Raw genomic sequence first — 72,089 nt, 5'->3', positions numbered from 1 at the left:
CTGTTTCCATCTCCCATTGTGCTTGGATTAAAGGTATGAGCCTCCCAAGTACTGGATCAAAGGCATGAGCTTCCAAGTGCTGGGATTAAAGGTGTGAGCCACCATCACCTGGCCTCTATGGTTAAATAGTGGCTAGCTCTGCCCTCTGATCTCCAGGCAAGCTTTATTTGTCAGAACGGTAGTGGCACACGCCTTTAATCCAAGCACTTGGGAGGCAGAGGCAGGCAGATCTCTGTGAGTTCAAGGCCAGCCTGGTCTCCAAAACGAGTTCCAGGAAAGGTGCAAAGCTACACAGAGAAAAAAACACAACGAAAAAACACAACATATAGGTCTCAGAGATCCAACTCAGGCTGTCTGGCTTGGTGGCAAGTGCCTTTACACACCGAGCCTCTCAGTGGCTTCATCTTTTGTAGGGAGTCGCCATTCTAAGATGGTGCCGACTTCCTGACAGCTTTGCTGTAAACAACTCCATATTTGGCTATGCTTGCTGGGCTGCGCACCTCGAGGCTTGCGCATGCGCGTATATGGTAATTTGGCCTTATGTCCTCAGCCTATCCCGTGGCTCCCCGTGCTTGCATTCTGGCGGGATCCAATCACAGATTGACCTGTTCGCTTGGTTCCCTATATAAGCAGCTGCCTTTTGGTTCTTGGGGCCCCTCACCTCCCACTCTCCCTCAATCAAGAGGCGCTCCAATAAAGTGATCTGAGAAGAATCCTCAAATGGTGGTCGTTCTTCCTCGCTGGTCGAGGAGCTCGCCGGAATCTTTGTATTTTATTTTTGTTTTGTTTGCTTATCTTTTTATACAGGGTCTCCTTTTGTAGTCCTGACTGGCCTGGAACTTACAGATATCTACCTATAGGTAAACAGACATCTCTGTCTTCCAAGAGTTCGATTTAAAGTTACGTGCCAATACACCCAGATATATTTTTTTTTATTATGAAACAGAGTATTTAGTAGGACAGGCCCATAGCGTTGAGGAAATTGGATCAGACCAGTTGCTAAGGCATGCACATAACGTACTCCTTATGAGCCAATTTGGAGTCTGCCTGGAGGCCTAGCAACAGGAACTGTCAGAGTTCCTAATTGATGTCAGAGTTCCTGATCATGCCCATCCAATGAGAGAGGACCACTCAATGCCACCAGATTGCGACACAGACTGGGTGTTGGACTAGGAGGGTATATTAAGGCCTTCCCTATTATTAAATAAATGAGTCTGATGTTTGTCTTCAACTGACTCCTGGTGTCTGAGCTGTTAATGCCGCCTCACCCCCTCCTCCAAAGGAGCTGTTAGGATCCAGCAACATCACCTAAGTAGCTGAGATGACAAACCTGTGTCACCAAACTTGGTTCATTTCCTTACTTAATTTATTTGAGTCAGGGTCTCATGTAGGAGGGTCACAGTCAGTAACTACTGGACAATCACAGCAGTGTTCAAGACGGCTGTTAGAATTCCTAGCCATTTCCCCATGACCACGCATGTGTTGGCAAGATATTTAGTCATTCCAGGGCCTTATGACCTATGTAATCTGTGTGCTGCATGGCCAAGTAATTTGCACACAGCATGATCATATAATCTATGTGCGTGCAGTGTAGCTATGTAAGCCCATATGTGTATGTGTGTGGGAATATATAAAAGTGGGTCCCACATACCCCTCCCCGCTTCTTCCTACACAATCATTCCCATAGGCCTGAGCACCCCTTCTTTTCCCTTCCCCTAAAAGCCCATAGTGGGTTTGGTTATGTCTCATGGCTTTTCTTGCACAGTAATCAGTGCCACTTAATAAATGACATTGGTTCTGAGATGAAGCAGGCCCTCCTGGCGCTCTGCACCCAGGACCCTATACTGAAGTTTACTCTATCTATGACTGCCCTCTTTTCCATTTGCCCGACTGCCGGACCACTTCACACAATACCGGCTGCTTCAATTGGTGAGTTTTCCCTTTCCAGCCAGCATAAACAGTCCCCTGGACCTGTGGGAATGACCATAGATTGTCTGGTGTTCCCAGGATTGGGGGAACCCCATCCATGCCCTTCATTGGCTATGGTCAGCCCCCATCGCAGGCTTCAGTCCCTAGCCATTTCCCACGACTGCAGTCTGAGGTATCGTTCTCGTTGTCAGACCCCCTTGGGCTATGTATGCCCTGGCCCTCACCCTACTAGCTTGACAAAGAGTTGGGTGACTTATACCAACTGCCGATCTTCACTTGATCTTGGGGACACCTGAGACTGTAGTCTTGGATCACGTTTGTTTATTATTATTATGTTTCTCTCTGCCGCAGCCATGGGAAGTAAGGCTTCCTCCTATTAGTCATAGTCCTCCTCAGAAATGGCCCAAATATCTTAGATAACAATAAAAATGGCCACCTAATGGCTCCTTGGACCCAGCTATTTTAAGGAAATTGTCTAATTTCTGCCAGCGAATGGATAAATGGAAAGAGTTGCCTTATATTCAATCTTTTTATTTTTAACCTCAGTTCCAAACCCTGCTTTCTTGATTCCTTCTCTCCTGCCCACGTGCTCCTAGCTGTGCAACCTGAACCTGAGGAATCTCTGACTCCAATGAGCCTCCCCCATCCGAACTCCCGCTCCCACTTTGGCTCCTCCTCTAGCCCCTCCTCCTCTCCAAAACCGGCCTCTCCAACTTCCTGACACTGGCTCCCAACTTCTCTCCTCCTGTCACTCATTCTCTAGCAGACCCGAGGAGCACAGTTTGGGAGCAGGCTAGGATACATGCAGACGAGGTTCATCAAACTAATGCTGCCCATCCACCTGGGTTCCCGATAATTCAAGATGAGGAAGAAAATCTGTCTCATCTTTTTTAGAATGGCTTACAAAGGCTCTCTTACAATATACTAGCCTAATTCCCAAGAGCCCAGAGAGTAGACAGCTCCTTTGTCTCACAGAGCTTCCCTGACATCAGGGCTAAACTGAAGCATCTGGAGAGGGCCTCTGACTCCACAGTCAGAAGTCTTAGTGGTGGCATTTAAGGTGTACCATGGGAGAAATGAGAAATCCCGTAAACAGAACTGCCAAATGCTGGCACACCCTATCTGACTGGCAGCCCAAAGGCCTCCAGGTCCCTGTTTTAAGTGTGGTAGAGAAGGCCACTGGGCTCATGCCTGCCCTGCCGCACTTGGGTCACTATCTGGGCTTTGGCCAAAGTGCCACCAAGAGGGACACTGGTCAACTGACTGTCCCTGTGCACCTTGTGACATGGGGACATCAAACAAAGACCACCCTCCTGCTGATCTCCTAGGCTTGGTGTTGGGCCAGGATTGAAGGTGCCATCTCTCACAGGGAACCCAGGGTAGCCATTGCAGTATCTGGGTGATCCATTTCCTTCCTTTTGGACAGTGGAGCCACTTAGTCTTGAGGGAATTTTGGGGTCCCACCTCTCCTCATTTCCCTATTGTTGGGGTAGGGGGACAACTTTATCTACCTTACCAGACCCCACCACTTAATTGTATTTTCAGGTGTATCCCTCTCATCCACACATTTTCAGTTGTGCCGACCTGCCCTGTGCCCCTAATGGAACGAGATTTTCTAGCTAAGGTAGGTGCTTTGATTTCATTTGCTCCCCCATTTGCCTCACTGCAGACTCGTCAGCAGCCTCTCTCCCCCTCCTCCTAGGCACGCAGTCTACTAGCTCTAATATTTCATTTCCCTTGCCAGCCTCTCAGGTGGACCCCAAGTCTGGGACACCCAGGACCCTTCTATTGCTAGGCACCATCCCCTTATTATTATCCAGTTGCTACTCAGCTAATTGTTACAGGACCACCATAGAGCCGGAGGCCAAGGACCATCAAGTATTCCCAGGTGGTAAGGAACAGTAACAGTCCAAAGGATTTACACCCCCAGACTCAAAAGTGTCTGGACTCTGCAAAAAACAGACTTTAATATAACTATCAATTACTGTTAAATGCCCTCAGCAATTGATCACCTGTGTCTCTTGGATGTTAAACTACTAAAGAAAGCAGGTGCCTTGAGGTTTGTCTTAGATAAGGCTTATCTGAGGTGAAAATTAAAATCATGTTCCAGCTCTCTCTCTCTCTCTCTCTCTCTCTCTCTCTCTCTCTCTCTCTCCCTTTCTCTTACTAACACTAACCAATAAAATTCTGATAGCAGAATACTAAACATTATAATATCATGGTTACCAGCTCAAGATTTTAAATTAACTGTGACTGCTTCTTAATATGTTTAAAAATTCTTCTGAGCTCCAGAGCCAGCTTGAATCGACCTGGACAGGTCAGATCAATGTCAGATAAGTATAATTCAAACTTTGCTGGTCCTGGGACCCCCTCTGTCACCATGGGACCCCTCAGGGACCTCCAAGGAAAATTTTTTTCTAAACTTCTTCTGCCTTGCCAGCACCTTGTCAGACCCAAACAGTCACAGAGTCCGAAGGAGTGGAAGGCACTGCACAATTCCCAAAGCAGCAGAGGACAATCCACTACCTCAGGATGTCCAGCTATCCCAAAAGCCTCCTTCCCTACCCCCAAAAGTTAACCAATGCCCACCAAGTCAGCTGGAAGCACTTTCAGGAGACACAGCATCCCCATTCCCATTCACCTGCCATTTTATAAGAACAAAGAATCTGGAATGTTAGAATTCCTAGTCACTCCCCCATGACCACACGTGCACTGGCAAGATCCCAGGGCCTTATGTCCTACGTAATCTGTGTGCTGCGCGATCACGTAATTTGCATGCAGCGTGATCATGTAATATATGTTCATGCATGGTATAGCTATGTAAGCCCAATATGCACATGTGTGGAAATCTATAAAAGTGGATCCCACATACCCTCCCACTTCTACCTGCACAATCATTCCCATAGCTCTAAGCACCCTCTTCTGTTCCCTTCCCCTAATAAACTCTTATAGTGGGTTTTGTTGTATTTTGTGGCTTTTCTTGCATGGTAAACAGTGCCGCTTAATAAATAACAATGGCCTCTCTCTATTTGGAGGGCTCTGGGAGAACCAATTGGGGACTCAGTCCTGGAATAAGGTTCTATAAATTTAAGAAACCTGGGCTGGAGAGATGGCTCAGAGGTTAAGAGCACTGGCTGCTCATCCAGAGGTCCTGAGTTCAGTTCTCACAACCACATGGTGGCTCACAGCCATCTGTAATGAGATCTGGCGCCCTCTTCTGGCTTACTGGCATACATGCAAGCAGAAAACTGTATACATAATAAATAAATAAATAAATCTTAAAAAAAAAATTTAAGAAACCTGTGAGTCGGGCTAGGACGACGGCTCAGTGGTGATAAAGCACTGAAGACCTGAGCTTGGCTGCTGGGGAATGTTATTTTAAGGTGTGTTACTTTTGTTTATGTTGCATCTGTTTAACTCTGTGAAACTGTATTACTGTGCCTGTGAAAAACACCCGATGGATTAATAAAGAGCTGGCCAATAGCACGGCAGGAGATTGGAAAGGTGGGGCTGGCAGGCAGAGAGGATATATAGAAGGAGAAATCTGGGAGGAGGAGAAAAAAAGATGGAGGAGTGAAAGGAGGAAGGAGCCAGAGAAGGAGGACATCAACGGCCAGCCACCCAGCAAGCCATGGAGTAAGAGTAAGATTTACAGAAGTAAGAGAATGGGAAAAGCCCAGAGGCCAAAGAAGATGGGATAAGTTAAGGAAAGCCAGCTAGAAACTAAGCCAAGCTAAGGCCAGGCATTCGTCATTAAGAATAAGTCTCCACATGTGATTTATTTGAGAGCTGAGTGGCAGCCCCCCAAAAGAAAAAACAACATTTGATTTCTCAGAATCTATGTAAACCTGGTTCTGACAGTCTGATAGTCAGGTGGCAAACCTGAACTCTATCCAATCTACAGTTAGTGAAGTGATATGCAAGAGCTTTCTTCCCTGATGTATGGGGACCTAGCATCACCTAAGAAAGGAGCCTCTGGGCAAGCCTGTGAGTGATTTTCTTGATTAGGTTAATTGAGGTGGAAACAATTACACTAAATATAAGTAGTATCATTCCTTCTTTGAAAATGATTTATATTGTTTTGATGTACGTGTGCATATGGGTTTGCCATATGTGTGCAGTTGCCTACAGATGCCAGAAGAGGGCATTGGAGGCCAGAAGAGGGCATTGGAGGCCAGAAGCTGAGTCAGGCAGTTGCGAGCCACTATGTGGGGCTAGAATCAAACCTAGGTCCTATGGAAAAGCAATGTATTCTCGTCTATTTACTTATTTAATATATTTTGGTTTTTTGAGACTGGGTTTCCCTGTGTAGCCCTGGCTATCCTGGGACTCACTCTGTAGATCAAGTTGGTCTGGAACGAAGTGCTGGGATTAAAGACATGCACCACCACTGACGTTTGCAATGTATTCTCTTAATCACCCAGCCATCCCTCCAGTTTCACATCATTCCTTAAACTATTTTTTAAAGGCAAAAGATTTATACGATCTGAAGAGAAACCAGAGTATCTTAAAATATTTTTTAATGTATATGGATACATTACAAGCATGTATAGGTCTGTGCACCACTGTGTGCCTGGTGACCTCATAGTCCAGAAGAGGATGTTGGGTCCCTTGGAGCCGGAGTTATGACAGTTGTGAGTCACCATGTGGGTGCTGGGAATTGAACCCTGGTCCTCTGGAAGAGCAACAGCCAATACTCTTAGCCATTGAGGCATCTCTCTATTTCCCTATTTCTTTTTATTTATAAAGAGGAGAAAGTTGCTGAGCAATAGCATCTGTCCCTTTCAGCTTCATTTAAAAAAAAAACTGTTATTTATTTGGGGGCAGATTATGCAAGCCACATTGTACACATGGCAGAAGATTAGAAAACAACACAAGGGATTTGGTTTCCTCCTTCTATCATGTGGTCATGAGGCCCAAGCTAAGGTCATAGGGCTTGGTAGCAAGCATCTTCACCACTGAGCCAGGGTGCTGGCCCCTCTCCTTCTTGACAGTAGCTATAATAGGGCTCCTTACCTCAAGCTCCTGCCATCATGGCTTTACCAGGATGGATTACACCTCTGAACTGTGAACTAGAATAAACTCTTCCTGTTTCAGGTTGTTTTTGTGAGGGTATTCAATCACAGCAACAGGAAAAGGAACAACTACACCAGGCTAACGGGTAGAGATAGGTTCCTACGTAGGAACCTTCAGCTAAATTTCTGTGTGATTCTGTAGCCATCTTTCTCCAATCTATATAGAAAATATCCTCTCATAAGGTTGGTAAAAAACAGATTAGTAAAAGGCCCTCCCTGAACCTTTGCAAAGTTCTGTGCTGTACTAGGGATGTAGCTCAATAAGAAGAGTGCTTGATTAGTGTGCTCTGTTAAATGGCTTCATGTCCAAGCTATGAGAGCAACACAAACCAATGCTGAGATGCCCAGTTTAAACAGGAATCGAGTCCCCCAACTGAAGCAGGAATAATCAGAGAAGAAGTCAAGCATGTGGCACTCAATTTCCTAAAATCACAAACGAGCAAGAGAGAACTGTTTTCTGAGGAACTGTGCTTCTGCTCACACCACTTCTGTGAACTTAATAAAACACTTTATCTGGATTGGTAAGATGGTTCATTGGGTAGAGATACTTGCCACCAAGACTGAAGATTTGAGTTAAAAAGCAAAGGGTTGATGAGATGGCTCAGTGGGTAAAGGAGCATGCTCCCAAGTCTGATGACCTGAGTTTGATCCCTGAGACCCACATGGGATGGGAGAGAACAAATTCCTGCAAGTAATCATCTGACTTCCACTGTGACACACACACACACACACACACACACACACACACACACACACACACACACCAAACACAACAAGTAATGAACATGAAACAAGATGAGCATGCTGTGTGTGCTTGTCACCCTAGCACTGGCTGGCAGTGAGGTGGAGCAGGGACAGTTGGCTCCTGAGAGCCCACTGCCTAGCCAGCCTAAATGACTAGGTAAGCTCACAGCTCAGTGAGATATTGTGTCATAAGACAAGGTGGACAGCAACAGAATCCCTAGCATTCTCCTCTGATGTATAGGAGCACACACATGTGCATGCTCACACACACATCCAAATCCTTTTCTTCTTTTATTTTTAAATATTTTAAATCTATTATTTTTATTATGTGTGTGCGTGCATAGGTATCGGGGCCACAGTGGTCATGTGGAGGTCAGAAGACAACTTATAATCCACCATGAGTCCTGGGGACTGCACTCAGCTCCTCAGGCTCAGCAGCAGACATCTTTACCTACTGAGCCACCTCTTCAGGCCAATCTTTTTTGAGATAGCATCTCACTATGTAACCCAGGCTGGCTTTGTACTGTGATACTGGCTCGGCTTTCCAAGGACTGAGATTACATCTGTGAGCCATCATGCCCCCACTAAAATCCATCTCGTGCTTTTATCTATTGCCATGGAAAGACAACCACAGGGTCTCCAGAGCTTTCTTTGCTATCATCTTTTTCCTTCCTTCCTTCCTTCCTTCCTTCCTTCCTTCCTTCCTTCCTTCCTTCCTTCCTTCCTCTTTCTTTCTTTCTTTCTTTCTTTCTTTCTTTCTTTCTTTCTTTCTTTCTTTCTTTTCTTTCTTTGTGTTTGTTTTGAGATAGGGTTTCTCTGTGTAGTTTTGGTGCCTGTTCTGAATCTCGCTCTGTAGACCAGGCTGGCCTCGAACTCACAGAGATCCACCTGGCCCTGCCTCCCAAGTGCTGGGAATAAAGGCGTGTGCCACCACCGCTTGCCTCCAGATGTGGTTTCTTACATGGGTTCTGGAATTATAGTTATGTGCTACCTACTTCACACAGCTGTGCAAGTGCCTACTTGAGAAAAAAAAAAAAGACTTGTTTTGTGTTTGGTGTTTGTGGTGTATGTGCATGTGTGTGCAAGTTATATGATCTTGTGTGCAGAGGCCAAAGGAGGACATTGAGTGCCCTGCTCTATCACTTTCTGCTTTATTCTCTTGAGACAAGGTCTTTCACCAAAATTGGAGCTAGGCCTACAGTTAGCAAAACCCAGAGATCCTCTGACCTGAGCTCCCACACAGCTCTAGAGTTAAGACATATGCATTTGGCTTTCTCTGTGGGGTGCTGGAGATTTGAACTCAGGTCCAAATGCTTGCAAAAGTCTGTGTCCAATTTATGCCTTGAGAAACAGTTGATGTGTGACCTCAAGATGTTGAGTTCTAGTCAAATGGGTGACATCTGCTCTGATACAGGGTCAGCACTTGTGAGACAGTGGGGAATGGAGTGATTTTAAGTGACATCATTGGCAGTGGGGAGATTCTGGGCCAGTGGAATATGGGAGTGGGGAACCCTTTCCAGTTGATATCCCATATGGGTGGAGATGGGAGTCTACCTTTGCCATGCTTGGGAGTAACAAAATGACTTATGTGGAAATGTGAGTCTCCACCTTGTAAACTAATGAAATCACCAACAAAACAGAAAGCCTGGCTCCTTCCAACAGTTTTTGTTTTGTTTTAATGAAAGTATAAACTCAAACAGACCCCGTTTCAGAAAAACAGCTACCTAGTCCAATGAACAATTTCTGGAAAGCAGGTCAGGAAACCATGTACCCTCAATCTGTCCTGTACCCCATGAGATGAAGGAACGATGGAAAACTTACAAGATAGGCTAAGCCTTGGAGCAACACTGAAGCTTAGAGGTCCATTTGTTGGATTGGAATTTTATTTTGAGACAGGGTCATGTAGCCCAGGCTGTCTTCAAACTTGCTGTGTAGCTGAGGATGGTCCTGAAACACCTGATTCCTCTGTCTCCATCTCCCAAGTGCTGGGATTCCTGTCACACACCACCATACCTATTACACAGCACTGGGGATGGAACCCAGGGCTTCGAGCATGGGAGACAAGCAGTCTAACCAGCTGAGCCGCAGCCCTAGCTCCTGGGATGGAATTTTAAGTTGCTTGAAGAGTCTGTTGTACCTCTCAGCATTGGCTATGTTGAATTTATGAGGAAATGAAAGTCACATTTGCTGGGCAGTGGTGGCACACGTCTGTAATCCCAGCACTCGGGAGGCAGAGGCAAGTGGATCTCTGTGAGCTTGAGACCAGCCTGGTCTACAGAGCTAGTCCAGGACAGGCTCCAAAAGCTACAGAGAGAAACCCTGTCTCGAAAAAAAAAAAAAAAAAAAAAAAGAAAAGAAAAGAAAAGAAAATCATATTGGCTGCCTTTTCCAATTACACATTTGGGAAAGTGAAGTATGTGCCGGGGTTCCCTTTCCAGTAACTCCAAAGGCCATATAAAATGTCTGGGTAGGTGAGATGGCTCAGCAGGTAAGAGGCTCATGCTGCCAAGCCTGACAATCTAAGCTCAGTCCCCAGAACCCACATGGGGGAAGGAAAAACTAACGTTTGCAAAGTTATCTTCTGACCTCCACACAGGTGCTGTGCTACATGCATATCCACATGTACACATACATACACACACACACACACACACACACACACACACTAGATAAATATAAAAAGAAAAGATCTGCCAGGACCCCTGGTCACAACCACTATACTACTCTGGCCTCAGTAGAAATAGAGATGTGTGACATTCTTTTTTTGTTAGGTGCTACAATTCTAACACAGGTCTTATACATATTAAGCATGCATTCTATGGCTAAGCTATGTCCCCAGCCTGAAATGTGATGCTGATGACTATTTTAGCCTCTGTGAACCAAGAGATCCCCAGCATTCATTCTTTTCTTTCTTTCTTTCTTTCTTTTTTTTTTTTGATTTTTCGAGACAGGGTTTCTCCGTGTAGTTTTGGAGCCTGTCCTGAATCTCGCTCTGTAGACTAGGCTGGCCTTGAACTCACAGAGATCCACCTGGCTCTGCCTCTGAGTGCTGGGCTTAAAGGCATACACCACCACTGCCCGGCCCCAGCATTCATTCTGAACAGGACAATTTTTTAAGGAGTAGTGTAACAGTTTGTGGCTGTAACACGGGAACACCTGTTGGCCAATGTTTCTAGGGTCTTACTCCACAGCCTGGGATAGCCTAGAACTCACTATGTATCACACACAGGCTGGCCTCAAATTTGAAGCAATCCTCTTGTCTCAACCTGCAAGTGCTAAGATTAAGGAATGAGCCACCACAACCAACTTGGTTTTTTCTCTCCAGTGCTAAGTATGGGCTCAAGGCTTCCTCACACATGCTAGGCTAGTACTCTACTGACCCAGCCTGGAGACTGTATTTTTTTTTAAAAAGATTTATTTATATTTATTATGTACACAGAAGAGGGTACCAGATCTCATTACAGATGGTTGTGAGCCACCATGTGGTTTCTGGGAATTGAACTCAGGGCCTCTGGAAGAGCAGTCAGTACTCTTAACCTCTGAGCCATCTCTCCAGCCCGAGACTGTATTTTATAGGAGTATCTAGGCCATCTTGGTGCAGTTTTCATAAGGCTAAGTATAATTAGCAGTTAAGTATGCAGGGTCATGGGCTCAGGGTCTTTGAGAGACCATTTCCAAGACATCCCAGTATGAAGTCAGCAACTCTGATTTTAAAGTACATGGCAAGAGGCTGAGACGGTCTGGGGCTGAGGATTTGGTCCAGTTGGTAGAGTACTTGGCCAGCAAGCACTAGGCCCTGGCTTCCATCCCTAGCACTACATAAAACCAGGTATGGTGGTGCATGCATATAATCCCAGGAGGCAGGAGGTAGAGGCAGGAGGATCAGGAGTAGAAGGTCATCTTTGGCCACACAGTTTGAAGTCAGCCTGGAATACCTGAGATAATGCCTCAAAAGATGGTATTGTTTCTTCCATCAAGAGCATGTGAGTAGATACAAACTAGAATGGTGACCTGAGACTTCAGGAAGCATGAGACTACCTAAGCCATTACCATGATGGAATATCTGAAGCACCTAATGGAGTATGTGTTGTGATCCTACATGTGGAAAGCAAAGAACTGTTTGAAAGAGTTGGTTCTATCCTTCTAACACGTGGGTCCAAGGAATTGAACTCAGGCCGAGATATCTCATCAGCCCTGCATATGTATAACTTTAGTGAGAGTCCAAAGTATATCTTTAGAAGAGGCTGTCATCAATGTATTATCATACTTGCATTCTTGGAGAAAATTGGACAAAGTCAAGTTTCTGTCTGCAAGATTATCTGTAAGGAGACTCAAGCTGAGGTATCCACAGTAGTTTTGAAAAGGTATGTAGTGTTTCCCTATAGATGAAGGCAAACTGCAGCCGAGGAGCTATTGAGAAAGATACTAAACAGAATGCTCCATCCAAATCTGTGCTAGCAAAGTATCTACAGGCTGAGAATCTGTATTTTAATAAAATTAGGTATTGGGTATAGAGACCCTAATCATAGGGCCTAATGGATGGAACCATAACATTGAGACTTAGTAAATTATTATGAATAGTTATCTATAAATCTAATCTATTTCAGATTTTTGGCTTTGTTTTTGTTGTGTTGTTTGTTTTTGTTTTGCCTTTGAGACAGGGTTTCATTATGTGGCCAGGCTGGCCTAGAACTTGATATGTAGACTAACTAGGCTGGCCTCAAACTCCCAAGTGCTGGGATTAAAGGGTGGGGCACCACCGCCTGTCACCTATATCCCTTCCTAGGCTGTGAGCCAGCCTTTTTCACCTTAAGTTCGTTCTTTCAGGCACTTTGTCAGAACAAGTTGAAAACCACAAATGCACTCACTATTTTGTATTCAGTGTGAGTAACAAACGCTTCTCAAGTTCTTCCCCTCTTACTGTTATTCAAAGAACTGGCCAGTATCCATTTAAAAGACTGTTTTTTTTTTCCATAGAACTGCCCAAGGTGGCAGTTCTATGCCAGTCTTGATGGTCACTGTTTCCCTACTTCTGACCGCTTATGTAGACTGTCAGATGCCCTCAGAATCACCACAGTGAAGCAGGTATGGTGTTATACCAATACCTGCTTCATACTTGTATTCCTGGAGATATACCAGCAATAGTAAGGTTGGGTGTGTGTGTGTGTGTGTGTGTGTGTCATGAGTCGAGGCTAGCCTGGGCTATCAAAGACTCTGCTTCAAAAAGAAAAATAAATAGGGTGTCCCGACTCCCCGAAATGGTCTTTCTATCCAATGCTCACCTGAAAGCCTCAGAATCGCCAGGTCCCTGCAGCCGCAAGACTTAAGGTGAGGCTCAACTAAATGTATGTTGACAGGTGAAAAAAAAAAAAAAAAAAGAAACCAGGAAGGTTTTCTGGGGGCTTTTGAAGAGGGGAAGACACGAAAACAGTTACGCCTTGTGATCCCAGAACATCGGAAGTTGGGTCAGGAAGTCAGGAGTTCAAAGTCACTCTGAACTACATTGTGAGACATTGTCTCAATAATATTTAAAAAAGAAAAGGAAAAAAAGCACCCTGGGGACGCAGAGGACCGACAGGACACTTCCCGCCTGCCCGGGGCAGGGGTGGGCGCGCTGGCTGCCGGGCCTCCATCCACACCCGGACCCTCCACGTCACTAGACGTCTCTAGGTAGGACCAACAACAATTTGTTCTTTGACAAACGGGGACCGCGGCGGAAGAGACGACTGCTTTATGGTGTCACTTCCGGGACAGCCTCCCGAGGGGTGCACAAGCTGGGGATCAGCCGCAGTAAACCGGCTGGGACCAGTACCCAGCTCCGGGCTGCCGCATCCAGACTCCTACCCGCTTAGAGCACCACCGACTTTAAGAACGGCGGGAACGCTGGGGGCGGGGCCTCCTTCCTGGGGGCGGGACTACCTCCTCGTGGGGGCGGGGCCGCCGTCCGGCTACGTGGTGCGGGTCCTCTGCCCAGGGGCCAGGCCGCTAGTACTGACCTATCCAGAGACCCGGAGTCCTACTCTGGGGCGGTCCGCTACCCAGCGGGGAGCCTACACACACAAGTTTGGTCGGGAGGTGGGGCTGGTAGTGTGCACAGCGGGATAGACCTGAAAAACAAGGTTTCATGCGAGGACTTGCCCCAGCGGATGCTCAGAAAAGCCTTGCTGCATGCCTGCTGTCTAGCTATTCAGCCTACGCAGACTGGTCTCGAGTCACGTACTGGGAATTCCAAGGCTAAATGCATTAGGGCGCAGAAGCTGAGAATAGGCGAGCTGAACAGGACTGACTCCTGACTACAGCGTTGTATTCCTACTATCCAGGGTGTGGCTCGTGTGTTGAGCCCTTGTGTACCAAGTGTGAAATCCTGGATTCTAACCACAACGCAAACAAACAAAAACAACTTTAAAAGCCCTAGTACTTACTGTGATGGAGGAAGAATCCCACAGAAATTTCTTCCTTGCTTGCTGTCTTTTTTTTTTTTTTTTTTTAAAGTTGGTGATGAAGATCAAACCCAGGGCCACATTGGACCTGAGGACCTGAGGTCTATCCTTAGGACCTACAAAATGTGGTAAACATTTGTAACCCCAGGACTGGGGGAGAGCAGGAAGAGGAGGGATACTTAGTGGCCAGCCATCCTCACCCACTTGTTGAGTTCCAGGCCAGTGAGAATTGTAAACACGCCCCAGCCCCCTGTGATTTTTTTTATTCCTCCGAGGGTGGGCTCTCCTGGAGGCACTGTGAGAGCCTGAAACTGTAGCCCAGGTCTCAGCTTCTTGGTTTACTTGTGCTCAGGCATTGAGATCGGGAGCGCTGCAGGCATGGCTTGGGCAGGATCCGTTTCAAATTAATTTTTTTGAGACCGGGTTTTTTTTCTTAAATTTGTATTACATTGTGTGTGTGTGTGTGTGTGTGTGTGTGTGTGTGTGTCCGCGTGAAGGATGGGGAAGGACATCTTGCAGGAGTCAGTTCTCTCCTTTCACCATGTAGACCCCAGGAACTGAACTCAGGTCACAGCGCTTGTCAGCAGAGACATCTCACTGGCCACCCTTGTGGGTGTTTTGTTTATTAAACTAATTTGGAAAAACGATTTGGTTTTTTGTTTTTTCCAGAATTTGGGTATGTGTACGGCTTAAAAAATAAAATTCATGATCATCGTGAGGGATGGGAGTAAGTATGGGAAATGCATGCTGGTAATACTAGCACTCTGAAGGGAGAGGTAGCAGAATCAAGAACTGAAGGCCATCCTCCACTACATAGCAGTTTTGAGACCAAACTGAGCTTCATGAGACCCTGTGTCAGAGAGAGAGAGAGGGAGAGAGAGAGAGAGAGAGAGAGAGAGCGAGCAAGCTGAGATACAGCACAGTGATCCTTGCCTAACTGTAATGGAGTGGCCCTGGACTCCACCCCAAACAAAGAGAACTAGTAAAAGGAAATCACTACTTACAGAAGCTTGTGGGAAAAGTCCAGATTTCCTTCAACAGAAAAAGGGGGGGGGAGATAAACTATGCTACCCCTGTTGAATGCAATACTTTTGAAATCAGTAGCTTGCAGATTGTAGTAGATTGCTACGGAGAGATGGCTCAGTGGTTAGGAGCACCTCTGCTCTTCCAGAGGATCTGAGTTCCTTTCCAACACCTACCTCAAGCAGCTCACAACTGCCTGTCCCTGCAGCTCCAGGGCTCTGGCGACTCACCTGCAAGGACACTGAACTCATCACACACACAGACACAATTTAAAAAAATCTAAAAGAATTGTTCTTTCTGAATATGAGTTAGGTGGCTTTTTAAAAAGAATGGTTTGCATTTGGGGGAACAGTAAGTATAATTTCTCCTGTTTTAAGGAACGCTTTCACAGAATGTATAGGTCAGCTATTTGGGAGACTCTACAAAGCAAACAGCAGAAAGGCTGTCCAAGGGAAAGACCAGATTTTAAAGCATGCCTAGGAAAAATTTTAATTAAGAGTAAAAACTGCTAGGAAGACGACTCCGTGGGTAAAGAGCTGCAGCATGGAGGTGAGGACCTGAGTTGGTCCCCAAAACCCACGCAAAATAGCATCCAGAGGAGGATCTGCTGTCCCAGGGCTACCATGAAACGGAAGGTAGAGATAGAAGACTCCAGAAGCTTGTAGTCTGGCAGTTAGGATTGGAAAACAATAAGACCCTGTCTCAAAGTGAAAGGTGAGAACCAATGCCTGAGGTGGTCTTCTTATCTCCCATGGCACATGCAAAGCTGTATTCACACATAGGAACACACACACACACACACACACACACACCACACACACACCACACCACACACACCACACCACACACACCATACACCACACACAAACACACACACCACACACATCTCTCTCTCTCTCTCTCTCTCTCTCTCTCTCTCTCACATACACACATACACACACACACATACCACACCATACACACCACACACACCATATACACCACACACACACACCACACACACACACCACACCATACACATCTCTCTCCTCTCTCACATACACACATACACATACACACACACCACACCTTACACACCACACACACACACCACACATACCACACACACACACACACACACACCACACCATACACACCACACACACCACACCTTACACACCACACACACCGTACACATACATGTATATTCACAAAGATTTTGAAAAAGGAATGAAAACGAAAATAAATACAAAGGGGAAAAAGTGAGCAGAATCGTTCTTACCTGTAATCTTAGCACTCAGGTTGCCAAGGCGAGAGGATCGCCACAAGTTCCAGGCCACCGTGGGCTACAGAGTGAGACCCTGTTCCCCTTACCCCCAAAATGAAATAAAACAAAACAGAAAAGGATGAAAGATGGTCCAGTGGTTAGGAGCACTGCTGCTCTTTAAGAGCCTCTGTTTGATTTCCCAGCACCCACATGGTGTCTGACAACTGTAATTCCAGGTCCAGGGATTCAGTGGCTTTTTCTGGCCTCCTTGGGTACCAGACAAGCAGGTGGTACACAGACACATATGCAGACAAAACACCCATACACATAAAATAATAAATATAAAATAGGTGTGTGTGGTGGCACACAGCATCCCAGCACTCAGGAGGCGGAGGCAGTCAGATTCTCTGAGTTCCAAGCCAGCCTGGTTTACATAGTGAGTTCCAGGGTGACATAGTGAGAACCAGTCATAAGAAAACAGAACAAAGACAAAAAGCAACTAGAAACACACTAAAATAATAAAAGGCAGGCAGGCAGGCAGGCACGGTGGTGCACACTTGTAATCTCAGCACTCAGGAGACAGAGCCAGCAGGACTGTTTTTGAGGCCATCCTATATTACATAGTGACACCCTATCTCCTGTGTGTGTGTGTGTGTGTGTGTGTGTGTGTGTGTGTGTGTGAATGAATGAATGGATGAAGAAAGGGACCAATTATTTGAATCTACTGCCTAGAGGCTCTAGGCCCTGATCTCGGCATCTATTCTATCGGTCCATAGTCAGGCCTGTGACCCATTGCCAACTGGATCACACACAGCTATCTTGAATATGAGCCATTGTATTTGCTATCTTAGCTTGTTGAGTTTAAAGCAGACCACCAGATGGTCATAGAATTAAATAAATTATGTATTCAGGGGGCTAGAGAGATGTCTACGTGGGTAAAGCACTTGTTGTGTAAGCATGATGACCAGAGTTCAAATCTCCAACACCCATGGGAAAGCCAGGCATGGTGCATGTGTCTGCAACTGCAGCACTGTGGGGTAGAGACAAGGGGATCCCAGAGACTCACTGACATAGTGCATGTGTCTGTAACTGCAGCACTGTGGGGTAGAGACAAGGGGATCCCAGAGACTCACTGACATGGTGCATGTGTCTGCAGCTCCAGCACTGTGGGGTAGAGACAAGTGGATCCCAGAGACTCAGTGGCATGGTGCATGTGTCTGCAGCTCCAGCACTGTGGGGTAGAGACGAGTGGATCCCAGAGACTCAGTGGCCAGCCAGTCTAGCCAATTGGTGAGCACAGGTTCAGCGAGAGATCCTGTCTGAAGACAACAGAACAAAACAAACACAACAGCAGCATGGGAGGCATCAGAGGAAGACTTCCATGTGACTGCTAGCTGTCACATATGCATGAATATGCAAGCACACACATATGTACCACAACACCCATGAAGGATGTGCACTTATAGTATTTTATATTATGATGTAAAGTATGTCTAAATATACCTGTTGGATTTCTAACACTTATTTACTAAATTTACATACTAAAAATTTATACTAGAAAAAAATTTATACAATAAAAATGTAGCAAAAAGTCACTTATTGACTTTTATACTTCTACAATGTGAATTCTAATCAATGGTAACAAATGGGAAATACATCAGTTGACAAAACAAAACACCAGACTTAATACTGGGGCCAAAACTCTAGGCGCACCTGTGCATCCTACATCCCACCCCACCCTACCCCCCTTTTTGGGAGACAGAGTCTCATATAGCCCAGGATGACCTTGAAACCCTGCTTCCCCTCTATCTCCTGAGGACTAGGATTATAGGTGAGCTCAACTATGTTCAGGATGTTTGGTTCTAGGATGGAATCCAGGGCCTTGTGCATGCTCTACACAAGCACCCTACCACCTGAACCACACCCTGGCCCCCAGATAAGAGATTGGTAACATCCATGTTTCTACAGGAACACAGATATAACGTTGCACCAACGTTCTTCTCCAAGGAATCTCTTAACACACTCACAGAGGACACAGAAGTGTGAGAAGAGTCCTGGAGACTCAGAATACAAAAGGAGTAAGTTTATTTTACAACTTTACAAAGTTGAAGGGAAATGGGCCTCCTGCTTCTCTGTGGTTCTCTGATGAGCTCCAAATACACCTTATACTGAAAATAGACCATAATGTTTTATTTTTGACGCTAAAAAAGAACCTTAAAATTTAGCTACAAGTTAAAATCATTTCTATTAGTGGCTTTAAAATGAACCAAACAGCAGAGCAGAAGAGATGACTCAACAGTTAAATGCCTATCCTGCTCTGGCAGAGGACTTGAGTTCAGTTCCTAGTACACTGGGCAGCTTAAAAGCGCCACTAATTCCAGCTCCAGGGAATCTGACACCCTCTTCTGACTTCCATGGGCTCCCAAACACACATGGGTGTACACACACACACACACACACACACACACACACACACACCTACCAACAAACAACAACAACAAAACCAAGCTAGGTGTATGGTAACATACCTGAATCCCAGCACCTGGGAGTTAGAGGCAGACAGATTTCTGTGAGTTTGATGCCAAGCTGTTCTACAAATGAAGTTTCAGATCAGCCAGGATTACATAGCAAAACACTGTCTCAAAAAATAAAGAAAAAAAAAAAAAAAAAAAGGAAGGAAGGAAGGAAGGAAGGAAGGAAGGAAGGAAGGAAAAGAAATAGAGACTGAGTCTGGAGAGATGGCTCAGCCATTAAGAGCAGTGGCTTCTCTTCCAGAGGACCAGATTCAATTCCCAGCACCCACATGGCAGCTCATACCTGTCTGTAACTCCTGTTCCAGGACATCTGACACCCTCACATGGACCTACAAGCAGGCAAAACACCAATGCACATAAAAGAATGTATATAAAACATAATTTTTTTTCAGAGCTGAGGACCGAACCCAGGTCCTTGCGCTTACTAGGCAAGTGCTCTACCACTGAGCTAAATCCCCAACTCCATAAAACATAAATTAAACAAAAAAGAAAAAGAAAAAAAGAAATAGAGACGGGAGCGATAGCTCAGTGGTTAAAAGCGTGTACTGATCTTGCAGAGTACCCAAGTTTAGTTCCAAGCATGGCATATCACACAGTCAGCAATACTTGTAACCCCAGCCCCAGGGTATCCAATGCCTCGGGCCTTTATGGGCACCTGCACTTTCATGAACAGACATATACAGCAGATGTAATTAAACAAAATAACAAACATATTTTTAAATGAATAATGAACAAAATCTGAAAAGCAAAAAATAAATGGAGCCAAACCTGGCCTCCAGGAAACATCTCCCAATTCCTTGACATGACTCTCTTGTTGGAGGAGGCTATACCTAACACAGACTCTTTTTCTACCTGGAAATCCCCTTGGGGCCAAGTTAGGGAATAGTGTAAGAGTTTGTAGATTGCACTAATGGAATTGGAATGTCCCCAATAAAGGACCCAGAAACAACATGCCGGGCCAGGTTTCAGGCAAGTGTCTTAGGCCTAGATACCCAGACTAACCAATAGGCCAGCCTTTGTTTTCTGTTTGTTAGAAACTATTAGACCATTGCCTAAAGCATTTTAGAGAATCAAAACTTTGGGAATCTCTTGTCTTAGAGATACTATAAATTGAAATCATGTGTTATCATATAGACTACAGCACATTGCTGGCCATGCCCGGACATTCCTTATTCCTTTCAGAGTTGCAAATGGTTCTGTTAGTCACAGAGTTACATAGTTTTTTTCTTTTCTCTACTTTAACCTTAATTGCTTGTTCCTGTGTTGTGTACATACACATGTGTATGCATTTGTCTGTGTCTAGGAATGTGTGTGTATGTGTATGTATATGTGTGTGTGTTTGTGTGTGTGTGTGTGTGTGTGTGTGTGTGTGTAATATATGTTATAGTAGTGAGTTGTTACACAATTTGAGATCATTGAGAACCAGGCTCTTAGGGTAGGGCTGCCCCCTCCCAACTTTAGACCCAAGGATGCTATTTTAAAGTGTCCCACAAGACCTCTTGCCTGGGAGTGGACTAGCTCCCTCTGGTCCTGTGAGGAGCAAGACAGCAAAACAGCTCAATAAAGACTATGCGAAGGAGTAAAAGTGCTGTGTCCTTGAACATGCTGGGAGGTAAGCATTCCCAGGCAGCTTTCCAAAGCTGAAGACTGCTACTGTTTAATCCCATGATAGAAAGATGCCTGTGGTGTGAACGGCCAAAGGGAAGTCTCACTGGGGGAACACGTTCTGCCTGGAGTCTTCTGGTGGTCAGATGTGCCAGCTGAATGTTTTGGTGTTGGGGCTTCCTCAGACAGTTTCTGCTGGCTGATGTAAATGCCTAGCCTCGTGCTCTACTTCTTTCTGCTGCTTGTTTTATTCTTTCAAAACCATAAGCATGGCTAGCATGGATCCCTCCACAAGATACAGCTCTGGTCTGAAGGAGAAAACATTCTAAGGCTGCAGAGCAAATCCCTGGCTCTGAGGAACTTCTCTTTTGTGTATCATCTTGGTAGTGAATGAATCAGGTTGGTTTTTGTGAGGAGTGGGCCAGCAAGTTGAAAGCTTTGAAGCTACACACGTAGCTTAGGGAGAAATACGGCCCTTCTGGCCAGGTGAGGCTGCTCTTTGCTAATGGCCTACTTGAAAGCTATGGAGGATATAGGCGTGGAAGACAGAGAAATGTTCAATGGGAAAAGGAGGTGGCAGATTTGCAGAGCCGTGGATGATGTTGCAATGGCAGACATATATCCTTAGTGAACAAGTACAGGAGAGGAAGTGGAGGGCCAATGCCTGGAAATGCCATCCGGCAAATGCTGTGGCCAAATTGAGATCCTGACACCTATACTGGGATAGTAATGTATGGGATAAGGATTGGAGTGGTGAGGAATGTAATGATGAGGAGAGAGAATTCCACCTTACTGAAAGCTGGACTCTCATGCACAGATTTGTAGAACAACAGGAGGATTTGGGATCTGAAGGGATGTAATAGAATACTTTACATGGCATGAAATAAATGACATTATCAAGGGCTACTTAGGGGCTTGGGGAACCCCTGATTACCTAGCTAGTGCAACTGTATGACCTAGGTGTCACTGGTATTAAACTGGATGCAGGAGACTTAATGTTGTTATTGCCACCACAGAATCTGCAGTGTGCAATGTGTTCTTAGAGTGGAGCATAAGGGCTTGTACCACAGATGCACAGGGCAGGTCAACGTGTCGGAACTGGCTATGAGGGGTGCTCAGGGACAAAGAGATGACTGTTGATTGGTGACCCACAGCTAATCACCCATGATACTCCTTAAAGGATTGTGTACAAACCGTGGAAGAATTCTGGAGCCATCCAGTATTGCAGTGGCTGATGATCTAACAACCCTGCTTTAGGAACATAAATCAGGAATAGGACAACTTAAAAATATTTATTCTTTATTATTTATTTATTATAGTGATTGCACTCATTACACAAAGTATGTGTGGAAGTGAGAGGGCAGTTCTTGGGAGTTCATTCTCTTCTTCTTCCATGTGGATCTTGGGGATCAAACTTGGATCATCCGGTTTGGTAGCAAGTGCCTTTGCCTTCTGACCTATCTCACTGACCCTGATAAGATCATTAAAGCAGCATCTCCTGCTTATAAGCAAATTATGATAGATAACTTACTGACTTGAGTGATTTAAAAGGTAATGCAAAGAGGGAAGTTGGGACTGGACTGTAGGGAGGCGACCTCCCCATGTGCACCATGGGAGGAGAGCTTCCAACTCCCAGAGACAAATATTCTCTGCCCTTCTTAAGTCAGAAGTGCCACGTGATAAAATAGATGGAGTGACTAGCCCAGAACTGTGGCAGATGTTTAAGGATAAAAGGCAAAAGCATCCTTATCCTCCGGAAAGCCCCGGCCGATGCTTCCCTGGTGGTCCCCATTGCTACAGTGGCTCCTTTTGCTTTGTTTGTTGTTTGATTCTCAAAGCTGGAAAGTCCAGCTCCAGAAGTGAGGGTGACCTGTAAAGACTTAGGGCCCACATGAAAGTCACAATCTATTGGAAAAACGGGTCAACTGCCATACTAGTGCTTGGGTAGGAACTAGAGATGAGACCAGTTAAGTTTATGGTAATCCAAAATTGTTCAAAGGGAAATCAGTTACTAGATTAGGGGAGGGAACTTTTGCCAAACAAGCTACAGTTCCATTTAAAAAGTGGCCAGCTTCCTAGACAGGGAGGGGCATGAGGTAATGCTAGTTCCCATTCCAGAGTAGATTGTGAGCATTGATGTGTTAAGAGGATTAAAACTAAATTTAAATGATGGAACTTATCAGTTTGAAATCAGAACTGTTTTTTGGTTTGTTTTATTTAAGCCTCAACAGGTGCCTGTATTGGTGAGCTACTAAGGTGATGCAAATGAAGCAATATCATCAAGTGACCAAGAAGAAATAGCCCAGTGTGGTGATATTTTGTTCCCCAAAATATTGTGCACCATAATAAACTTATCTGGGGTCAGAGAACAGAACAGCCACTAGATACAGAGGCCAGAAAATGGTGGCACACATGCCTTTAAGCCTATTACTTGTGAGGCAGAGATCCATCTGGATATCTGTGAGTTTAAAGCCACACTGGAAACAGCCAGGCATGGGATTCACACCTTTAATCCCAGGAAGTGATGGCAGAAAGCAGAAAGGTTTATAAGGTGTGAGGACCAGGAACTAGAGCTGGTTAAACTTTTAGGCTTTTGAGAAGCAGTTCAGCTGAGATCCATTCAGACGAGGACTCAGAAGCTTCCAGTCTGAGCAAACAGGATCAGCTGAGGAATTGGTGGGGTGAGGTAGCTGTGGCTTGTTCTGCTTCTCTGATCTTCCAGCATTCACCCCAATACCTGGCTCCAGGTTTGTTTTTATTAATATGAACTTTTAAGATTCGTGCTACAGCCCAGACTACAGAGGATTTGGAAGTATAGGTTTTGGTGCCTCTACTGCTTAGTGGAGCAAACCCATAGGGTCTGTTAGAGAAATGATCATGGAAGAAGACCAAAGACTGTTGGGAGTTAAATCAGTAGCCCCACCTCGCACTGCTGCTGTCCCAGATGCTGTCACCTTTTCAGAGAAGCGCAGTGCCATTCAGGCGCCTGGCTTTGTTATAGATCTGGCTAATGCTTGCCTATACCCATCCTGATCAATGCAAGCAGTTTGCCTTTACCTGGCAAGGGCAAAGAATATACATTTGTATGCCTACCCCAAGGGTATATTCATAGTCTACCATATGCCACCACCTCATAGCAGAGCATTTGCGGAGTGTAAAGGTGTCTGTCTCCATTCAGATAATGAGTTGCATTGATAACACCATGCTTCAGAGGGGGAAGGAAGAAGCCATCCCAGAAGCTTTAGTGTTAATGACTGCTGGGTTGAAGCAATTTGAATGGGAAATCAACCCTGTGAAAACTCAAGGACTGGAAACTACTGTCTAATTTGGAGAAAGTATTTTGGAATCAAGGTAGACAGTAAATATTATTAAATCCAGACTGAAGAAATTGTAATTTCCCGTTGTATAGGATAAAAAGCAAGCCCAAAGTCCATTGGTCTGATTGGTTTCCAGCACCATCGTCCTTCATCTAGAACAGTTTGAACCTTCTATATAAAGTAACTAGAAAGAAATTTCAGTTTGCATGGGCCCTAAGCAGGAGCAAACATTTGAAGATGCTAAACAGATAACACATGGCACTAGAGGTCTGGCTGGCCACATTGAATTACAAGGAACAGCTGATGGGATGTGTGCCAACTGGAGTTGGTGGCAGAAATGAGAAAAACAGAGGGTGCCTTCAGGCTTTTGGAACAGAAATCTACCCTCTGCCAGTGAAGCGTATACCCCTTTAGAGAGACAGTTACTAGCTTCTTCTGGGCTTTGATTGAAACTGAACCAATCACTGCCTATCGTGAAGTACTATGAGACTCCACCCTCCATTACAACATAGGCACACATCAAACCCACCACTCATGAGACAGGGCAGGCACAGGAACCTAGTGTCACCAAGTGAAGGGCAAGCAGGACTGAACAAATGCAGGGCCTGGTGGAGTCATAGTACATGAAGAAATCAGTAACACTGTCCCAGCAGACTCTGACTGCTCTCTCACTTTGGATGTTACAACAGAATCTCCAATTAGGTTGGAGGAAGTCTTTTGATCAATTGTCTCCTCAGCCTCTGGTATGAGCAGTCAATATGTAGAGATACATGCTGTTTACAAAGCTATTAAAACTGACTCAGGACAATGCCATGTGTACATTAACTGGTCTGTGACAAATGAAATGGCCATTTGGATGGCCTGATAGCAAAAACATGAATGGACCACAAGTGGCAAACTATGGAAAAAACCTGCAGGGAAGGATATTTGGCAGTGGTCAGTCAGTGCCACTGTACTTCATGGTGATACTCACAGTATGCTTACTTACCTCCATAGAATGATCATTCAGCCCAGACTCCTCAGCCCAGACTCCAGTGAGTGTGTGAGCTCCCTCTGATAAGCACAAATGGGTTTATCACAAATCCAGACATCTTGGAGAGCATGCTGCTCACAGGTGGGCACAAGACTATGGGATGCCTAGTACTCGGGATATCATAAAGAAGAGTATCCTCAAAGATATCTGCCAGCAGAAGAGGGATATCCTGCATCATTGGATAGGTCATATTCATCAGGCAAAATCACCAGGACAATCTGGCAGATCAGTAATATGGGAGCTTTGACTTGATCTCAAAATTGTCAGTCCATCTCTGTGGCAGTAAATACCTACATCTGGATATTTGGTTGTATGTCCATATGCCCATGCTACCCAAGTGAATACTATATGGACTCTAAACTGTAATGCTAAGCTTGATATGCTCATACAAATCCACAGTGATATGGGAGCTACTTCAAGTATAAGTTAATATAGGAATGTAATAAGATGCATGGTATAAAATGGATTTATCACATTCTCTATCCTCTGAAAGGTGAGGGTTTGGTAGAAAACATAAATGGGATGCTATATTTGTCAGGGTTCTTTAGAGTAACAGAACTTATAGAATTTATCTATGTAACATATTAATATGTTTATAAATAGATACATGTTTATATAAAATATATAGATTCTTTATTATATATGGGGGATTTATTAGAATGGTTTACAGGCTGTGGTCCAGCTCGTTCAACGATGGCTGTCTACCAATGGAAGGTCCAGGAATCTAGTAGCTGTTCAGTCTATGAGGCTGGATACCTCAGCTGATCTTCAGGATATCCAGGATTCCCAAAGATGTAGGCTCTAATGCCAGTGAAGGAATAGACTTGCCAGCGAGAGCTAGAGCAAATAGGTAAAAGAGTGTCTCCTTCTTCCATGTCCTTTATAGAGGCTGCCACCAGAAGGGGTGGCCTAGATTAAAGGTGCATCTTCCCAACTCAAGATCTGGATGAAAAGTGGGTCTTCCCACTTCAAATGATTTGATTAAGAAAAAAATACCTGACAGGTGTGTCCAACCATTTGAGTTTTAGTTAATTCCAAATATAGTCAAGTTGAAAACTAAGAATAACCATCACAGATGTTAATACAGTAATTAAAACAGTTAGGGCAAGGCTCGTTCCATAAATGGAAAGATAATTTACTGGAAATGGTACAGACCTAAATAATAGGCCAATAGGACAAAATGAAACACCACTAAGACAGATGATGACTCTAAATCTCCAAACCATAGTTGGCGACAGAAGATGAAGCAATAGTTCTAATGTCTGGGAGGTTAAGGCTGGTGCTCAAGAGTCTTTTTGGGCAACTTCTGATTCAGTGAGACTGGATATGTACTTCCCCACGGAGTGTCACTTAGAGTTCATGCTGCTTGTGATACCTACTGGTAGTGTGCTCTGTTCCCTCCTAGATTTTTTGGGCTAATCTTGGGAAAGTCAGGTCTGGCCATCTTGGAACTCAAATACTAAGTAGAATGATTCAGCCAGACCACTGGAGGGAGATTAAGGTGATTTAAATACTGTTGGAGTAAAAGATCTGTCCATGCAAAGACATATCAAAATAGCTCAGTTAGTGCTCTTTCCATTTGATGAAGTTAAAGTTAAACAAGGGAACCCTCTGACACTGCCAGCAGTACAAGGAGCCAAAGGCTTTGGATCAATCAGTACTTTATGAAGGTTGGAAATAAAGAGCCCCTGAAAGCATTCCACATGCTGTGAAAATTGTGGTACAAATTCAGGATGAAACAATAGTGGTCATCTGCCCAGGAGACGACCAGCTGTCTCATACACCCATTACTCACATGAGTATAGTGAATCATGGCATCTGTGCATTTATTTATCTGTTTATTTATTTATTTATTTATCTGTTTGTTTCTTTATTTATTTATCTGTTTATTTATTTATTTATTTTTCTTGAGATAGGGTTTCTCTGTGTAACTCTGGCTGTCCTAGAACTCAATCTGTAGGCCAGACTGGCCCTGAACTCAGAGACCTGCTTACCTCTACCTCCTGAGTGCTGGGATTCAAGGCGTCCTCCATCCTGCCCAGCTGAATCTTGAATTTTATATCCATTATACTTAATGTCTCAGCATGTTGCTGAAGGCTACTTGATCTCTATGAGACCAGTTCAATCTTCTTCTTCTTCTGGGATTGTGCAAATCCTTTGTTCCTGGACTAACTGCACCATTCCTGTCAAACGAGTAGTCTACAAGAGGGAGACAACTGAGGTATTTTTCCAGGCCAACAAAGACATCTCTTAATTAAAAAACGTTATTGATCCCCCCTCCCGGAAAAACAACTGTGATTTCATCATGTGACTCCCTACAGCAACTCAATGGATGTTAAGGACTTTATCTACATCAAACATAAAAAGCAGCCATTGAGATATCTCAGTGGGTAAAGGCACTTGCCACCAAGCATGAGGACTGAGTTTGAACCCAGGAACTTATGTGGTAGGAGAGAATACACTCTGATGAGTTGTCCCACCCTCCATAAGGATGCTATGTCATGCGCACACCCACTTTCTCCCTCATGGAAATAAATGAATGTAATTTTTAAAATAACTGTAGGAAGGGCCTGGAGAGATGGTTTAGCAATTAAGAGCACTCGCTGCACTTGCAAAGGACATGACCTTGGCTCCTAGTGCCCACAAAGTGGCTTACGACCATCTTTCATGTCAGGGGATCTGACCTCTCTGGATTCCTGCATGTATATGGTGCACTTATGAAAACTCAGGCACACATATGTACACAGGAAATAAAAACAAATATAAGCTTGGCTTAATGACACATACCTTTAGTCCCAGCGCTCAGGGGGCAGAGGCAGGAGGATCTGTATGAATTAAAGGCCAGCCTGGTCTAAAGAGTGAGTTCCAGGATAGCCAGGGTTACACAGAGAATCCTTGTCTTGAAAAACAAAACAACAACAAGAAAACCAAATTTCAGGTTAAATTTAGCTCTAAATCTAATCAGTTTACTTTTGGTGTTCATAACAGATATAGTCCTAGAAAACTGCTACAAGGGCCGGGAAGTGGCTCAGCTGGCAAGGGTATTCGCCACTACACCTAGTAGTGTGAGTTCAGTCCTGGGGCCTACCTGGAAGAAGGGGATAATTGACTCCTGATGCTGTCCTCCGACCTCACACTCAGGCCCCAGCAGACTCACCCACTTCTTCCCTCCACCCACAACAATAAATGAATAAATGTAATTTATAAATAAAGAAATTGGGGCTAGAGAGATGGTTCAACAGTTAAAAGTTAAGAGTGCATAGTGCTCTAGCAGAAGATCCGAGTTCAGTTCCAGCACCCATGTGAGGAAGCTCACAACCACCTGTAACTCCAGCTCTAAGAGGAATCAGATGTCCTCTTCTGTCCCCTGTGAACACCTTTACTCATATGCACACACATAATTAAAAATAAAATCTTCAGGCCGGGCGGTGGTGGTGCACGCCTTTAATCCCAGCACTCAGGAGGCAGAGCCAGGTGGATCTCTGTGATTTCAAGGCCAGCCTGGGCTACCAAGTGAGTTCCAGGAAAGGCACAAAGCTACACAGAGAAACCCTGTCTCAAAAAAAAAATTGCAAAAATAAAATCTTCAAAAATGTTCTTAAAAATTGCTACAAAATAACCTGATAGAGAGGGACATTATCTGTGGAGACATTTGTAAATGCTACAGGGATGCCCTTAATGCTAATCCACAAGACACCTACACACTTTGCCATCATTGATACTGTTAATCAGTGCTGTCTTTGTATTAACTATCCCACTCTAAGAATATAATGTAATTCTACTGACAGTACGTTTCTGCAGAAGCCAATCCTAGCTTTTGAATAGTGTCCGCTTTGTTTTAACATATCTTCTGATCACACACTAGTGACATAGTGTATAGACATCTTTATAATAAGGGCTCTAATTATAAAAAACTCCACTTTTTGTGTTAGGCACTCTCTCTGCATCTTGTGATGATAACTTCATCTTGTACCTGCTTTGACTACTATTGCAGTAGCTACATCTTTGCTAGCCATTCCAGGGCTTACTGCTGGGTTGTAAAATGAAATTTCAGTTAGAAGCTTCATCACTAAAGTAGTGAACAACACTGCTTTAGCCTTAACTGCTGTTCAGAATTAATCAAACTTTTTCTTCTTCGGGAAAACACCAAATGGCAGAGGAAGCCAGTGCCACAGGAGGACCAGGGTTGGCTTCTGAGGAGGAGTTGGCAGAAGCAGTTGTAGGTGTGGCCAAAGGCCCCAGGACTCTTGGAAGTAAAGCAGAAGACAAGGACTGGCTGGACCCCCATCACTGAACTGGGCTGCCTGGTCAAGGTCATGAAGATCAAATCCCTGGAAGAGATCTACCTGTTCTCCCTGCCCTCTAAGGAATGTAAGATTATGGACTTTTTCCTGGGCGCATCACTAATGAATGAGGTTCTAAAGATCATGCCAGTGCAGAAGCAGACTTGGGCTGGCCAGAGGACCAGGTTCAGATTTTATCCCTATTGGGAATGACAATGGTCATGTTGGTTTCGGTGTTAAGTGCACCAAGGAGGTAGCCACTGCCATCTGAGGGGCCATCATCTTAGCCAAGCTTTCCACTCTACCTGTGCGGAGAGGCTATTGGAGGAACAAGATTGGCAAGCCCCACACTGTTCCATGCAAAGTGACAGCTGCTGTGGCTCTGTGTTGGTGGTCTCAGCCCTGTCCCCAGAGACACTGACATCGTCTCTGCCCTTGTGCCCAAGAAGTTACTGATGATGGTTAGTACTGATAAATGCTGCACATCAGTCAGGGGCTGCACTGCCACCCTGAGCAACTTTGCCAAGACCACCTTTGATACCATCTCCTAAACCTACAGCTACCTACCTGCTTCCCGACCTCTGGAAAAAGACTGTGTTCACCAGGCCTCCTTATCAGGAATTCACTGACCATCTTGTGAAAACCCTCACCAGAATCTCTGTTCAGAGGACCCAGGCTCTAGCTGTGGCCACCACATAAGGGTTTTTAAGTGAATTGAATTAATCAATATGTGCTAAGGTATATTCGAGCTGCTGTTGATTGTTATTACACCACCTGAGTGCAGAGAATTTCCAGCCATGTGTTGTTTTGACCTTAATGATGATTCTCAGAATATTTCTGCATTGATCTCAGATTTACAAACAAAATTAGTAAAATAACTCATTCCATAGGACTCTTGGGATGGGCTGCAGGCTGAGAAACATATAAATGTGATGTAATGATAATATCACTAATGACAGCATTTGCATTGATGACTATGTTGCTGCTTTTACCCATTGTATTTACTACTCATTGTAGTCCCTTCATATCCTGTAACTATTCAGGAATAATTTAAAAACAAGATGTAATACACATTGTGTTAGGACACTGCCATGCACTGTTTAAGATTATTGAGAAGCTGGTTCTGGAAGTGTGGTTAGTCCTCCACTTCAGACCCAAGTATGTTTGAGCGTCCTCCATGACCTCCTGTCCAGGGATGGACTGCCCTGCCCCTAGCCCTGTGAGAAAATGGAGACAAGGCCAAGAATGAAAATATCATATTGCAAAAGTAGAGAAAATTGGCAGAATAAAAACATTATGTCCTTGAACACAGCTTGGAGGTAAACTATTTCCAAGTATCTTCCCAAAGCAAAAGACTGATTTATCTTCTGATCTAAAATGCCTGTGATGGGAATGGCTATCTGAAAGTGTTATCTAGGATATGCTCTGAGACCCTCTTTATCCACCAGGGGCCTGGCTGACTGCACGCTATCTTGGATTTTCTGCTGGTGGCAGTGTCTGATACGATGCTCTACTATCTTTCTGCTGCTGGTTTATTCTTGTTTTCTGGCTTGCTGTATAGTCAATAAACTCACTCAGAACAGAAAGCGCCACTACTGAGGATCATCCACCATACAAAACAGTGTTCATGTGTGTGAGTGTGGGCCCACACCTGTCAGGACAACCACATGGAGGTCAGTAGATACCTCAAGTATCTTGCTTTTAACTTACTTGAGACACTGTATCTTGTTCACTGCTGCTTGTACCAGGATAACTGGCCTGTGGCTTTCCTAGAAGTTTCCTGTCTCCACATTATATATTGCTGTAGGAGTGCTGGGATTATATAGATGCTATATCATGCTCCTGAGTTTGGCTTCTAAAGATACAAATTCAAGTCTTTACGCTTGTGTGGCAAATATTTAGAGTAGAGTCATTTCCCTAGCAGCCCATGATGGCTAATCTTGTCAACTTGATTACATCTGGAATCAACTGACAAACTGCTGGACACCCCTGCGAGGGATTTTCTTGACCAGATTATTTGAAGCAGGAAGACTCACCCTAAGTCTGGGCAGCATCTTCTGTGGCACCCAGATAAAAGGACATGGAAGAAGGACACCGCTTTTTGCCTGCTTTGCTCGCTGTTGCTAGTGAGTCAATGTGTTCTGTTGCTGAGGCATTTCTTCATCAGTACTAGAACCAATTTCTTTGGATTCCAACACAGATCGAAGGTTAGCAGCTCTTCAGACATCCTTCAGGACACCAGCACCAAATCCGGACTGATGAGACATCCAAGCCTTGTGGACTGGATTCTTGCCCTTTCCAACATGAGACAAACATTGTTGTGCTACCCAAACTGCAGCCTGTAAGCCAACATCAGAATCTCCTTTTCATATATTGTAGGGATTGAATGAAAATGTCACTCATGGGCTCCCATATTTGAACACTTAGTCCCTGTTGGTGGCACTGTTTGGGGAGGTTTAGTGTAGCTGGAAGGTTTCTCTGGTCTCTCCCAGCCCCAAGGTCCCACAGCCACTTATAAAATAATCGTTTAGAGGCTTAATATTACTTACCAATTGCATGGCCTATGGCAGACTTCTCGCTAGCCGGCTCTTATAACTTGACCCATTTCTATTCATCTATGGTTGCCACGTGGCTGTGGCTTGCTGGTACTTTCACATCTTGCTTCTCCTGGCAGTGCCGACGTCTTGCCCCTCTGCCTTTCTTCTTCCTGTCTCTTTTGTCAATTTCCTGCCTAGCTATAACCTGACTTGCCATAGGCCAAACGGCTTTATTTATCTTATTTATCAACCAATCAGAGCAACACATATTCACAGTGTACAGAAAGACACCCCACATCAGTTTAGGAGGTATGGCCTTGTTGGAGGAAGCAGGTCACTGGAGGTAGGACTGGAAAGTTTAAAGAATTGGTCATTTTGGTCATTTTCGGTTAGTTTTATGCTTGTGGTTCCACATGTGAGTTTTCAACGTTCTGTTCCTGCCGCCACACCTGCCACCTTCTGCAGTGCTGTCCCTGCCATTATTGGTTCGAACCCTCTGTAACTGTAAGCCCCAATGTATTCTTTCAGATCTTGATCATGGTGTTTTATTATAGCAACAGTAAATATCTATCTATATATCCATCCATCCATCCATCCATCTATCTATCTATCTATCTATCATCTATCTATCATCTATATTTGCTTCATAAGTTCTGTTCCTTTAGGGGAAACCCTAATTCACCCTGCTACCTTTTTTTGTATGGGGACAGAGGAACAAATCCAGACACTCCACATGTTAGATAAGTGCCCCACATCTTCAGCTCTTCACTTAAAAAAAAAGATTCATTTTTGTGTATATGGTGGGTATATGCACAAGAGTACAGGTGCCCACGAGGACCAGAAGAGTGCATGATTCACTCACTAGAGCTGGAGTTACAGTTGGTTGCTGTGGTTGTTTGAAAGAAAATGGCCCCTAAAGGAAATAGCGTTATTAGGAGGTGTGGCCTTTTTGGAAGAAGTGTGTCACTGCGGGGACAGGCTTTGAGGTCTCTCTTTTCTCAAGCTTCAGTGTGACAGACTTCTTGTTGCCTCTGACTCAAGATGTAGGACTCTCAGCTCCAGAACCACATATGCCCGCATGCTGCCATGTTACCCATTCTGATGATAATGGACTGAACCTCTGAAACCGTAAGTGAGCCACCTCAATTAAATGTTTCCTTTACAAGAGTTGCCATGGTCATGGTGTCTCTTCACAGCAATAAAAAACCCTAAGACAGTTGTGAATCATCAGATGTGGGTGCTGGGAATCGAACTTGTATCCTCTGGAAGAGCAGCAAATGCTCTTCAACAGCAAAGCCATCACTCTAGCCCTGCCCCCACTTAAACAAAACCAACCAACCAACCAACAAAAAACAACCAACTAACCAACCAACCAACAAAAAACAACCAACCAACCAACCAACCAACCAACCAACCAACCAACAAAAACCAACCAACCAACCAACAAAAAACAACCAACCAACCAACCAACCAACAAAAAACAACCAATTTTTTTAGATGGTCTCACTATGTATCTCTGGCTAGCCCAGAACTGCCTATGTAGACCAGGCTGTCCGCAAACTCACAGAGATCCCACTGTTTCTGCCTCCTGAGCACTGGAATTGAAGACATGCACTACCATGCCTGGCTTTAAAAATCTTTAATTTTTCTTTTAATTATTTGTGTGTATGATGTGTACATGTGGGTACCCAGTTACTGTGGTGCTCTAGTGGAGGTCAGAAGGCAACTTTGTAGGGTCACATCCCACCTTTCACCTTTCCTTAGGTAGAATTGAAATCTCTGTAGAGCAGGCTGGCCTTGAACTCACAGAGATCCCCCCTGCCTCTCCCTCTGCTGGGATCAAAGGCATGTGCCACCATCACCCTGCTTCCAACTCTTTGTTTTCCTTTTTTGTTTTTTTCTTTCTCGAATTAGGGTTCTTACTATGCCTACTTAGGGTGTTTGAGGCCATCTTGGCTACATAAGGCTTTGTCTCAAACAAGTAGAAAAAATTACCATTAACAATTGTAGTTGTTTGAAAGAGAATGTCTCCCATAGGCTCAGGGGTTTGAACACATGGTCCCAGTTGGTGGCTCTGTTTGGAGGGGTCGTGGGGACATGAGGCTTTGCTGGAGGGAGGATGTCACTGGGAGTGGCTTTGAAAGTCTGAGGCCTCACCCCATTTCTAGTTCACTCTCTTGCTTCTAGCTTGGGGTTGAGACATGATCTCTTAACTTCCTGTTTCAGCTGCTATGCCTGCCTGCTGCTATGATTTTTTTTTTTTTACCATGATGGACTCTCATCCCATGGGAAACATAAGTCCAAATAAACTCTTCCTTTTGTAAGTTGGTTTTGGTCATGTGTTTTATTACAGCAACAAAAACATAACCAATCAACATTGATAGGCCCTTATATACATATACATTAAAATTTTATTATTTTATTTGTATGAATGTTTTGCTTGTGCAAAATAGCTGTGCAGCTGTATCTTTCCTGGTGCCTGTGAAGGGTCCCCTGGACCTGGAGTTATAGATAGCTGTGATCAGTCATGTAGGTGCTGGACATCAAACCTGGGTCCTCTGGAGGAGTAGCCTGTGCTCTTAGACAACTGAGCCATCTCCCCAGCCCATATATATTAATAGCACATATATCAGATAAATTAATATACAATATACTATACAATATTAGGTATATCATATAACAGCAAATACATTATTACTGGGGTCCAGCCTCAGCTCAGGTTCAGATCCTGAGATGGGGAAGGGGTGTTGGTGGGAAGAAATGAACTGTCTGACCACCAGATGAGTTTCACACAAGTGACCGGCCCCAAATAGCTCCAGCCGTCTTTATTTATACATCAAAACCAAGCATTTTTTCCATATTAATAAGTTTTTCCCATCCCTCAATGTTTACCTCCGGCAGAAACAAATATGTCAAATATGTTTTTTTTTCTCCTACTGTTACATCAAAACATCTTTAAAGAAAACAACTTATCATTTTGCTAGCTTGGCCAAATATTGAGCCAGGTACATCTTGTTTTTACAAAACTAAAAGGTGATAAACACAGTTTTTCAAGAACACATTTTCAAGAACAAGAATCTCGTTTAAAACATATTTACAGAAATAGGGGTGATTTGCCTCCTGTCTGCACTGAATCAGAACAGCTCCAGGGGTCAGATCCCCTGGAGCTGCCAACACTGATGCTGGGATGCAAACTCATGTCCTCAGGAAGAGCTTCAAATACTCTTTCTAGCCCCTTTCACATTTTTTTTTTTTTTTTAAGTAAGCAAAGTAATAGGCTTTGTTATGACATTTTCATAATACCTTGTTTTGGCTAACTGTCCTCCCCCACTCATTTCTGCAATTCTTACCTCTTCAAAATGTACCCTCTTACCCACTTCCAGCTTAATGCCTCTACTTCTACCTCTTAAAACAATTTTTTTGTATAGGTATGGGTATTTTTCCTGCATGTATTTCTAGGCATTATATCCATGTCTGGTAACCATGGAAGCTAAAAGAGGGTGTAGGGTATCTTTGGAGCTGAAGTAACAGACAGTTGTGGGCCACCATGTATGTGCTAGGAATTAAACCAGAGCTCTTAACCAGTGAGCCATCTCTCTAGCCCAACTCCTATTAAAACCTCTCCTCCCACCCCATTCATGATCCCCTTTCTAGGTTCATGACTTACACACACACACACACACACACACACACACACACACACACAGAGGACCCACATTTGTTTTGTTCTGAAATCTGTATCGATGGCTGGCTTTGAACTCACAGAGATCCACCTATGTTTGCCTTCTGAGTGCTGGATTAAAGGTGAATGCCTCTAAGCCTGACCTAGTTTTACTCTGAATTATTCCAAAAGTGGAAAATATACAAGTTGCTAAATTGTCTCTAAAAAAGTAAGCTATTTGGGCCAGCAAGCTGGCTCAGTGGGTGAAAGAGATGCTGACTTCCAATGCTGAAACCTGGAGGAGGAGGACCAACTCCTGAAAGTTCTCCTCTGACCTCCATACAGTGCCATGTACACGCCTGCTCTTCCTGTCACACACACCACCACCACCACCACTAAAAACCAGAAAAAAACATTAGGGCCTTACGTTACCTAAAATTTCATGAAACCCAAATATTCTTTATAAATACAGACTTCCTCCTACAAACTGATCATTGTATACAGAAAAGATGGAAAAGAACAGCAAAAGAGTTACCAATTCAACATATCTGTAAGCTCAATTTGTTAACACAGAAATACAATTTTATTATTTATTTATAGACAGGCATTCACTATGTAGCTGAGGCTGGCCTCCAAGAGCTCTGATTTAATACAGTAGTTTTCAAGTACACAGCTTCCCTTGAGACACTTCCTCAGAATTCAGAAGAGTGACTTTTCTTCTCAGTGTCCTATATTTCACTTATTTATTCATTCAAGAATGAGGCATTTATTGTGCTCTGAGATGCTGGTGATACAAATTAGTACAACCAGTTTATATGTGTAGAAATATAATCCAGCAGTTCAGGCTGGTTTTGAACTCACTATACATCCCAGATTGGCCTCCAACTCTTGATCCTCCTGCTTCAGTCTCTGGAGTATGTTGGCATTGCAGGAATGTCTATGAATAACTTTTTAAGATTCATATTTTTATTATTTAGTTGTGTTTATGTGCATGTGAATGAGTGCCTGCAGAGACCAGAGGAAGGTGCCAAATCTGCTGGAGTTGGAGTTAAAGGCATTGGAGCCTATCAAGGAGGTGCTAGCAACTGAATGCTGGTCCTCAGAAAGAGCAGCAAGTGCCCTTATGGGTGAGGCCTCTCCAGCTTCCAAAAAACTTACCCCCCAAAAAAAAACGTGCATCAGTGGAGACTGAACTTAGAGACTTGAGTGTACTAGGCAAGGACTCAGCCACCAAACTGTATTCTCAGTCCTAGTGAATAATAATTGAAAAAAACATGTCAGTAAATTAGTGCTCACAGAACTCCCCAAAGGCCACCCAGTGAAAACTCAGTGACACCCAGAAAAGCCTTGAGGCACAATTTTAGAATGCATGTTATCAGTATTACTTTGTAAAGTAGGAAAGGCTGGTTTATTTGGTAATTTCCAAGAAATAGAAAACTTAACACTTGAGGTAGAGGATAACATACTCTAATACCCATGTACTCTATTAATCCCAACATGGGCATGCCTGTTATCCCAATACTAAGAGGAGGAGGCAGGAGACTCAGAAATTAAGAGTTAACCCTTGGCAGCCTGGGCTACATAAGATCCTGCCTGGGCTACAAAATACCCTGACTCAATGAGGAACACACACACACACACACTCCCCCCCCTCCCCGCTCCCCAAACAATCCACATTAGATGGAGGGGGAAAAGAAACAAAGAAAATTCAAAAGACTCGGAATTTACAGAAAGCCGGTTTTTATTTTATTTTGGAGATAGGGTTTCATGTATCCCAGGCTAGCTTCGAATTTCCTATGTAGTGGAGGCTAGCCTTGAACCTCTCGTCTCCATCTCCCAAGCACTGAGGTGACAGGCGGGCACCATCTCACGGTGCTGGGGATGGATTCCAGGGCTTCGTGCATGCTAGGCAGGGGCTTTACAAATTGAGCCCTGGGTGGTGGTGGGGAGTGTGCCTTTATTCTAAAAACACAACAGAATCAACGACTGAGGTGTTAGCACGGTGTCCGGGGCACACAAAGGCAGGTCGACAAAAAGGTGTCTGGAGACGGCAGTGACTGAATGGACCAGACGGGTCATTTTCCCTGGGTTGGCAGATTATGCAACACGGCTAAGGGCACCGCGGGCGCGAGGGAGAGGCCCCACAGAAAAGCTTTTGTCAGCAGCATCTCCGTCGGGGCGTCCCCACCCCCATCCTCGCCCCACCGGTCCGCCATCAACTGCGGCGCACCCGCCCGGGCCCGCCCCTCACCCGCCCCGCGCTGCCTGCCCTTCCAGGCCTCGCTTCTGACCGCGACCTCCCGGCTCCTTTCCAGTCCCTACTCCCCTTACGAGCCCACCCGAAGAGGGGTGCAACTGCCCAGACGCGGGAACAAACAAGCTTTTCTCCCCGGCCAGAAGGGATCCAACGTGGCCGATACCTCCGAGCCGGAAGCGGAAATGACGTCACGCCGACTGCCCCCCTTTTTTCTCGGAGCTCTGAGACCTTCTCGGCGTTTGTCCGAGGGCTCCCCACTCAGCTCGGTGAGGATTCGGTGACGGGGTGCGGGGCCCGGCACCGGGAGGGAGAGGACTCGGTAGGCCTCGGCGGGGCGGGCCGAGCTCTGCTGGCGGGGCCGCGCGTCCTCCGGGTTCTGCAACCTTTCCAGGTGCCGCGGCCCGAGTGCGCATCTCCACTCAGCCCTGAGCTGTTTGCATCCACCTTTCTTCTAAAACCTGTGTAAAGTAACCTTTGTGGAATTGTTCTCCCCAGTCCCCCTCCCAGAACGAATAGACTTTCCGCCATTGGCATCACATTGAGACGCTGCATCTTCCATTCTCGACCGGGCGATTCTGTCTGCTGCAGCCGAGCTTTGGCCGAAAGGTGGGTGAGGACAGCCCTTTCCTCGTTTTTTCTTTGTGTGTGGGTGTATGTGCGTGTGTGTGGAAAGGAATGTTTTATCCGCAAATTTAGCTTTCGTAGGACATCTGTTTCGTAGGACATTGCATTCTGATTTTTTTTTTTTAAAGGTAGCTTTGTTATACTCTTATGCAGGATGCGTTTATCTGTATGTAAATATAAACGTAAATAGACCGTACACGGGTCCCTTTGTGTCGAAGAAAAGTAAGGATACCAAGTTACTCTCATTTGATGCTGGGGATGCAACTCGGGACCTCATGATGCTAAGTACTCTCCTGCTGAGCTACACCCCAGCCCAAATAGTTAGCTATTGTCTGAACGTTGTAGGCCTGTGCCTTCTTGCAGACTTTAAAAAATGGAGGCTTTGTTAGGTTAGTACTGATTGGCTTTTTCCAAGGGAAAGTAAAATAACGTTTTATGGTGAATTATTTGAAATAAGTTGAGAGTTTCAGGCATGATACTTTACAGAATGGGTAATACATCTTCTAAAAAATTAAGATATTCACCTAGTAAGACCTTAATAGTAATGTTTCAACCAAGATAGCTAAAAACAATAATGTTATCTAACAGCTTCTTTGTGTGAAATCAGAATTCTTCATTGTTATAAAATTGAGTGTTTTTGCATCTAGATCTCTTCAAAGTTTCTTTGTTTTGTTTTTGTGATAGTGGCAATTGAATCTAGGGCTTTGTGCTTGTTGGGTAAGCTCTCTACCACTAAGCCCAGACCTCTTTAAGGCATTTTTGTTATTTTTTTTTAAACATATTTTTAAAAATTTGACATTTATGTATGGGGTGTGGGGTTATGCCTTCGAGTGCACTGCAATGGGACGTCAGAAAAAGGCATGAGGTCCTTGGAGCCGGAGCTACAGGAGGTTGTGAGCCACCTAGTGTGGTGTTGGGAACCAGATCTCAGGTTCTAGAAGAGCAGTATGTACTATTAACCGATAAGCTGTTTATCACTTCAATTCCCTTTTTAAGGTTCTTCCATGAAAATTTCAGGTGTCTTTTAGAATCTTTGAACCTAGAGCAGTCATGTTGTTTGTTATACTAACTTTTTCAGGAGGCATTTCTCCCCATTTCTGTTTGTTTTTATTGGCATTTTTGTCCATTTAGAATTTTTCCCCATTTAAATTTTTTCCTGTGGGCTAATTGATGCTTTGATGGCTGAGTGAGTGGAGTGGTAGCTCTCTTGACTAGAATACTTGAGGCCTTGGGTTTCATCCTCAGCTCTGCAAAGGAAGGGAGATGAAGTGAAAGAAATCCAGCCTAAGCTTGTCTTAAAATCCAGAATAAATACAGTACAAATTGATCAGAGTTTTGGAAGTTAATATACTCTATTGAGTTACTGAGTTAATACATTCTATTGGTATATGAGAATACATGAAGGAAATAAAAGTGAGTGAGTGTGTGTGTGTGTGTGTGTGTGTGTGTGAGAGAGAGAGAGAGAGAGAGAGAGAGAGAGAGAGAGACTGACTGACTGGAGGGGGTTCTGAACCTACAGCATTGGACATGGTAAGTGCTCTGTCATTGAGTTACACCCCTAGCCTTTTTACTTAACTTCTTAAGCTACATTTTATTTTGTCCACATGAGTGCATGTATGTGCTGTGGTGTGTGTGAGGAGGTCAGAGGACAACCGACTGGAGTCCATTCTTTTCTTCCATCTTGTGGGTCCCGGGAATAGAACTCAGGGAACTTTAGGTCTTGGGGCTTGGTGGCAGATGCCTTTATACATTCAGCCATCTCTCTGGGCTTTGTGCTTCTCTTCCTTCTCCTCCTCTTATTCTTCTCCCTCCCAGCATAATGGTTCCATATACCCTTTAATTTGAATATATTCATTGTACAAAATAATGGGTTTCATTATGACATTTTAATACATTCATACAATGTATTTTGATCATATTCATTCTCAAGAGAAGTGAGTTCTAAGTTGAGACTAAATGACAGGGTATAGGAATAACCATGTTGAAAGAGAAGGACGTGGGAGGGAGAGAGAGCATGGTAAGCAGTGACTCATTCTGTTTGTACAGTGCAAGAGGAGAGCCTCAAGGGTTAATCCAAGGCTTGGCAGTAACTTCACTCATTTCCTTTGGTGGTACACAAACTCTTATCCCAGCAACTGGGTGGTAGAAACAGAGGCAGGAGGATTGCTGCAGGTTTGAGGCCAGTCAGGGCTGTATAGCAAGAGCCTGTCTATATAAAGAAGGGGCCCAGTGATTAAGAATACTGGTTATCTTGCAGAGGACCTGGGTTCGGTTTCTAGCACTCACATGGGAGCTCACAACCATCTGTAACTCCAGTTCCAGGGTAATCCAGTGCCCTCTTCTGGCCTCCATGGGCACAGGCGTTGAAGTAGTACAAAGACAACATGCAAAACACTCATATCTATAAAACAAAACAGTCACAATAGCGAGACAAAACAGGGTGGAAAATTCACTGTGCTAGTTATTAATCTTAGGAAGTGTTTTTGTTCCTGAACAGGCAGAGCCTCTTTGAGTGGTTTTTAGGCTGCCTTAGGTTTCCCGTGTCCAAACTAGGACTCAATTTCCCTGGGGGAATGTTCTAGTTCTTACAGGAGGACTGGTCCCATGTGACTGCTTACAGATACTGACATGAGTTGGAACCACTCCAGGGGTAAATGACCAGAAGGCTCCCCTGCCAGTCTGGTACAGCTGAAAATATCAAGGGATACTTCGGCTTGACAACATTCATGTTTTCTTCTATATTTGCCCTTTCAGGGACATAGATTAAAAATTGATGGTGTCAGAGGAGTCAAAAAAAAAAAAAAAAAAAAAAAAAAGAGAGAAAGCTAGGCATGGTAGTGAACACCTGTAATCCTAGTATTTTGGACTTGAAGCAGGAGGATCTTGAGTTCTAGGCCAACCTGAGTGACATACTGAGTTCCAAGTAAACCTAAGCTACATGAGGTCTTGTCTCAGAAAACCCAACCAACTAAAAAGAAAAATTAATGAGGAGTTGTCACCATACAGTTAGTTGGTAAGGTTGTGCATAAAATGCTGGTGACAGAAGTTAGTGGAGAAATAATTTGAACTATTAGTAGTGTCTGCTAAGTGTTTGATGTGAATGTTCTGATATTATAGTGTTAGTTTACAAGTAAAAGTTATTTAAATATTTAAATGTGAATATTATTGGAAGTATTCACATTTATTATCTAAAATTGTATTCAATTAGAAACAACCGTGAGGGCTGGGGATATGGTTCAGTTGGCAGAGTGCTTGCCTAGTATGTAGAAAGCCCTGGGTTCTCTCTCTGGTTCTGCATACCCTTGACTATAGCATACATTCCTGTAATTCTGGTACTTAGTAGGTAGAGATAGGAGACTCATCTTATAATAAATTGGAGGGATAAATCAATGATAGATACTACACACAGATGAGTTTCTCTGACATCTCTTTTTTCTACCCTTGGAATCCAAGGCCTTGTGAATGTTACAAGTGTTGTACCACTGAGCTACATTTCTGTCCTCCACACAAGCATGCCTGCCCACTGTCAAGTCATGGATTTGACTTCATCAGAAAACATTTGTTTAAAAAGAAGAACATGTGAATACTTATTAATTAGTGCCAATAAGTTTCAACACATTTACTGGCTTAAAATGTCACATTACTTAGTATGTTGATGGACACCTGTAATCATAGCACCTGGAGGATAGGCAGGTGCAACTCAGGACTAGCCTAAGCTACATAGCAAGTAGCAAAGGTGGAAGAGAAAAAAACTAGTGTTGTGTTACGTAGCGTGTATTGAAGGAGAACTTGAGACATACTGCAGTCCACAGTGTGGTTGCTCAGCTCTTTTGCATGTATTTGACATTTGTAATAGTAATTAAACAAAACATTCTAGCTAAGGGAATATAAAGGAAGTTGTAACTCTTCCCCAGAGTGAGGAGAAATAGTCCCCCGTAGACATAGCCATGATATCACTATCACAAACCATATTCATTAATCCTCATATTTAGACACATTCTGAGTGAATAGTATTGTTACCCCAAAGATTAAATTAGAGCTGGGACTGGTGACTTAGACCTGTAATCCCAGTTACTGGGAAGAAGGGTAAGAAGATTGAAAATTCAAAGCCATTAAGGGTTATAAAATGAGTTCAGTGCCAGTCTAGTCAATTTATTGAGACCTTTTCTCTAAATAAGTAAAAAAGAGGGTTGGCTATCTCAGTGGTAGCACATGTGAGGCGGCCTTAGGTTCCATCCTCAATACCAGAAAGGGTAGAGGGAGCTGAATTAGAAGCTGAATTTAGTCGTGGTAGGATTGTGAGTATACTAAGGTCAAAGTGGGCTGTATAATGAGACTCTGTTTCAAAAGCAGAGGAATGGAACAAATTTAATCTCCAGTGTTTACAAAGAAAAATGGAAAAGAGATTCAATGCTTGGACACAGTTATTACAATCCAATAGAAAAGGGCTGTAGCTCTTCTCATGTAGCCTAGGCTGGCCTCACACTTGTAGCCCAGGCTGGCCTTGAATTCCCTATCCTCCTCCCTCAAATTCCCAGTTGTTATGACTACAGATGTATGCCGCTACCCCTGGCTTTTCCTTTCCCCTCCCTCATGGTTGCTTTTTCAGGTTTGTTTCCATATTTCCTTCAGCAAGAATATTGTGCTGGGTTATATATCTGACAGAACACCCTTCATTTTCTTTTTTCTCTCCTTTTTATAGGTGTTTAGGGGTGTGTGTGTGTGTGTGTGTGTGTGTGTGTGTGTGTGTGTGTGTGTGTGTTTCCGTCCCTGTGTGTCCGTCCAAAGGCCAGAGGAGTTGCATCTCCCTGGAATTGGAGTTATAAGCAATTGTGAGCTACCAACATGGCTGCTGGGAATTGAACTCTGATTCTCTGTGAGAGCAGTGCACGCTCTTAACCACTGAGCCATCTCTGCAGTCCCTTTCTTTTGTTTTCTTTTCAGTTGTAACTTTGTTAACTTTATGCATTATGTGAGACTCCAGACTTCCTTTTTGCCTTGAATGTATCCTTGTCTCCCACTTTCTCTTTGGTAGTGGGGAACAATTCCTGTAGCCCGTGGGTTGGTTAGTGCCCCTTGCCTTTTGATTAGGTATTTGTTGCTAGACAAAACTCAGATGACCCAGTGACAGTCCCGTTTCCAGTCTTCTGAGGAATGCTTTCCCTTGAGTCTGAAATGGAACTGAAGGCAAAACTTTTTGTGTAGAACCAATTTCACATGTCCTCATCTGTTCTCCCACTCAAGTTCTGTAGGGACCATGCCGGGTCAAGTCCTGACTCAGCCGACTGCATTGGAAGAAAGTGTTACGCTGTTCTGATACATATTATGTAGGCATTTGTTTCATCTTTTTTTTTGAGAGGGAGTTTTGTTCCGTGGCTCAAAATAGCCTCAAATTCACTGTCCTCCTATCTGCTGACCTACAAGCACACATCACCACACCCATTGGTGTCTTTTGGGGTGGGGTGGGGGTGCAAGGATAGTCTCACTGTGTAGCATAGGCTAGCCTTGAACTTGTACTCCTCTCGTCTCAGCCTCCTAAATGCTGGTATTACAGCTGCATCCTATCTTTACCTGACTCAGTGATTGTACATGTATAGACTTTTTACCATTATCATCATCTTCTTCTCCCTCCTCCTCCTCCTCTTTTTCTCCTCCTCCTCCTCCTCCTCCTTCTTCTTCTTTTTAATTTTTCCAGACAGTTTCTCTATGCAACAGTCCTGGCTGTCCTTGAACTCAGAGATCCAACTGACCGCCTCTGCCTTCCCAGTGCTGGGATTAAAGGAGTGCGCCACTGCCGCCTGGCACCACTCTTTTCTTAACAATGTAGTGTAACAACCACATAGCGTGTATATTATTATAGTGGGGCTTGTTGTGTTGTTTGAGTCAGGTTCTCATGGTGCCCAGGCTTGAACTCCTAATCTTCTGTCTACACTTCCTAATGCTGAGATTATAGGCATGTGCCAATACCTGGTTTATGCTGTGTCATGCCAGGGATTGAACCGAGGGGCTCACGCATGCTAGGCCAGCTCTGCCAACTGAGCTGCATTCTCAAACCTGTATTGTGAGTAATCTGATGATGTTATATCAAGAAGTACATAAGCAATACACAAACACTGTGATTTTTACATAAGGGATTTGATCATCTGCATATTTTGGGATCTACATGGCACCTGGAACCAATTGCCCAGGGACCCCTGGGACATCTCCTGTGTACTAGAACAGAGTCTTGGGCTGGGGAGATGGCTCAGTAGTTAAAGCCCTTTCTGGACTCTGGAGAATGGAGTTTGGATCGCTAGAGCCCATATAAATGTTGGGTGGGTGTGGCAGCCAGTCTATAATTTTAGCACTCAGGAGGCAGAGATAAAGGATCTGTTGAGTAAGCTGGCTAGTTAGACTAGCTGAATCAGCAGGCTCGCAATAAGATGGAGAGCAACCAAAGAAGACTCTTTATAATCAAGTTCAGGCCTCATCATTAACACACACACCTGCACCTACGTGTGTGCCTGCAATGGCACTTCTTGGTTGTCAACCACATCTGGAATTGACTAAATCCCAAGCTGCTGGGTGTACCTGTGAGGGATCTCTTTCTTCTTCCCACTCCCCTCCCTCCCTCTCTTCCCCCCTCTCTCTTTCTTTCTTAAAAATAATTACTTACTTAATTTTATTTTGTGTGCATTGATGTTTTGCCTGCATGTGTGTCTGTGTGAGGGGGTCAGATCCCCTGGCACTGGAGTTAAAGACAGTTATGAGCTGCCATGTCGGTGCTGGGAACTGAATCTAGGTCCCCTCTTAATCACTGAGCCATCTTTCTAGCCCCAAGGGATACTTTCTTAATTAAATCACTTGAAGTGGGAAGACCCACTTTTAATATGACTCTTTTGAAGTGGGAAGATCCACCTTTAATCCAGATCTTTTGGACAGGAAAGCTCTGGATTTAATCTGGGCCACACCTTCTGCTTATATTCATTCTCTAAGTTCTGTTCCTCTAGAGATCCCTGACTGATACAGTGTCCCACAGGTGAACATGAATATATATATATGCAAACCACAGAGACATACATATGAAAAACAAGAGACAAATGTATTTGTAGGTGTATCTGTCTGTTCATGTACATTCTTGTCCTGCCTTTGACTCTTTCTTTTTACTGCAGAGAATTTCAGTGTTTTACCATAGTGCACCTGTTCTGTTGATCCATATTCGTTTTTGTTTTTGTTTTTCAGTTTGGAACTTGCAAATTGTAGTGGTAGCAAAGGCATTTGCTTCCATTTTATGCACAGGAGCATACCTTTTATAGTGTGGACACAAGAATCTCATGGATGTTGCCATTAGTTTTTGAAATTGTTTCTCCCATAACCTACTTAGTCAGCAATGTATGTGTGTCCTGATTGGCTTAGTATTAAGAACTCTTACTCGTTTTTAAAATTAGATTTGTTTATTTTTGTGTAGGGAGGATGTGCCTCAGCTTACCTGTAGAGGTCAGAGGACATCTTTAAGGAGTCTTTCTCTCTTTCCTCCATGTGGGTCCCCAAGAGGTCATTAGGCTTTGCAGCAAGCACCTTTGCCTGCTGACCCATCTCCCTGGCTAGAACGCTTTCAGCTTGGTCAGTACACCCTGCTAGCTCCTTGGGATCTCCAAGTGGATATATAAAAGATGATAAGGACATTTTCAAGCTGCCTGCTCCCTTCAGGTCCTTTTGGCAGTTCATCTTGGCAGAGGAAAGTTCTGGCTGTTACTCATGGAGTAATTGCAGCCCCCTGGGTGTGTCAGTGTTCATCAAGAATCCCAGGAGCTCAGTTAACTCTGGATACTCTTTTGGGGAGGTGAAGGGCTAATTTGAGTAGAAGGAGGAATTCCAAGATTCATAGCAAACAGCTCTGAAGAGTCACCTTTTTACTCTAGGCTGAGGGTGACCCAGGCCTTGAACTTTGGAGATGAGTACTCTGTACCACTGAGTGCATCCCTGGCACAGTGATCGTATTCTTTTAAATTACCTGTGATGGGATTCAGGCAGGTTACAAATACCTTGATACCTTGTATCCTTTCAGACAAGGCAATCCAGTGTGTGTGTGGTGTGTGTGTGTGTGTGAGAGAGAGAGAGACAGACAGACAGACAGACGACACTGTGTTGCCCAGGCTGACCTGGAATTCCTTAGCCCTCCAAGTGTTGGGGTTACAAGTGTGTGCCCCATGCCCATACAGATGTCCTTGTCACTATTCTTGTCTTTGTACCTCCTTGACTGTCCAGACAAATGATTAGCAACTCCTCGTGAGTTAGTGTAAAGGTCTCCTGGCAAGGCAAACAGCAAACACACTGTTTGAGGTTCTTTACTGAGATGATCTTTTTAACCTACACATTTTATTCATTCATTTATTTTTTGTTTTTAAAAACTCTCAATGTGTGTATATATATATATATATATATATATATATATGTATGTATGTATGTATATGGGGTGTGTGTGCGTGTGTGTGTGTGTGTGTGTGTGTGTGTGTGTGTTTATGTGTGTGTTTATGAATTGGGGCAACCTCAGATAGGTCCTTGCCTTCTACCTTGTTTTGAGTCCGGTTTCCACTGTCTCCAACAGACTTTCTGGCATTTCTGGGCTGTTTCTGTTTCTACTTCTCACCTTCCTGTAGGCACTCTTGTTTGCAGACATCCATGCTTCTGCTGCTTCTGGGTTTTGCATGGTTTCTGGGGACTTGAACTGGGGTCTTCATGCTTACATGGCAAATGCTTTGCTACTTCTCAGCTCTCTTCACTGGGATGATTTTCCATAAATACAGATCTTCAGCGTTCAGTGAGACCATAGAACTTGATGTCTCTGCTTTCCTTTCAGGTAGTGCTGATATGTCATGCAGGTTCATTTGTAAAGTAGGTCTTGTCCTATGTTTGGGAACAATGAGACTGAAACCAGTGTTGAACTAGTCCATTACAAGGTCTTGCCGCAAGTTCTTATAGTTCACTTGTGTTCACTGGAGTTGACAGACCTTAGGATTTTGTAATTTTTCTTCCTTCCTTTTGGAGGAGATTGGGTCTCATGTAGCCTGGGCCAGCCTTGAACACTAAGGTTGACCTTCAGTCTCTGATTCTCCTGCATCTACCTTCATAGTATCGAGTCCAAAGGCATGTGCTCCCACCTCTGGTTTTATGTAGTGCTAGGGAAGGGACACAGGCTTCATAGATGCTAGCCAAGCATGCTGCCCATTGATTCACATCATCAGCCCATTCAGTGTCTTCTTTGTCTTGGTATAATCATTATGCTGGCGTTGATTCTCATGCCTCAGCCTCCTGAGTCCTGGAATTATAGGTGTACACCACTACCACACCCAGCTCGAGTGCAGTGTTTTCTCTAGTGTTCCTGTTTGATGGCAGATTGTTGTTGCATGTCCAAACATATGGCTTGGTGGATCAGGTGACTCAGTAACTTTAGGAAATTCCAGCCATTTGGTATATTGATATCTTGTAGTTGTTCAGCCTTTATCATATGCCAGGGCTTTTGAGAATAGCTTCATCCAGAAAGTGTCACAGATTTGGTCCATGTTACCTGAAAACTGTACATTGAGTTTCCTGTGGTCCTGGTCTGCAAGGTCATTTAAGCTAAATGCTGGAGAAGCTTACATACAGCCTGAGCTCTTTTAAAACTGGTCTCATTTAAAACTGGAATCCACCCCACTCCCCACCACAGGCTTTTTCTTTGTATAGTCCTGGCTGTCCTGGAACTCACTCTGTAGACCAAGCTGGGCTTGAACTCAGAGATTCACTTGCCTCTGCCTCCTGCATGCTGCAATTAAAGGCGTAAGCTACTACTCCCTGACTAAAACTGGAATTCTTTTTTTTTTTTTTTTTGGTGGAACTGGGAATTGAACCCAGGGCCTTGCTAGGCAAGCACTCTACCACTGAGCTAAATCCCCAACCCTAAAACTGGAATTCTTAAAAGTGACTGGAGATTGGTTTAAAATGAAGAAAATTCTGTCATTTGCGGCAACATGGATGAACATGTTGGATCTTGTATTAAGGGAAATAAAGCCAAGCGTAAATCCTTCATGAGCTGCTGTGTATGAAAAAGTTTTAGGGGTTGGGCCCTGGGTTCGGTCCTCAGCTCTGAAAAAAAAAAAAAAGGAAAGAAAAGAAAAGTTGAAGGGAGACTGTCAACTTACTTAGATTGAGCAATGTCCAGTCAGTTAATGAGTACAGCTCTGGGTATTTCTGTGAGGATGGTTCCAGAAAGGATTAGATTATGAGGGCTTTAGCTTAATGAATGATTTGATCCATTGATGGATTCAGAGTTTGTGTAAACAATTAGGACATTATGGGGCCTGACTGAAGAAAGGCCTTTGAGCATGTTCTTGGGGTGTGTCTTGCCTTAGCTGTTGTTACTGTGTTGCTTCCTGCCTGCACGTGTGAAGAACCTTGTTTGCCAGATGCTCCTGCCCCAGGATGCTCTGACCAAGCACCAAGCTCCCCTGGACTGATCCTTCACAAACTGAGCAAAATAAATCTTTCTTCAAAAAAAAATTAATTTATCCCAGGCTTAGTGGCCTTTAATCCCAGCACTTTGGGGCGGGAAACAGAGGCAGGCAGATCTCTGAGTTCAAAGTCAACCTGGTCCACATAGTGAGTACCAGGCCAGCCAAGGCTACATAATGAGACCCTGTCTCAAACCCTGCTCCCCAAAGTTGTGTGTGTGTGTGTCCCTCTCTCTGATATGTGTGTGTGAGAGTGGGTGTATGCATGCTGCTTTTGGTTTTCTCCTTCCACTGGGGGTTGAGGGATTAACTCAGTTTGTCTTACCTGCTGAACCATATTGCTAGCCCAGTAATTCCTTCTTTTAATTTGCTGTTAGGTAGTCTATACCTGGGAAAAGTAGTACAAGGATTTATGTATTTTTTATTTTTTTGTTGTTTTGGTTTTTTTCAAGACAGGGTTTCTGAGTGTAGCCTGGGCTGTCTTGGAACATGCAGTTTAGACCACCAGGCTGGTCTTGACTCATTGAGACCCACCTGCCTCTGCCTTCCTAGTGCTGAGATTAAAGGTGTGTACCACCAACCCTCAGAACAAGGATTTATTAAAGATTCAAAAATTAATTTTTTTGGAGGCAGGGAAAAAAAAAACCTCTAACTACACAGGGTCTCATGTATCCCAGTCTAGCCTAGAACTCACTCATTAGCCAAAGATGACTTTTTTATTTTGTGGGTGTGCGTGTATTTGTGATTATGTAGGTCGAAGGACATCCTTTCATTACCTCAGCCCTGACCTCAGCCCTGACCTCAGCCCTGACCTCAGCATGTGCACATGCATGTGCACCTGGTCACACACCCACACCCACACCCTCCACTACCTCTCTCACCTATTTGTTAGTTGTGGTCAGTGTGTTCAGTGGATGGGTTGTACGACATGCTGTGCCAAGACCTCTATTTCTAGCTTACGATTCTGTTGTGTAGGGTATTGACTTTGGTGTTGTACAGTAGATTGTCCCTGAGTTTAGTAATAGTCGTGAGTCTAGTAACAGCAGCAAGTGCTTTTGAAAGTCCTTTAGAAAAATGAGCTCCCTATTTCCAGGCCTCTCCCTGGAATGAGAGTTTTCAGGTAGGTCAGAGGTTGTCTTCTGAGCAACCAGTGGGCATAATGCTTCCTGGCCAAGGAAGCTCAGGGTGCTGTGGAAGCTTAAGAGTGTGGCTTTCATTTGAGTCCAGAGAGACCCTCCAACCACCCTTCACACTCCTGTTCTTTACTAACTGTACCATGTAGAGTTTTAATAAAAATTTATTTTACTTTATTTGTATGGGTATTTTGCCTGTATGTATGTCTGTGCATGAAGTACTCTCAGAGGCCAGAAGAGGGTGTCAAATTCCCTGGAATTGGAGTTAAAGATGGTTGTGAGATGCTATGTGGGTGCTGGGAATTGAACCCAGATCCTTCTGAAAAGTAGCAAATACTTATTAACCTCTGAGCCATCTGGCCCCTGCATTGCATAGTTTATTGTATAATTTCATTGTATATTTTTGTGCTGCTGAACGTAAAATACTATGCCTCAGGAAGACTAGGCAAGTGTTCTGCCAATGAGCTCTACCTATTTTGTTTTTGTGTGACAGGATCTCACTATTTTCCTCTTGCTGGCCTCAAAATCAGTCTTTGCTTTTCAGCTTCCAGGCACATTTTGTGTATATGGCATTCTATTTGCATACCAGAAGAGGGCACCAGATTTCATTATAGATGGTTGTGAGCCACCAGGTGGTTGCTGGGAATTGAACTCAGGACCTCTGGAAGAGCTGCCAATGCTCTTAACCTCTGAGCCATCTCTCCAGCCTCAGGCCCAACTTATATTTTAATTTTCTTTTTTTTTCTTTTAAGATGATGTCTCATTTAGCCCAGACTGGTCTTGAACTATGTAGCTGAGGATGGCCTTGAACTTTTAATCCTCCTTCCTCTACCTCCTGACAAGATATATCCTTCAAAGGGAGCCCCTAGTGACCTACTTCCTTCAACTGGGTCCTGTAGAAGTATATACCATCTTTCAATAAGGTCACTAGTGATGGTTTATACTGATTTTCCACTTGATGGTACCAAAATTGTCAGGGAAATACTTGGAAGAGATTATCTAGATTAGGCAAATTTGGGTGGGTGGCACCCTAAATATAGAGAGCATGATTTTATGGACTGGGTCTTGGACTGGGAGGAAGGAACTGAGCAGCAGTATTCATTACCTTCTGTTTCCTGACTGCAGATGCAGTGTGACCAGCTGCCCCATGTTCTTAACATCATGACTTTGCTATGGTTAACTGTACCCTAGGACTGTGAGCCAAAATACACTCTTCCTTAGGCTACTTTGGTCTGGGTATTTTTTCGCAGCGACAGAAACACATTAAGACACCTGTCAAGTGATGAATCCATCAGCTAGGTGAACCACTGATGAGGTCAGGCCTTCTTGAGCCATCAGTCTCAAAACCCCGCCCCTGGACATGCCGTGTGAGGGAGCATGCCTCTGACAGGAACCTTTCTGTAGGTGTCCACCAGTTTGGTACAGCTCCTTTGTCCTGTGGTTCCCTGTTTTGTCTGTATGTGTTCCTCGAGCACCTGTGAGTAAATCTTTAGTTCACATGTTTCTCCAGTGTAAGTTTTTTTGGCCATGACAGAGTGATCCCCCAAGGTCTCATGAGAACTCACTCTCTATTTATAGTCTGTTGATCAGTACCCTAATTTCCCTTGAAAAATATTTGACCATGGTTGTCATTTGCCCTGTCACCTTAGGTTTATGTTTTGTACTAATAGCCTTGTAGTGTCCCTTTCCTTCTAGAGTTTTCAGAAATTCATTAATTTATTATTTATTTTCGACAGAATCATGCAATGTAGCCAAGGCTGCCTCCTCAGCCTCTGTAGTGCAGGGATTACAGGTGTTTACCACCACACCTGGCAGGGTCTTAGATCTTAAGTGGGTCTGCATGTTAACAGATCTGAGTTCTAAGCACACTTAAAAAACTTGAGGACTGGGGAGATAGCATTGCAAGCAGGGTTTGAGTCTAGTACCCATACTAAAAAATAAGTTGGATGTGGTGGTGTGGGCCTGTAATTACAGTACTGGAGGAGTGCCAGGAGTGTTGGCTTCCTGGAGCCCACTGACTTGCCAGGCTGGTCTAAACAGAAATCCCCAAATCTAGCAAGAGATACTGCTTCAAAAAATAAGAGCCATAGAGGAAGACTCCAAACATCAATCTCTGGCTTCCACATATGCCTGCACAGGTGAGTACAGCCTCATACACAAGTAAATAAAAGTGCTTTTTTTTTAAACTTTAAAGACTTACAAAATTACTTTTTCCCATTTATTTATTTTGTGTGTGTAGTGGGGTATGCTCAGGCCATGGCATATACATTGAGGCGAGAGGACAATTTGGAGAAGTTGGCTATCTTTTCTTCATCATCTAGGATCTGGGAATCAAATTCAGGTTATCTGACTTGATGGCAACTACCCAATGAGCCATTTCACAAATCCAAAAGAATTAAAAAACAACAACAACAAAAAACCACTCCACAGGGTTGGGGATTTAGCTCAGTGGTAGAGTGCTTGCCCAGCAAGAGCAAGGCCCTGGGTTCGATCCTCTGCTCCAAAAAAGCAAACAAACAAAAAACAAAACAAACAAACAAACAAACCACTCCATTGGAAAGCTGAGACAGGAGAATTGCTGTAAGTTTGAGATCAGCTTGGGCTATGGAGTAAGACAATATCTCAACAAAAGATACCATCATGGTTGGGCTATTATGGGAAAGTACTTAGCTGCCAAGCGTGAGCGGCCCCAGCATGGGGTAACAAGGGACCCGAAGGACAAGAGTCTAGGGATAATTGTAGTGGGCTGTTTGTCCTTGGAGTCTAAATGTGATTTCTAGGATGTTGTCTAGTCCAACACTTTAGATTCATCAACTATAGAGTAAGCTGCATAGGGTTTTGTGAGTGTGAATTTTATTGGTGGATAATGAGCTATGGGACTTGTAGGGTTTGTTGAAAGCCACTGTGTAGGGCACTCGGTAGGCTGGTGTTCTGTTGGATTTATGAAATCTTATTTGTGGGGAGAGAACAAAGGCCACAGTGTGAGTGTGGCAGTCTACGACAGCTTTCAGGAGTCCGTTCCCTTGTTCTACACATGGGACATGGGGATAGATAGCACTCAAGTCATTGGGCTTACCAGTAAGAACCTTTGCCTGCCCAGTCATCTCACTGGCCCTTATTTATTTATGTGTGTGGGGGGCGTTGGATACTGGAAATTGAACCTAGGCTGTGACATATGCTAGACAAGTGCTCTATCACTGAACTACATCCTTAGCTCTTTTTCCTTTTGAGACAGGATCCCACTAACTTGCCCATGCTGGTCTTGAACTCATTCTGTAGCCCAAGCTAGCTTTGAGCTTTCAATTTCATTTTGCTTCAGCCACCTTAGTAAGTGGAATTACAGCTCTGGGTTTTTTTGTTTGTTTGTTTTAAAGATAACTATTGCTATTTAGCCCAGGCTGGCTTTAAAGTCTTCTTGCTTCTGTCTTGACAGTGCTGGGTTCACAAAGCTTCCCCCATCATATCTGGTTTTCATCTCTCTTTTTAAAGAGCCAATCTTTAAACTATATATTGCAAGGTAACAATAAAAGAAAAATGAAGGAAATTATTGGAAGAAATGAAAACAAAAAAGTCAACCTTTTTGGGTGGGGATACAGCTTCAGTGGTAAACCACAAGGTTCTGGCTTCTGTCCCCAGCATCATGAAAAGAAGGACTTTGATGGCACATGCCAACACTCAGAAGGTAGAGGCAGGGCTGTGAGTTCAAAGCCAATCAGGTCTTCCTGTTGGGGGGGGGGTTGGATAAAGAGAGAAGAAGAAAAAGACAAACTTGCACTTTTTCTTTTAAACGCCTGGTACTCTTTATTTAAAAAGGTATGCCATACAAAAGAGCTGGGCAGATTCTGACTCGTTCTTGACCCTGTGCCAATATGAAGAGGAAAGGGCATTTATGTATGATTCTAATGTTTCCAACTAAGACCTAGTACTTGAAATGTGCTTTGAGTTTGTGTGTGTATGTTGTGTGTATATGGAGGCCAGAGGCAATTTTGGGTGTGTTCTGAAATCACTCTTTACCTTATTATTTTTCAAAGATTCAGTTTTATTACCTATTGTGTTTTTGTCTGTGGTGTGTGTGGGTACTTGGAGGCCAGAAGAGGCCATTGGATTCCCTGGAGCTGGAGTTAACAGGCGGTGTGAGCTGCTGGATGTGGATGTTGGGAACTGAATTCAGATCTTCTGCAAAAGCAGCAAGTTGCTGGGCGGTGGTGGCGCACACCTTTAATCCCAGTACTTGGGAGGTAGAGGCAAGTCGATCTCAGTGAGTTTTTGATGCCAGCCTGGTCTACAGAGCGAGTTCTAGGACAGCCAGGGCTACACAAAGAAACCCTGCCTCGAACCGCGCCCCCCCTCCAAAAGCAGCAAGTGCTCTTAATTGTTCAGTCATCTCTCCAGCTGCTGTCCACCTTTTATTTTGAGACAGGATCTCTCTTTGAATGCAGAACTCTATTTTGATGAGACTGGTCAGTGAACTCCAGGGATCTTCCTATCTTTGCCTCCCCAACACTGGGATTATGTGCCCAGACTTTTCTGTGGGTACTGATGGTAGAACCCAGGACCTCATGCTTTCATGACAGGCACTTTACTGACTGAACTGTCTCCCAGTTTTTTGTTTGTTTGGTTTTTAAGAAAATTTAAAATTATTATTATTTTATATGAATGGGTGTTTTGCTTGCATGTGTGCACACCACTTTTATGTCTGGTGTCCTCAGAGGGTGTTAGACTCCCCAGAAATGGAGTTACAGATAGTGTGAGCTGCCTTATGGATGCTGGGAATTGAACCAGCCTGGAAGTGCAGCCAGTGCTCTTAAGACATTGAACCATCTCTCCTGCCCTCAGTCCTTTAAAAAAATCCTGTCAATTCTTATTCTAATCTCTTGGTGAAAGATGATACAGCCAGTGTTAGTTTTCTTTGGTGTTGCTCTCTTGTCCCAAACAAGTCTGTAGTTCTGTGCTTCCCATGTGTGCATATGCAGGACTCTCTCCTTACCTGCTTGATTTCCCCTGTAGCACTTATGAAGTAATATATCAGTTCTTTTGTTATGATTATATTTCCCCATAGGACTTCTAGATCTTTACAGAACAGGATATTTTCTGTGTCCTTCCCTGCTCTGCTCATGCCTACCACAGGAATAGGACTTCCTAATTATTTGCTGAAAGAATTAAAGAATAAGCCAGACCTGAAATAAACTTCCAGTACCTACAGTAAATGAAATAGAAGAGGTAAGATTATTTGTAATAATGTTTTTATTTTAACCCATATATTGAAAATACCATTTTAGTACATAATAAAAAATTCAGATGCTTGTGTTTTTTTCCAGACATATTTGATTTATGTTTATAATAAATGAGATTAGTAGTTTTAAAAGATTCAGAACCTGGGGGTATAGATTAGTGGTAGAGTGTGTGTTTAGTTTACAATGAGGCCCTGGGTACAGCTCACAGTCACACGCAGGGCTGGGGATGTAGCTCCATGGTAGAGTGCTTGGCTAGCGTACACAAGGCCCTGAGTTCTATCCCAGCACCACATAAACCAGGCATGGTGGAACACATGTAATTCTTGTAGTTGTGAGATAGAAGTAGAAGGATCAGAAGTTCAAAGTCATCCTCAGTAACATGATGAGTTCAAGGCCAGCCCTTATATGAGATACTGTCCTTAAAAAGAGAGAGAAAAGAAAAAAACATAAAGTAGATTCAAATAGACAAGCTATTCCATTTTTTTTTTTTTTTTTTTGAGACACAGTTTCTCTGTGGAGCCCTGGCTGTGCAGGAACTGTCTCTGTAGACCAGGCTGGCCTTGAACTCATAGAGATCTGCCTGCCTCTGCCTCCCGAGTGCTGGGATTAAGGGCATGTGTCATCATCTTTTATTTTTTGTTTGTTTGTTTGTTTAAGACTGGGTATCTTTATTTGGTTGAGGTTCTAACTTACAATCTTCTTGCCTTGGCCTCTTAAGTGCTAGTACTAAGCGTGTGGCATTGGGCCTTGTGCCAAATGTACTTAAGAGTTGTCAAATAACAGTCATATTGATTTTAAAAAATATTTCCATTTTAGTTTTTTAAAATTAAGTCATAATGTGTACATATGAAGTAGTCATTTACATATGGAACTAGTGAATCCTGAATAGTGCTGAGGTGTGTCCATGTTTTGTCATGTTAGGGCCAATAGCAGTCATAGAAAATCAAGATTTCTGGAGAAACTCAGTTTCATCAAGCCTCAGTTCATTTCCAAGCAGGGTAATACTAGACTGATTGCTAGCGCTGCCTGGATATGGGTGTTTTAATGTGGGTAACGATATCTCCTGATGTCTACTGTGTAGGATGGTTATGATAACATGTGAGCTTACATATGTAAAGGTGTTAGCACAGCTTCTGACAGAATTAGTAAATGTTAATTGGTATGTGTATGGCTAGTGAGTAGATGTTTGCTGGTGGGTTTTGCATATATTATCTGCAGAGAGTGAGCACTACTGTGTGATGTTTGCTGACTGACGTTCGATGTTGTTGATTAATGATTGATGTGAACAGGACTCCATATAACCCTGTATTAAGAGGAATGGAGATTGCCTCTGTCCACTTAGATTCATAAGCTGTCCCGAAGTGATCTTGGCATCAGGGAAGGGAGTGTTCAGGCACATTTCACCATCAGCATCACGGGATGGCAGCCATTGATTTGTCCCATGGTAAGTCCTTGTTGAAGCTCTTTTTTAGATTGTTTTAGGTCTCTCCTGCACAGCAAATTCCAGTGGGCAGGGCTTCAGTAGTCTTGTGTGTTCGTTTACAAAGAGCTGAAATGGGTCACATAATAGTGCTCTGTGATTTAGGGCCCAGTGTGTATGCTTTCAGAAGAGGTGCTGTATAACTGTCCTGAGTTCTGTCACAGGTGCAATTTAGAGTCATGTTTTTCTTTCTACTTTTTATTTTATTTAATTATTATTATTATTGTGTGTGTGTATTTGTGTGAGTGAGGGTACATGTGGAAGTCAGAGGACTTTTTTGGGGAGCCAATTTTCTCTTTCCATTGTGGAATCCTGGGATCAAACTCTGGGCATCAGGTCTGAGCACTCAAATTAACCTAATGGCGCCATCTCACCAGCCCTAGAGTCAGTGTTTTTCACACTAAGCTTCTTTCTCTATAAAGTGAGAACACTCCCTTTCTCAGCAGACAGCACAGTTCCTAGCCTGCCCCCTGGCTCCGGGGGAGACGGAAGTGCTGTGCATTTCTTGGTAGGAACATGTATTTATGTGGTTTGATGAATGTACAGATTACAGGGAATGTCACATTAGAGTGACTTCATGGCGCTGGGATTTGATGCTATCTTTCTTTCCTGTCAGGTCTTCTTTCTAGAGAGCCTGTCTACATCTATGAAGAAAACCCAGAGGAGGAAGAGACAGTGACTGACGACAACCAGGCAAATTGTTACCAGGTAAAAAGAAATGATACTATTCTACCAAATAAAACTTCTTTGGGGGCTGGAGAGATGGCTCAGGGGTTAAGAGCACTGACTGCTCTTCCAGAGGACCCAAGTTCAATCCCCAGCACCCACATGGCAGTTCACACCTGTCTGTAACCCTGACACCCATGGCAAAACCACAAATGCACATAAAAATGAAATATATTTCAAAGCTTTTTTGTCCATGATCTGGATGCGTTTTCTTCTAGAGTCTAGAATCTCTAGACAGACTCAGCCTCCAGGACTTCTTAAAGGAAATGTATTCCCCTTAGGAGGTGAAGAATGTCTGGCTGAATATAAGGGAGCAGAGCCTTATATTGGTAACATGTTACCTTGCAAATCATTCTAGCATTTCTGTAATTGCTATTTAAGTGTTTGCTTGGTGGGGATTGAACCAGAGCCTTTTTACCCATGCTAGGCACACGCTTCACCACTGAGCTACAGCCCCAACTATACTAGGTAGTCTTTTTTTTTTTTTGGTTTTTCAAGACAGGGTTTCTCTGTAGCTTTGAGCCTTTCCTGGAACTCGCTTTGTAGACCAGGCTGGCCTCGAACTCACAGAGATCCACCTGCCTCTGTCTCCCGAGTGCTGGGATTACAGGCGTGCGCCACCACTGCCCATCTTTTTGTTTTTTGTTCTTAATGTAGGGTCTGGTTATATAGCCTAACCTTGAACTCACTATATAGTCCTGCCTGATCTCAACCTTCTTCTCCAGTGTTGAGGATTACAGACATAGGCCTCTAACTAATCTTGAGCCTCATGTGATAACTGCATGTTTTTTGTTTTGTTGAGTGCTCTGACAGGCAAGTGAGAGCACCCTTTTCTCAGAAGAGCTACTTATTAGATATCTGCAGTTTGCTTAGGAATATGCTGCAATGAGACAGTAGGACCAGAAGAGCTTCTAGCCTGGCTGTGCTGGTAGAAATCATGCTTATGAAGGGCTGCTAAAGTCATGTGACAGTGGAAGATCAGCAGAGAGTGAGTTTAGAGAGAAGAGTTCCTGGGGCCATTGACTCCTGCAGCCGGATTGAGGCTGTCTGAGAACCATGTATAGGTATTAGGTCCACTTCCTAATTTCCCTTTGAGTACTAGCAAGACTGTTAATTGGCTCAAACCAACATGTGTGTAATGGTTTAGGATTCAGTGACCTTCGATGATGTGGCTGTGGAGTTTACCCCAGATGAATGGACGTTACTGGACCTGACTCAGAGAAACCTCTACAGAGAGGTGATGCTGGAGAACTACGAAAACTTGACCTCAGTAGGTAAGGCGCCAGCATCCTCATTACCTTTATGGAATGGTACATATCACCTTTATGGAATGGTACATATCACCTTTATGGAATGGTACATATTACCTTTATGGAATGGTACATATCACCTTTATGGAATGGTACATATCACCTTTATGGAATGGTACATATTACCTTTATGGAATGGTACATATCACCTTTATGGAATGGTACATATTACCTTTATGGAATGGTACATATTACCTTTATGGAACGGTACATATCACCTTTATGGAACGGTACATATTACCTTTATGGAATGGTACATATTACCTTTATGGAACGGTACATATCACCTTTATGGAACGGTACATATTACCTTTATGGAATGGTACATATCACCTTTATGGAATGGTACATATTACCTTTATGGAATGGTACATATTACCTTTATGGAACGGTACATATCACCTTTATGGAACGGTACATATCACCTTTATGGAATGGTACATATTACCTTTATGGAATGGTACATATTACCTTTATGGAATGGTACATATTACCTTTATGGAATGGTACATATTACCTTTATGGAATGGTACATATTACCTTCATGGAATGGTACATATTACCTTTATGAAATGGTACATATTACCTTTATGAAATGGTACATATTACCTTTATGGAATGGTACATATTACTTGCTCCTTTTTTTTTTTTTTTTTTTCAAGACAAGGTTTCCCTGTGTAGCTTTGCGCCTTTCCTGGAACTCACTTGGTAACCCAAGCTGGCCTTGAACTCACAGAGATCCACCTGCCTCTGCCTCCCGAGTGCTGGGATTAAAGGCATGCGCCACCACCGCCCGGCATATTACTTGCCTCTTAATGTGTTGGAGATTGATCGTGTTAATTTTGAATATAGTGGAATGACAAATGCAATTTTTAAAATGAAACAGCTTTTGTGTGTGGGTGTGTGTGTTCGTTCGTTCATGCAGAAGCCAGAGAGGACATTCAGTGTTTTCTTCTATTGCTACCTTATTCTTTTGAGGCAGGCTTTCTCCCTGAACTTAGCTCTTGTGTCTTTCAGCCAATAAGCCCTAGCAATGCTATCCACTGCACACCACACTGTAGTTACAAGCATTCCGAGACCATGCTCAGCCTGCTGTGTGAGTTGCTGAGGTCAGAACTCAGGTCCTTGCGGTTGTGCAAACACTCTTAATCACAAGCCGTGTTCCCAGCTTCAACAAATAAAATCCCTGTCACAATACATAATAATCTATGGTGGCAGGTCTTTGCTTTTCCCTTTCTTCTCTCCTTTTCCTTAAAAAATATACTTCTTTTGATTTTTTGAGATTAATATAATACATAATTTTGCCATTCCCTTTCCTCCTTTCAGTATGCTACCTACTCTCTTTCTATTCATGGTCTCCTCATTAATTGGGGAGTGTGTGTGTATCTCTAAATATATAAAAACAATCTATGAAGTCTGCATAGTTTTACTTGTGTGTACATGCTTTTAGAGTTTACTGTTTGGATAACCAATTGGTGTAGTCTTCCCCAGCATACCTTTGTTGTCTGTAGTTCTTTATGTATGGTGGAGACCTCATGAGCTTCCATAAGCCCCCCCCCCCCCCCCACACACACACACATGAGCATGTCTATTGGTGTCCCTGTCTGGCTCATATTTAGGCAGTCATGTTGTTGATACTTTATGGGCATAGCTTCTGACATTTCTCACAGCAAACTCTCTGTCTGATCCTCTAGCTTTTATATTCTTCCCACTTCCTCTTCTAAAATGTTCCCTGAACCTTAGGTGTACAGGTTGTTTTGTAGCTGTATCCATTGTGATTGAGCTCCACAATTCAGCATTTGGGGTTGTGGGTTTTTTTTTTAATGGTCTCCATCTCCAAAGAGAAGTCTCTGATGAGGGGTGAGGACTGTACGTATCTGTGGGTATAAAGATAAGTATTTAGAATGTAGTTGGATTATGCTGGCTTAGTCAAGTGGTGGTTATAGGAACTTTTCCAAGTTCCATGGTTTCTAGTACCGGGTGGGCATGATTTCCCTCTTCCTGAGTGAGTCTTCAGGGCAATTAGAGCTGTTGGTTACCTCCAGGGTGTGCGTGTCTCTTATGTGTCCTTATGGCTGTCATGCCATGCTGATTGTTGGTGGTGGTTCAGAAGTACAGCAGATTGGACTTGTTTGTTTCCCTATTTTGGAAGCTTGTGTGGTGCCTTCTGGTACCATGAAAGCTAGTCCTCGAAGCATTCAGGTCAGTTCTAACTCAGGGGTCCATGGTCCCTGTTCAACAACTCAGAGAGGTCTTCTAATGTCCGGTGTTGAGTTTTGTTAGATGTCTTTGACTCTTGAAGGGCACTGTCAGCTCAGGTAGGAGGAAAACTTCATCCAAACCATGTGTCTGTGTTTAGACACACTGACTTGTGTGTACTATGGATACTTTTAGGGAGATTAATAAATAGTATGACCTTACAACTGTTTCAGACATCCTTACTGTTATTTTATCCTCCTCCCTCCTCCTGTATTTTCTCCCTCCCTCTTCCTAATTAAAGCCCCTCCCCCATTTTTCCGATTTCCCATTTCAGATCAGTCGTACTGTGCTATTCTCCTCTCTGTTCCTACCCCATTCTCCTGACTCCAGCAATGGTCCTTTCTACTTCCCTAGTGTCCACAGCTACTCCAGGTTGTATAGTCACTTCTGAAGATTTGGAGCTAGGAGCCTTAGGTGACAGAGAACACGTGACGCCTGGGTCTTGTGTACCTCACTCATTATGATCTTTTGTAGTTCTGTCCATTTACCTGCAAAGTTTATAATTTCATTTTTTTTCTTCACCATAAGTTATATGTACCACATTTTCAGTACCCATTTGTCAGTTGAAGGACATTTAGGTTGTTTCCACTTCCTAGAATACAGCAGCAATGAACATGGCTGAGCAGGTATCTGTGGAGTAGGGTTTAAAGTCCTTGGCCATTTGCCAAGGACTGGTATAGCTGGGTCATAGGGTAGACTTATTTTTAGCTCTTTGAGAGTTCTCTACTCTGATTTCCATAGTGGCTGTATCAATTTGCAATCATTAACAGTGGATGGGGGTTCCCTTTTCCCCTCGTCCCCTTCAGCATTTGTTACTGGTTATTTGTTGATCTTTGTCATTCTGAGTGGGATAAAATGAAATCTAAAGTTGTTTGGATTTGTGTTACTTCAGTGCTAAGGATGCTGAACATTTAAAGAAGTTTTTTTCATGTAATGCATATTGATCATAGTTTCCTCATCCCTAGCTCCTCCCAAATCCTTCCTAACAATGGACATTTAAAAAAGATATTTCTTAGCCATTTTTTTTCTTTTTCGAGAACTCTTAATTTTATTTTGTCTTCCTTCCTTCCTTCCTTCCTTCCTTCCTTCCTTCCTTCCTTCCTTCCTTCCCTCCCTCCCTCCCTCCCTCCTTCCTTCCTTCCCTCCTTCCTTCTTTCCTTCCTTCCTTCCTTCCTTCCTTCCTTCCTCTTTCTCTGTCTATCCCCCCCCCCTTTTTTTTTTGTTTTGAAACACATAGTTCTGGCTGTCCTTGGAATTTCCTGTGTAGATCAGACTGGCCTTGATCTAAAACTCACAGAGATCCGCCTGCCTCTGCCTCACAAGTGCTGGTATTAAAGGTGTGCCACCACACCTGTCTTCCTTTTCCTTTACTCTCTCATTTTCCTTTGTCATCTCCTTCTTTCTTTACCCCCTTTTCTTCTCTTTTCTTGATCCTCATTGTTACTCTCACCTATTTTTGGCAATAAAATCTTCTGTGAATAGTCCAGGCTGGCCTCAAACTTGGAATTCTCTGTACTCATCCTCCAAAGTTATGGGATTTCAAGTTTCACACACCACTGTACCTTGCATAGTAAGTAGACTTGTTTTTGCAGAGACAGAGACAGAGAGGGAATGAGTGAGTTGCCAGAGATGAAACCCCAAGGTAGTGCACATGCTAGGGAAATGCTTGACCCTGGAGGTATAGCTCCTCTTGAAAGTGTACATTAACTTGCATTTGGCTTTCAGGGGTCCTTTTTGGGGCACAGAAATAGGGACATTGTCTTTCATGCTGCTAGAAATTACAGTTAGAGTCGTAGGCGTGTTAAGCAGGCACTCTACCACTAAGCTACATCCCTCCCTCCCTGTATGTGCACTTCTACCCATTTTGAAAGAATTACATTGCTTTCATTTGAAGTATGATTTCCCTAGCCATATGAAAGTTTGCCATCTCTTGTTTGAACCTCTTCCAATCATGTTTTTGCATATGCAGGATGTCAGTTCTTCATTCCTAGTCCGACCCCCTGGTTAAAACAAGAAGAGTTGGAGACAGTGGAAAGCGTTCCTCAACGTGAGTGTGCATGTAGAAATCTGTTTGATGAGTTCAGTATTGTTTTGCAACTATATAATCAATTTTCTTACAATGTACTGGCCTCAGAGATTGGAGCCATTTTTCTCAAGAGTTTGATATATCTTCCATTTTACATAATCTATTGTTTCTATCTCCATTTTACATAATCTGTTGTTTCTATCTATTCATCCATACCTATGATCCGATAACACTGTGTGTTCCATTTCCTAAGTTTAGTACTTCAATGTTAACTGTTTTCCAGACCTTTCTGACTTTCCTATTGCTATAATTGCTACAGGATCAGTTTGTAATACATAAAATGTTGACTCTACTTTTATTTTATTATTTTTTTTATTTTATTACAACTTTTTTGTTGCTCTTGTTTTTGAGGTGCTGGGAATTGAGCCCAGGTCCTGGGCCTGTGAGATGACCATTCTACCCACTGAGCAGTCCTGTTGCTAAATTTTTAACATAACAAAATCCTTAAATCTGTGCAGTTATTTTCTTTCACATGTAGGAGAGAGTGTATATGTATAAATCCAGGAGACGTGTGGAGGTCAGAGAATAACCTCCGAGTCAATTTTCTCGTTCCACCATATCAGTTCCAAGGCTTGAACTCAGATTGTCACGTTTGGTGACAAGGTAGTCTCCACTTTTTATTTTGAGACCAGGTCTGTCATTGAGATCTGGGGTTTACTGACCAGGCAAGGCTGGTTGAGCAGTGAGAATTCAGGTAATCTGCCTCTCTCTGCCTCTGTCGTTATTGGGATTATTGGCATGTACCACCATGCCTGGCATTTCAAAGTGGGTTGTATGGGATTCAAACTCTGGTCTTCATGGTTTACCAACTAGCCATCTCCCTTGCCCCTCCCTTCTCCTTGTTTTTCTGGTACTGGTTTTGAAACAGAGTGTCACAATATAGCCCAGGCTGCTCTTGAACTTAAAGAGAGTCTCTGGCTTGAGCATCTTATGCCTTAAGATCACAACTGTGCACTGCTGTGTCTGTCCACTTTATTTTCTCATCTTTGTGGTTTTGAACCTTAGCCATTAATGTCTGCGCTGTCTTTCTAGCCCTCACTTGCATTTTCTTAATGTGCTTAATTTGAAAAGAAGGACAAGTGACCTTTACCACCTCTGATTCCTTGTATAGACCTCTTATTTTTTGAACTTCTTACCTTTCTCTTTCTGTTTAACTTCAGAATTGGAATTGCAACCTGGAATTGATGATACAGAGCTTCCGAATTATTTTAAGATGCAAAGTTCCAGTGCAGTAGAAATGGTAAGATTAGCAAAGGATTTTCCGTCTCATACTCAAAAAAAGAAGAGGGGTTTTCTTTGTAGAAAACTACTTGAGATGATATTTGAGATGACTAGTCTGCACCCAAGAGGAATTGATACTTCTGGAGAACTATTTGGAATATCATAAATTGGGAAATTCCCCAAATATACCGTGAAGATTATGTCTGATTGTTTCTACTGTGTGTATTTCTATATATGCAATTAGACATGGAGGTTTTAAACAATTTCATAAAAATACACATTCCTTTTTTAAAAAATGCATATAATTAATCAGTCCTCAAGCCTTTGGCAAAGGGATTTGTCATTCAGTTTGGAAAAAATAGAGGTCAGGAAATAATTGCATGGAAAAGAAATCGCCGGGCGGTGGTGGTGCACGCCTGTAATCCCAGCACTCGGGAGGCAGAGACTGGTGGATCTCTGTGAGTTTGAGGCCAGCCTGGTCTACAAAGCGAGTTCCAGGACAGGCTCCAAAGATATAGAGAAACCCTGTCTCGAAAAACCAAAAAAAGAAAAAAAAAGAAACTGTAAAATTCATAATGAACATAAAAATGTTTTTGTCTTCAGGTGGGTGATTCATCCCTTTCTCAACAGTCAGAAAACCATAATGAGGGGGACCTGTGTGACTCTAAGCCATGTGGAGAAGTGTTGGGTGAACAATTATGCCTTAACACAGAGGTGAGCATGCAGAGCCAAGGATACAGTTCTGAGTGTAACTGGTATGGGAAAGACATTCTTTCTTTCCTCAAGGAAACCTCTACTGGACAGAACGTTTCTGATCTTAATCAGTGTGGGAAAATCTTCAGTCTGACTCCAAACATCATGTACCCGAGCACTAGCACAAATGAGAAACCCTTTGAATGCACAGACTGTGAGACAGCCTTTTTTAATCAGTCATACTTTCAGACAGATATGAGGCCTCACAATGGAGGAGAACCCTATGACTGGAATAAATATGGGAATGGTTTTATTCATCCCACAAGCTTTGCTATGCATCTTCCAATTCTCAATGCAAGAAACCCCTACAAGTTTGAGGAATGTGGGAAGGACTTTCAGTACTTTGCATGCCTTAATAATCCCATGGGAATGTGCACTGGAGAAAAATTCTGTGACTGCAAGGAATGTTGGAAAGCCTTCACGGTTTCCTCACACCTAACTCAGTATGTCTCAATTCATACTGAAGAAAAATCCAAAGTATGTAAGATATGTGGGAAGTCCTTTGCTAATTTTTCTCGACTTTCTGCACATGTAAAAACTCATAATGAAGAAAAGCCCTTTGTATGCAAGGAGTGTGGAAAGGCCTTTAAAAATATGTCATACCTTAATGATCACGTTAGAATTCACACTGGAATAAAATCATACAAATGTATGGAATGTGGGAAAGCCTTCCTTCGATGGTCAGGCCTTACTGAACACATAAGAGTTCACACTGGGGAAAAGCCTTACGAATGTAAGGAATGTGGAAAAACCTTTTCTAGATCTACTCAGCTTACTGAACATATAAGAACACACACTGGAATCAAACCTTATGAATGTAAGGAGTGTGGGAAAGCCTTCACTCAGTACTCAGGCCTTGCCACACATGTACGAATTCATAGTGGAGAGAAGCCCTTTGAATGTAAGGAATGTGGGAAGGCCTTTACCAGGACCTCTGGCCTGATTCATCATGTGAGAACTCACACAGGAGAGAAACCTTTTGAATGTGTTCATTGTGGGAAAACCTTTATAACTTCTTCCCATCGCACAAAGCATCTGAAAATTCACAGTGGCGAAAAGCCCTTTGTGTGTAATATATGTGGGAAAGCATTTATATATTCCACATCCCTTAACATTCACATGCGAACCCATACTGGAGAGAAGCCCTACATATGTAAGCAGTGTGGGAAAGCCTTCGCTGTTTACTCACGTCTAAGGAAACATAGCAGAGTTCACACTGAAGAGAAGCCCTATCAATGTGAGGGTATGAGTGTTGCTATTTAGCCCATCTGTTGCCACCTTTAAATATTGACAGTGACACCAAAGATCATCCAATTAGTCTTATCTGCTTTGTGTCGGTTATAATGGCTCACACTGGCCTTAGACACCATCCTAATTTTGTGAAATAGGATTATTTAGTTGCCCCCTCAAACTTTCTTTTGGGCAGTGCTGAGGATTGGCCTTGAACATCACACATGCTAAGCAAGCACTCAATCACTGAGCTACATCCCTGGAACCTTTTCATTGATATCAGAGTCTGAACATTTGTGGGTCATAAATGAGGCCAGTATACAAGATAGCCTCATTCTGATGCTTTACTCTTAGTGATTATTACATTTCTAAATGCTATAAAATAATGAAACAGACTTGATTGATCCTTTTGTTTAATGGCTGCCAGTGTGTCTTATTAATGTGAAAATTCTCCACAAGCCAAGATAATACAGGACACAGGTGGATTGTGGAAAGACATAATCCAGGCAGGCAACTATTCTGACCCCATTGATTCTGATAAGCATACCAAGAAATAGTCCCTATCTGTTCTTAGTAACTATTCTACTTACAGATGTTATCCCTGTGTTCCTTATAAAATTCATAAAGTCCATCTGTCCCACCTTTTGGGATCTGTTTTGGACTGAAGTGGTAGTAACTTTGTTCATATATCCAATGTCTGTTCCTCAGTTTGGTTGAGATCAATCTGAGCTAGGTAAGTATTCTGCCACTAAGCTACACCCCTAGCTGGCTCTCAGTCTTTTTAATACAAATTTCTCAGTTACTGTAATGTGGATTGGCTGAGAGTTTTTCCAGGTTGAACAATTCCTTCTTAGCTTCAGTAGTTTCCCCTGTCATATTTTACTAAAAAGCTCTCAAGAGGAACCAAGTTGCTCCTTTTGAACACTTTAATTACAGCTCTTACATAAATTTTTAATTTTGTCACTCTCAAGTTCTAACTTCCACACAAAATGCAAGGTTCATGACCATTGCATGTCACTGATTGGCTTTTCTTCACGTTCTGGTAACGTCCTTCCTTCCCAGAACAGTGTCCCTGTCCCTCGGTTTCAGAGCTACTTGTGTCTGTTTCATCTGCAGTGCCCCATCACCACAAAACACCACAGCACTGGCAAGGTGGCTCAGATGGTGAAGGTGCTTTACCTGGTTTAAATCAAACCAGGCGCCGAGGTCAATCCCAGGGGCCTCCGCAGTAAAAGGACAGAATAGACTGCTACAAGGTGTCCTCTACTTTACATGCATACCACAGCTTGCAGACACACTTATGTACACCATAAATATAACAACAAAAAGCCCAACATAAGCCAAGTTTTAAAATTCATTTTAAAAGAAATGAAATTTTAGGTTAGCATAGTATTGGGTTCCATTATGACATTTTCATATTTACGTATTATTGTACTCTATTCTCATTAGCTTACCACTTTTTTGATAGAATTTAGGGCTGTGGATTTAGCTCAGTGGTAATAGTTCTTGCCTAGCATATGCAGAACTAGTTTTTATCTCCAGCCCTGTACAGATAATATACAGCAATTTACTTTCTCATACAAGAAAACAGCATGGGAGCTAGTGAAATGGTTCCGAGAGGAAAGCTCTTGCCATGCAAACATGAGGACCAGAATTTGGATCCCCAGAACCCATCTAACTGCTAGGTGGGCATGGAGGCCCTCCTGTCATCCCAATGCTTGGGAAGCAAGATGGGAATCCTCAGGTGATTTGAGTAGTTAGGTTACTTGAATCCATGAGCTCTGAGTTCAGCAAGAGACCCTGCTTTGATAAATAGAGTGGAAAGTGATTGGGGACACCTGACATTATCTTTTGGCTTCTACATGCCATGTGCAAATATGTAACACACACCAGCCTGCATATATACACACATTAAAAAAAAAAAATTACAGCATGTTTGACTTCTGCTGCAGACTTTTACTGGCATGCAGTCTCTTTGACCTGACAAAGCCTGAAAATGAGGTTTTCTTCCTCTTCTGATAAAATCATAGCCTTGTTGGGTGAGGTTTCCACTCATTGTCCTTGCCTATCAAATGAAATTTAAAGACCCTACCTGGACAATCATGCTGTGGGTTAGATTTAACCTGAATTTGAGAGGGTCACCAGTTCAGTACGTGTATGTATAGAGTCTTTTGGTTTCCCATAAGCTAGTCATACCTGTAGATATGATGATTTTTCCCATTTTAGTTGTTATTTCTACAGAAATGAGTATGATATCTAGCACACTAGTGAAAGTAGTAAAAGCATATTTTTCTTTAGAATTATAATGAGGTATGCTCTCCATCATACTGATTTGCTTATTAGATAGGTTTTTTAATATCTGGATTTTACATAATGATTTTATAGTATTTCTTTATTGGTGAAGTAAAATTCCTCTTGGATTCATTCATTGCTTTCCCTGTATCTTCTGTGATGACTGTACTCATTTGCTGGTAAGACTAAAGTACCTAGGATTTCCTTGGTCCATAATATCTAATAAATACTGGAATGAGTAAAAGGACTCTAAAATAAAGGCATTCATTTATTAATGATGATTATATATTAGTTGTCTCATGTTAACCTTAAATTCCTAGATATATTCCACTTGGACATTAAGGATCATTTTGTTTTGTGTGATTGCTGAGGATCAAACAAACCCAGGATTAGGCAGGCACTCTGCCATTGAGCTACAATCTTGAGCCAAATGGATCATTTTTACTACTTAGTGTTGATTATGTTTACTCACATAAAGATTATCCTAGATAATCTTGAGTAACGTTGGCATGTAAGTTTTCCTTGTGCAAGAAGAGATGGAGTAGGGATAGGAAGAGTGCCTGTTTAGCAGTCAGTGTACAAGACCCTGCTTTCAATCCTCAGCACCGCCAAAACAAATTTTTAAAATGAAATGACTGGTTTTAGCTGTAGATTAGAACAGTGTCATATACTACAGTTAAGTGTATTCCTCACTTTTCTAAATTCTTAACCTGTTCAGTTAAGATCTAGAATAGTTGATACTGTTTTGGGTACCTTATCTTAAACTGTTCAGTATCTTTTATGTTTATAGGACACCTAATATTTACAATATCACTTTAATTTTTTGAGTATATTTTTCTAGGCATGCTTTCATTTTCACATATAAAACAAAGCTTTATTTTTTTCTTGTATTCCTAATATTTCCTGGTTGTATAATTAAATTTACTTTGGGCTGTCTTGCATTCTGCAGTGATTTCTTCTTGTATTTCCATTGAGTTGATCTCGAAAGTATCCAGTATTCTTTCAGAGAGTATCTGTCTCAAAAGCAGAGTGTGTTACCAACACACTGTAATCTTAGAGATTGGAAGCCAAGGCAGGAGGGTTACAGATTTAAGGGTAGCCTGAGCCTGGGCTACTCTGTGAGACACAAAAAGATAAAAACCAAAATAAAACAGAAAAAACAAACAAACAAACAAACAAACACAAATGCACCCAAATGTGGAGTTGGGGACCTGGTAAATGATTTGGGAGGGAAAAATTGTTTTGAAATATTTAAACTTTCTGATATAGTTTCTGATACAGTTTTTATTCCATTCACTCTGGTAGGTATTCACATGGCTCTCTCTCTCTCTCTCTCTCTCTCTCTCTCTCTCTCTTTCTCTCTCTCTCTATTATATATATAAGCTTTCTTTTTGTATCCTTAGTTAAAAAAATTTTTTTTGTGGGGGGGTGCTAGGATTCAAACTTAGGGCTTTACACATGCTAACCACTGACTTATAACCCAGCTGTAGATGTGTCTTTTATACATACTTTAGTTGGAGTTTTAAAACTGAATACTTGAAAAATCCTGATTAACAATTGTTTCAGACCATTATGTATAATGCAATGAGTGACAAATTGGATTTTTAGCAACTTGTTTTTTTTTTTTTTTTCTGTATTTGTTGCATGTACCTTCTCTTTGTAATGATGTTTTCATTGACATTTTACCCAGTGCTTGAAATCTATGTACTCCATTTACTTTCATTTTAGTTGCTATTCTAAAACATTAAATTCAGTTTTAAAATAAAATCTGTTAATATTGTTTCTTTCTACCGAGTAGACAGACAGTTTGCATACAGATTCCCATCACTCACTTCCTACGTGAGCACAACAATTACAGAGACCTAGAAGGGAGTGCACCATTATATTGACATAGAAGAAAATCAAAGTAACAATTGATGTTATAGAGGATTTAATATATTTGCTGAGAAGATACTAAATCACACAAAGTAGAATTTAGCTAAGGAAGTGAGTGCTGCAGCTGCACACACCCCCATACCCCAAACTTAGTAGTGTGCTACTCAAGCCTGGTAGAGATAAGCAAATTCATGATTCATGATGTAAATGTTTGTTCACCAGGCCTAACTGGTCAGCCATTAGGCTCACCCCAAAGAAAGTGCCTTTAACAGGCAGATCCAGGGGCCCATGCAGGGTCACAATGGACGTTAAGTCCTCGCCTGCTGTGAATTCCCAGTTCTGTTCTTGAGAAAAGCATAATTCTGTTGAAAGGGCAACATGACCCTAGGTCACATCTGTTTGAAAAGAGCAACACTGGTGTACTTAAATAATTTTGGCAATGTTTTGGCTTTGTAAATCATCTCTCTGTCCAGGTGGCTAGACTTGCAGTCTCCTGTCTCTTGTATAAATGTTCAAAGTGTAAGCTGGGACCTAAAAGATTTAAGGATGACTGTGTGTAAAATGCATAACCCCAAAGTATATATAAGTTAGCAAATTTTCTATTTGAGGCCAGCTTTTATTCGGGTGTTAGCCCCATTTGGCAGTGTGCTTAATAAAGAGCTTTTCCTTCAGTTTTAAGTGTTTAATGATTGAGAAATCTTATTGGCATATTGTTTCTATGGCAACACAAGTCCCTGACTGAACAAATTTATGGCAGAGGGGGCAAAATGGGTCTCTTGATCACAGCCATAAATTCATTGAAGTTCATCAGAAAGTGGAGTAGCATCTCCTTTCCCCTTTTATGTGAGCTGGTCTTTACTCAGTTTAACCAATGGAAGTCAAGAGAATTCAGTTCTGGAAGTTCCTCAAAAGGCTTCTAATAACATAGTTCTCAGCTACTGAACTGTAGGGTTGTTAAGCCTTTCATGTATCATGGGAGCGTCAGTATCCAACAGTAGAACTGTTTGAACGACTGCGCATTCGTTTTTCCTGTGACCTGAGATGACAACAAACAAGATTTGCATAAAACAGAACCGAGAACCGGGGAAACAATTGCTGGGAAAGATTAAGATAGGGTTAGGAGAATGCTAAGACCCACTCAGTAATTATTTTAGGATTTCCAGTCCAAAACCTCCAGCATCTCAAATTCCTCCAGTGGCTCCTGAGCTTAGAGGAATGGGCTGAAGGGGAGTCAGTCGATCTGTTGAAGCACCCTTTATTGTTGCAAACTACCCAACGCAATCCCAACACCTTGAGAGGTCCAGATAATTGCGGAAGCGAGACTGCCTTCCGCTCCTACTGAATTAGGTTGCTCTGGAAAGCCAGGGTTTTACCGCGACGGAGGCAGGCAGAAGGTTTCTGATGCGCTTCCTGTGGGCGGAGTACCAACAGGAAACCTTGTGGTGGGCGGGCTCACGTTACAGGGCGGGGCGCCACCGATGACTTCCGCTCCCACCCCTAGCCCGGCCCACAGCCTGGGTTCCAATTCTCTCCCCTTCGAGGCCACCATTGGCTCCAGCTCCCGCCGTGAAGTTACCCCGGCGCCTCCGCCCCCATACTGCGAAGAAACCAGAATTCTGATAAAGGGAATGCAATGAAGTAGGATCCCAGCCCCGCTCCGCAGCAAAGGCAGCGCGAGCGGAAGTGACGTCGGGCCGCGGCCGTCTGGCCCCC

The 72,089-nt window shown here is 43.2% G+C and overlaps 1 protein-coding gene and 1 pseudogene across 2 annotated transcripts; both read left to right on the top strand.

The window, feature by feature from the left end:
- The first annotated feature begins 29,096 nt into the window (after positions 1 to 29,096).
- Positions 29,097 to 29,928, top strand: LOC118586954 (annotated as a pseudogene).
- A 7,763-nt stretch (positions 29,929 to 37,691) lies between these two features.
- LOC118587084 (zinc finger protein 426-like) lies at positions 37,692 to 70,251 on the top strand. 2 transcript variants are annotated; one of them, XM_036192714.1, is made up of 9 exons: positions 37,692 to 37,950; positions 38,180 to 38,290; positions 54,970 to 55,130; positions 56,434 to 56,588; positions 57,241 to 57,332; positions 58,498 to 58,624; positions 62,889 to 62,966; positions 64,166 to 64,245; positions 64,830 to 70,251. In XM_036192714.1, the coding sequence occupies exons 4-9, from the start codon at positions 56,564 to 56,566 to the stop codon at positions 66,240 to 66,242; spliced, it is 1,815 nt and encodes a 604-aa protein (XP_036048607.1). In that variant the 5' UTR covers positions 37,692 to 37,950; positions 38,180 to 38,290; positions 54,970 to 55,130; positions 56,434 to 56,563; the 3' UTR covers positions 66,243 to 70,251. The 2 variants fall into 2 exon arrangements, with proteins under 2 accessions (XP_036048607.1, XP_036048608.1); XM_036192715.1 differs by lacking the exon at positions 37,692 to 37,950 and adding an exon at positions 37,952 to 38,003.
- The last annotated feature ends 1,838 nt before the right edge of the window (positions 70,252 to 72,089 follow it).

The sequence above is a fragment of the Onychomys torridus genome, chromosome 7 (assembly GCF_903995425.1).
Source record: "Onychomys torridus chromosome 7, mOncTor1.1, whole genome shotgun sequence".
Classification (NCBI taxonomy): Eukaryota; Metazoa; Chordata; class Mammalia; order Rodentia; family Cricetidae; genus Onychomys; species Onychomys torridus.
This window is presented reverse-complemented; position numbering and strand designations above follow the sequence as displayed.

Coding starts and splice junctions, on each gene's coding strand:
- LOC118587084 (XM_036192714.1), top strand. CDS start 56,564: ATGGCAGCCATTGATTTGTCCCATG. Junction 56,589..57,240: donor AGCCATTGATTTGTCCCATG/GTAAGTCCTTGT, acceptor CTTTCCTGTCAG/GTCTTCTTTCTAGAGAGCCT. Junction 57,333..58,497: donor ACCAGGCAAATTGTTACCAG/GTAAAAAGAAAT, acceptor GTAATGGTTTAG/GATTCAGTGACCTTCGATGA.